The 51,986-nt window shown below is 36.1% G+C and overlaps 1 protein-coding gene across 2 annotated transcripts; it reads left to right on the top strand.

Annotated features, from left to right (window-relative positions):
• The first annotated feature begins 13,074 nt into the window (after positions 1–13,074).
• LOC123819392 (killer cell lectin-like receptor subfamily B member 1B allele A) lies at positions 13,075–29,383 on the top strand. 2 transcript variants are annotated; one of them, XM_045839729.1, is made up of 6 exons: positions 13,075–13,422; positions 16,177–16,263; positions 20,566–20,664; positions 25,442–25,611; positions 27,715–27,830; positions 28,443–29,383. In XM_045839729.1, exons 1-6 carry the CDS (start codon positions 13,341–13,343, stop codon positions 28,558–28,560), a joined length of 672 nt encoding a protein of 223 aa, XP_045695685.1. In that variant the 5' UTR covers positions 13,075–13,340; the 3' UTR covers positions 28,561–29,383. The 2 variants fall into 2 exon arrangements, with proteins under 2 accessions (XP_045695685.1, XP_045695686.1); XM_045839730.1 differs by lacking the exon at positions 20,566–20,664.
• The last annotated feature ends 22,603 nt before the right edge of the window (positions 29,384–51,986 follow it).

The following is a 51,986-nucleotide window of genomic DNA, read 5'->3' as shown; positions in this document are numbered from 1 at the left end:
CTTTTTGCTATTTCAAATGGGATTTTTTCCTTGATTTCTGCTTCTGCTGTTTCATTGTTGGTATACAGAAATGCCTTTGATTTCTGGATATTGACTTTGTATCCCGCTATTTTGCCAAATTCATTTATTAGGTCAAGCGGTTTTTTGGTGGAGTCTATAGGATATTCTATGTACACTATCATGTCATCTGCAAACAGTGACAGTTTTGTTTCCTCCTTTCTGATTTGGATGCCTTTTATTTCTTTGTCCTGTCTGATTGCTGTGGCTAAACCTTCCAGTACTATATTGAATAGAAGTGGTGAAAGTGGACAGCCTTGTCTTGTTCCTGATCTTAGTGGAAAAGAATTTAATTTTTGCCCATTGAGAATGATGTTGGCTGTAGGTCTCTCATATATGGCCTTTATTATGTTGAGGAATGCTCCCTCTATTCCCACTTTGCAGAGTGTTTTTATCATAAATGGGTGCTATACCTTATCAAATGCTTTTTCTGCATCTATTGATATGATCATGTGGTTTTTGTCTTTGCTTTTGTTTATGTGATGTATTACATTTATTGATTTGCGAATATAGTACCATCCTTGCATCCCTGGAATGAATTCCACTTGGTCATGGTGTATGATCTTTTCAATGTATTGTTGGATGCAGTTTGCCAGTATTTTGTTGAGGATTTTAGCGTCAATGTTCATCAGTGATATTGGCCTGAAGTTTTCTTTCTTTGTTGTGTCTTTATCTGGTTTTGGAATTAGGATGATGTTGGCCTCATAAAAAGAGTTTGGGAGTCTCGCATTTTTTTGGATTTTTTGGAATAGTCTGTGAAGGACAGGGGTCAGCTCTTCCGTAAATGCTTTGTAGAATTCTCCTGTGAAACCATCTGGCCCAGGGCTTTTGTGTGTTGGGAGTTTTTTGATTACTGCTTCAATTTCTTTTGTTGTTATTGGTCTGTTCAGGCTTTCTGCTTCTTTTTCATTGAGTTTTGGAAGATTATATTTTTCTAGAAATGTGTCCATTTCACCTAGGTTTTCAAATTTCTTGGCATACAGTTCTTTGTACTAATTTCTTACAATCCTTTGTATTTCTGTGGTATCTGTTGTAATCTCTCCTCTTTCATTTCTGATTGTGTTTATTTGGGTCTTCTCTCTTTTTTTCTTGATGAGTCTGCTTAAAGGTTTGTCGATTTTGTTTATCGTTTCAAAGAACCAGCTCTTGGATTCATTGATCCTTAAAATTGTGCTTTTAGTCTCTATGCCATTTAATTCTGCTCTGATCTTGATTATTTCCTTCCTTCTGCTTGCTCTGGGCTGTCTTTGTTGTTGTTTCTCGAGTTCTTGTAGACATAGGATTAGGTTGTTTGTTTGGAATGTTTCTAACTTTTTTAGGTGGGCCTGTACCGCTATGAACTTCGATCTCAGGACTGCCTTGGCTGTGTCCCATAGTTTTGGGTTGTTGTGAGTTCATTTTCATTTGCTTCCAGAAACCTTTTGATTTCTTCCCTAATATCATTCTTGACCCATTCATTGTTTAATAGCATGCTATTTAATCTCCACGATTTTGAGTGTTTTGGGTTTTTTTCCTTCGAGTTGGTTACTAGCTTCAGTCCCTTGTGGTCCGAGAAAATGCTTGGTATGGTTTCAATTTTCTTGAAATTCTTGAGGCTTGTTTTGTGTCCTATCATGTGGTCAACCTTTGAAAATGTTCCGTGTACATTTGAAAAGAATGTGTATTTAGCTTCTTTTGGATGGAGGGCTCTGTATATAGCAGTAAAGTCCATTTCATCAAGGGTATTGTTCAATGCCACAATATCTTTGTTGATATTTTGTTTGGAAGATCTGTCCATTTTTGATAGTGGGGTGTTAAAATCCCCCACTATAATTGTGTTGCTGTCCATATCTTTCTTGAAGTCCTCTAAGATTTTCTTTATGTATTTGGGTGCTCTTATGTTGGATGCATATATACTTACAATATTTATGTCTTCTTGATGGATTTTTCCCTTGAGTATTATGAAGTGACCTTCTGGGTCTCTCTTTATGGACCTTTTTTGGAAGTCTATTTTGTCTGATATGAGTATGCTACCCTGGCTTTTTTTTCCTGTCCATTTGCTTGGAAGATTTGTTTCCAGCCCTCCACTTTCAGCCTGTGCAGGTCTTTTATCCTGAGGTGTGTCTCTTGTAGGCAGCATATATATGGGTCATTTTTTCTTATCCATTCAGCTATTCTATGTCTTTTGATTGGAGCACTTAATCCATTTATGTTTAAGGTTATTATTGATAGGTACTTATTCATTGTCTTTTATGTACGAGTGTTCCTCTCTCTCTCTCTCTTTTCCTTCCCTTCCTTAAAGCAGTCCCTTTAGCATCTCTTGCAGAGCTGGTTTGGTCGAGGTGTATTCTTTTAGACTTCTTTTGTCTGGGAAGCTTCTTATTTGGCCTTCTATCTTGATTGAGAGCCTTGCTGGATAAAGTAGCCTTGGTTGCAGACCTCTGGTTCTCATTACTTGGAGTATTTCTTGCCATTCTCTTCTGGCTTGAAGTGTTTCCATTGAGAAGTCAGCTGTTAGCCTTATTGGGGCTCCCTTGTATGTTACTTCCTGTTTCTCCCTTGCTGCCTTTAAGATTCTCTCTTTGTCTTGAAATTTTTGCCATTTTAATTATGATGTGTCTTGAGGTGGGCCTCTTTGGGTTCCTCTTGATTGGGACTCTCTGTGTTTCCTGGATTTGTGTGACTTTTTCTCTCATCAAATTAGGGAAGTTTTCCTTCATTACTTTTTCAACTAGGTTTTCAATCCCTTGCTCTTCTTCTTCTCCTTCAGGTATCCCTATTATACGGATATTATTACACTTCATATTGTCTTGCATTTCTCTTAATCCCTCTTCATTCTTTCTGAGCCTCTTTTCCTTTTCTTGCTCTTTCTCGGTGTTGTTTTCTACTTTTTCCTCTAGCTCGCTAATCTAATCTTCTGCTTCATCAATCCTGCTTTTCATTCCTTCTATTGTGTTCCTCAGTTCAGAAATGGCATTCTTCATTTCCTCTTGGCCCTTGTTGAGAGTTTCTATTTCCTTTTTCATGTTTATGTAGTTTGCAGTGAGATTGTTGTAGCTGCCCTCTAGTTTCTGATAGCTCATTGTGAGTTCATTGAACTTCCTGATAATCATTGTTTTGAACTCACTATCTGCTAGTTGAGTTGCCTCTATTTCATTTAGCATTTTTCCTGGGGCTTCCTCTTTTCCCTTCAATTGGGGATTGTTTCTTTGTTTTCTCATTGTTTGTGGGTTTCTTCTTGTTAGCCTCTGTTTCTTAAATTGATCTGATCTGGTTCTGTGTAATTATGGTGTGAACTTCTGTGGTAGAATACTTGTGAGATTCAGTGGTGCAGTCTCCTTCGTGTATCCTGGTGTTCACAACTTCCCCCTACTCTTTTTTGTGATCAGTTGGAGGAGTAAGGCAAAATGGTTTAAGACAGCAAGACGGTATACTATGATATTTACATTAGCAGCCAGTAGAGAAGAGATGGGTTATCCTTTGGCTCCTAATAGTGTTAACTTTGATATTCCACCTCACTATCCACATTTTAGAAAGGATGGAAAGAAGGTAAGACTCTTGTTGGGGATGAAAGGATTGTTAGTTGGAACTAGCAAGCTGTGAGGCTGTGGGAGGTCAGATTCTAAGGTAGGGTTGGAATAAAGATTAGTAAACAGGAGTAGTGTGTAAAAGAATAGAGACAACCCCCATAATAGTACAGTTCAGGAAATTGCAAAGTGGGCTGAGATCAGGGAGGGGTGTTGAGTAGTATTTACAATTGTATGAACTAGGTCTTATTAACAGTAATAGTAAAGCAATAGTCTTGTGGCAGAATCGATGAGATCTAGATAACAAGAATAAGGAGTATAGAACTTTGAGAGATGTATTAATGGAACACAGATGAAGGATAGTAAATTATCAACACACTGTGATTGAGATACCAGGGGGAACCTATCAAATGACATTATAACCAGCCAAGCAAAGAAGATTATACAGAAAGAAAAAGAATACCAAAATACTATTAAGATAAAAAATGTCAGAAAAGTGAGAAAAAGATAATACAAATTTACGGTAACTTGCAAGATCAAAAAAAAAAAAGGAAAAAAAAAGCAAAAGATGGAGTGCAGGAGAGATAAATTTGGAGTGGAAGGAATAATACTAGGATGAATGGAAGAGAAACATAAGGGATTGAGAGATATAAAAATAATAAGAATTGAAAAATAAAATGTCACTTAAAACACAAGATAAAATCAATCAACCAACAACAGCCACAAAAACAGAGCAAAACAAAATTAAAAAACCTCTTGTTGGTTTCTAACTGGCCAGACCAGTTTTTCTGATCTTGCTGGCTTCAGCTGGCTGAAGGACGTTTGAAATGCTTATCACTCTTCCCAGCCAAATCTCAGTAACCCTCTCAGGTACTATCTCCAGGGCCAATCTGACTTTCCCCTACAGGACCCTGGGCGCTCCCGAGCACACTTGCTCTCTGGAGCTCACTGCTGCGTTCTCCCGCAACTTTTCGGTTTCAGGATGCAAGCTCCTGAGTCTTCCCCTTCCCCCAGATTACACCACAGCAGGGTCTATGATCTAAGGAAGCACCCACAACATTTTGAGAGTCACTGTGCCATCTCTGGGGGTCATAAAAGGGCGCGCCCATCCCCCAAATTTTTGAGTTTCGGGCTCTAGGAACACACTAAGCGCTACATCCCATCCGGGATCACGGCGCGAGAGTCAGGATTCCCGACCGGGCGTGCGCTTCCACAGTTCAGCACCGCAGGTTCCAGAAACCTGAGAACACCCACACCCTTTCCTGGATCCGGGCTGCGAGGTCTGGGTTTTCCACCGATCCACACTCCCACCGGGCTAGGGGTGTGGGCTCTCTTCCAGGCCGCCCCTGGTTGTGCTGGCTGGAGGCCCTCACTTCTCCCACAGCTCTGGGTGGGTGTTCACAAACCCTGAGTGATTTTTTCCTCAGTCCAACTGCCCTCTCTGTGCCTTCAAGCCACAAGGTCTCCCCTGGTGTTACTCAACCCCCATAGTCTGGGGAGGGACCAGCGACTCTGCTCTTCCAGGAGCCCTGAGGCAGACCCGGGAGCACCGGGCCTGGAGACTGCAACCCCCCTGGTCCCTGCGCTGATCCCTGGGTCCCTTTTGTCCTGAAGCAGTATCCTTACTGTCTGGTTTTTCAATAATTTTTGATGTCCTGTTTTCAAAAATGTTTTGGTAACCTAGGCCACTTGCTCTGTTCCTCCACCCATCCACAAGTTTCCCTCCTCTTCACAGAAGCCGAGAATCATGCCGCCTAGAGTAAAGCCGCCATCTTTCCATCCTCTGACATGCACTTTCAATGACTGCTGATTTTCTCAAAAAGATCAGATTTCCTGTGCTCCCATCATGCTGTAATCCATATAAGCCTCTCCTCTCACCCCAAGCACCCCAACTTTAAATCTCAATACTGAATTTGTTTTCATGCTTTACAGTGTCATTCTGTACCACACCCTTAAACTGTGGACAGGTTTTATTCACCAGGTATATGAACTTCAGAGCTGCAAACTCTACCTAACCATCCACAAATTAGTTGTCTAACATATTCAGATATTGTGTTCTACATGCCATTCTTGATATTTTTATGGCAGCAAGCCTACCATGAGGAAAGCCAGGTGTACCACATCCTTGAGTTAAGACACAGTCAATTTTTATAAATTTGACTAAGTTTTTACACATGGAAATGTATCATAACTAAAATTAAATTGCTAAACATATTTTGGACAAATGTTAGAAAGTATATGACCATAGTGATTGTTGGTGATAATATAAATTGATTTAGTTTAACCTTTGAAAAACAGTTTGAAAATATTTATCAAAAACCTTAAAAAGAATTATCCTCTTTTTTATGTGATAGTTTTTTAGGGGAGTATTTTTTTAAAGGAATAATTTTAGATGGGCAAGGCATAACCATAAATATGTTTATCCAAAGGACTCCTAATAATAGTAAGTCAGAAGCTACTAAATTGCTCAAAACTAAAGATTTAGTTAAATACAATTCTACTACATGATGAAATAATATGCCAACATTAAAAATAACATTGAAGATGAATGTTTGTGTAAATGGGAGAGTATCCGAACCGATTATTGCTAAGTCAAAGTAATATATACATTAAGTTTTTATGCCATTAAGAAGCATTATGTTGAGCTAAAAGATCCAGGCACAAAATAATATCTGCTATATGATGTCAGTTATATTCCATTTATATGAAATTCAAGAATAGGCAACACCAAACAATAGTGACAGAAATCAGTGGATGTCTCTGTAAGTGGGCTACAAGGAAGAAGTGTGAGGGGCGTGAGGAGCCTTTTGGTGTATATCTTATCAGAAGGGGTGCTTATAAGTATAAACATCTGTCAAAACTTACTGAACAGAATACTTTAACTCTAAATTTTATTTGATGTAAATATATCTAAATAAAAAGTGACAATATATCAAAAAGTATTAATTATGTGTTTTATGTTTCTATATGCTAAAAGAGAGAAAAACTACAAAGGTAAACAAAATGGTTTTCCCAGAGTAGTAGGAGTATAGATAATATTTATTTACTTCTCTATGTTTCTGTATAGTTTCAAAATATCCTATAATAAATAATTGTATTACTCTTCATAAGAAAATCATTTATTTTAAACCCCAATATAGGATTGTTAAAGGAAGTAATTTCATGATTTAGAGTACAGCTTTACATTCTACTAACTAATTACAAATAATTACTTTCTAGTATCTAATTACAAATAATTGTTTTCTAGTAATTAACTACAATTTTGCTTCAAGAATCTCCCCTATAAATTATTTTTTGGCTGCATCCCCAACCCATGTGGGCACTGACAAGCTGCAGTGTCACCTAGTGGCTATATAAATTATTGCACTTTTTGTTTCGCTCTTTCTTGGAACAATTGTGATTTTTTTTCTGGTAAACAGTGTTATAGATAATGTAATGTTGGTTCTCTTTTTGCCCCACAGTAGAAATAAAATAAAAACAACCTGAATTTCAAATAGTAACAAATGTATTTTGGTTTCTTTTGTTTTCCAGCTTTATTAAGGTATAATTGTTACCTTAAGGTATAATTGTTATATTAAAGTATAATTGGTGTATACAATTTGGTGAGTTTGAACATATGTGTTACCATCACCACAATCTCGGCAATAGACATACCCAACACCTCCAAAAGTTCACTTTGTTCCTGTGTGTGCTTGTATATGTGTTGTGGTTAGAACACAACATGAAAACTAAACTTTAATTAATTCAGTAAAGTTGCAGTAGACAAAATCAATATACAAAAATCAGGTGCATTTCTATACACCAACAATGAACTATCCAAAAAAAATTAAGGAAACAGCCCTGGCTGTTGTAGCTCAGCAAATTGAGCTTGGGCCTGTGAAGCAAAAGGTCACTGGTTCTATCCCCAGTCAGGGCACATGCCTGGTTGTGGGTCAGGTCTCCAATAGGGAGTGAATGAGAGGCCACCACACATTGATGTTTCTCTCCTTCTCTTTCTCTCTCTCTTCCCTCCTCTTTAAAAATAAATAAATAAAATATTAAAGAAAAAAAATCAAGAAAACAATCTCATTGACAATAGGACAGGAAAAGAATAATACATTTAGAAATAAACCTATTAAATATGTGAATAACTGCTAGTACATTGAAAACTTTAAAACACTGATGAGAAAAATTAAAGCAGACATAAATCAATGGAAAGATATTTTGTGTTCATGGGTTGAAAAAATTAATATTGCTAAAATGTTCATATTGCCCAAAGTCATCTTCAAAGTTAGTGCAATACTTATCAAAATTCCTAAAAGATTTTTAAAGATACTAAAATTCATATGGAGTGACAAAGACCCCAAACAGGCAAAGTTATCTTAAGAAGAGCAAAGATGGAAGGTTCATGCTTCCTTATTTCAAAATATATTATAGGGGTACAATAATCAAAACAATATGGTACTGAAATAAAAATAAAAATAGTTCCATGTAGACTAATGGAACTGAATAAAGAGCCAAGTAATAAACCTACACATATATGGTCAACTGATTTTTGATAAAGGTGTCAAGAATACACAATGCAAAAAGGATGATAGTCTTTTAGATGTTGGGAAAACTGGATATAAACATCCAAAACAATGAAACTGGATCCTTATCAATTTCTGCTTTTTCTTAAACAAATACTTAGTTACCAACATCATTTGGCAAATTACCCTTTCTCCACTGTGCTACAGTCACTATAGAGATAAATCTCATGGTTTTTTGTTTATATAGTCACTTTCTAGACTCTTCATTGTGCTTTACTGATATATTTGTCTATTATTCTGCCTAACTACATTATCTTAATTAACATTCCTTTATAGTAAGTTTTTATTTTTAGTAGAGCAAGTTTCTCTACTTTATTGCTCTTTATGTGTATCTTGATTATTCTTGACTGTTTGTATTTCCATTTAAACTTTAGAATTGTCTTCATAATTTTCACAAGAAACCTGCTCAAATTGAGATTCAATAAATTGATAAACCAAGCTGGCAAAAGTGACATCTTTATTAAGCCTTTTAATCCCTACTTATGATTTAATCTCAGTTTATTTCAGTCTTCTTTACTTGCTCTCTTTAATTTCTTTTAGACTTTTATATATTTTATGTGAAATTCTTGTATATCTCTTTAAAGTTATTCCTAGACATATTACAGCTGTGATGTCATTATAAATGAAATTTGTGCTAGGTCAAATGACCCTCTGCAAGATATCCACAGCATTGAAAATGTAAATATGTGATATTACCTGGCAAAAAAAAAGTTTGCAGATGTAATTAATATTATAGACATTCAGATAGATTATCCTGGATTGAATGTGTAGTCCTGAACTAATTACATGAGGCCTTAAAACAATAAAATTTTTCTGACTACAGTTTGAGAGATATAATTGACATATTTTTCAAGTGTACAACATGACTTGTGATATATATATGAGAATATATGTATACACATATATATGAAAATGAACACTACAATGGCTAGTGACATCCATCACCATAATAGTGTTTATTCACATGATGAGAACTTTTAAGCAACTTTCAAATGTACAATAGAGTATTACTAACTATAGTCACCATGATGTATATTACATTCCAGTGACTTAGTTATTTGATAACTGGAAGTTTGTACATTTTGGTTATCTTCACCCATTCTGTCCACTCCCACACCACTTTGGGCAACCATCAATCTGTTTTATTGTATCCATGAGTTTGTTTTTGGGGAGGGGGGGTAGAGGGGGGTGGTAGAGGGAGGTGGTAAAAAAAGATTCCACATGTAAGTGAAGTCATACAGTATTTGTCTTTCTCTGTCTGACTTATTTCACTTAGAATAATAGTTTTCTCTTGGAGAAAACTAACCTGTATAAAAGACCTACAAATATTGAGAATAAGAAAATATGAGCACTCTTTGCCTGAATGTCCATAGGAATATCCACTGGTTCCTGACATACAGCTTCCCACTGCTTAGTTATTACCTTACTCTTATGCATTAGTAGACATTCAAGGATCACTAGATAGTTAGGTAGGTCTCTTCACATGTGGAGACCAAAACAAGCACAAATAACATGAAGTTCAGACTGAAATTGATGGTAAAGGACAGAAAACAATTTAAATATTTTTAAAATTAATAACCATGGGAGTGAGAAATATAGAAAAACTGAATCACTTAAACAAAAAGAGTAAAATAAAAAACATTAAAGAACAAGGACAAACCCTGGGAAATTAAAGTTTTAATAAAATAAATTAAGGTAAACTAATTTTATACAATGAGTGGAGGAAAAACTTGAGGCAGTCTCCTAGCTAGTAGAATCTATACATTTAAAAATAGGAAAAGATGTAATGATAGTAGAATATGAATTAAAGAGCACCAATATCTCACAACAGAAAGGCTAGAAAAAGACATTAGAATAAAAATAGGGAGAAAATTATAAAATAAATATGAAAGTTTTTTCAGATGTTAATATATTTTCTGTTTAAAATGTCCCACTGAATGCCAACAGAAAGGGTAAGAATAGATCCAAAAGACACCTCACTATGGAATTTCAGAATTCAAGAAATAAATCAAAGATTCTTAAAGTTTCCAGATAGAAAAGTTAGGCCCCAGACATAGGATCAGAAATTGGAATATTGTATGTTTAAATAAGTATTATATCATCTGACAGAAAGTGTCACTAAAATTAAGAGAAAATGTGATTACCAATTTTAACTTTTACATTCAAATTATACTTTAATTTCACAAGTATAATAAAAACCCATTTCAGACAAAATAATCAAAACTGTAGACCCTTTCTCTCTCTTTCCCTCTCCCTCTCTCATATCATGTCATGTAGACAAAAATATCTTAAGCTTAATATGAATAAATGTCTATGCTAATAAGTAAATGTCTCTCATCACTAGTTAGAGAATATTGGTCCTTCTAGCTTTGCTTAAACCTCAGTTTTTATGTGAATTTGAAGTTAATGATCCCATGGTTTCTTTTAAACTAAAATATTACTCCCTATTTTAGACCATATTTCCTCTTTTTGTAACCGTATGGCACTAGTGAATTGCAGAACTTCCCTTTTCTCAGACTTCCCTCTCCATGTGGTTCGTTACTTAACACACTCTATTGTCTCTTTTGTGTTTTTAACATTTTAATACCATTGACTTGAATATGTTATTGTGCTGTTGTTGTCTTATTTTCCTGTTTTGTGCTTTCATGATGTTAGTGAAAAAGGGGACCTTTCCAAATTCTTTATTTTAATTTTTATTTTTTATTGTTGTTCAAGTACAGTTGCCTCCATTTTGCCCCCACCAATCCCCCACCCCAGCCATCCCCACTCTCACCCCTGATCCTACCCGCCTTTTGTTTTGTGCATGTGTCCTTTAGAGATGTTTCCGAAAACCCTTCCCTCTTTTTCCCCATTATCCCCTACCACCTCCCCTCTGATTACTATCAGTTTGTTCTTATTCTTAAGAACGTATGCAACTTAGTATTAAATAACCATTCATCCTTAAGCATTACTATTTGTAGTCCCTTTTCCTAACACAAAATGCCTCTTTGTAAGAGAAGGTAATCAAGAGGATATGAGCACAGGTTAACAACCCTTGAGCAGGACCTGAGCATTTCAAGGCTCCTCACCCAGCCCCCTGGGAATGTATACTCTGCCTACTGTTCTACAGCTGGAGCTGTCCCAAGGACTTGGTCTTGAAAGAGTAAGCTGTTCTTGAGATCTGGACTGAATACGTGACTGAACACAGTTAACATCTCTACATAAATTTTTAAGGCTCTGGTAAGCATCTACTTGTGAAAATCTACTCATCTTGGAGTCTCCTGAGAAAAGCCTCATTAAGTATGCTCTTTTGCTTATTAAAATTGCCACCTAGCAATCTGGAGTGGAAGACCTCTTTTTTCAACCTCTCCTTGCCCTCTGTGTACAGGGACCAGTTTGCCCACTAACAGTTGAGGAGCCAGCTAGGAGACCAAAGAAATGAGCCTTGGGAAAGAGGCATCCTCAGGGGAAGACCTCAGTTGGCCACCTAACTCTAGGAGAGAAGGCATAGCCCATATGTTAGATGCTTGTGGACTGCCACTCATGTACAGGGACACCCCCCAAACAGCAGGTGCTTTAATGCACTTATTTGAGGAACTGCTTAGAACATGCTGTGGCTAAGAAAGAAAAAGAATGACTGCACAGTGGGCTGGCCTGCACTGTGGGCACCAATGCTCAGCCACAAGCTGAAGCTCTAATTAGAAAGTTGGAGGAACAGCTGAGGTTAGAAAAGGATGTGCAGTTCTCCACTGCTGTTACCTTCAAGGCTGGCAAACAAGTGGTGGAGCAGGGTAAGTTGGAGACCTTAGTGTGCCACTTTGCACAGCCAGGAAGGTGCAGACTGCCATGGTTGAAGGTCCAAGAGCTTGTGACCAAGACTGATTGAGATGCTAAGAGGTGAAATCCCTGGAAAGTGAGGAAAGAGAAGAGGAAGGTGTGGTGATTGATGGATGAAACACCCAATGCCCTTTAACCCCTAATACAATGGAAAGCAAAAGGATAACAACAGCAACAACACCACCAGACAGTGGGGCAGCCCCCAATTTAGGAAATATTTGTGATAAGAAAATATACTTCCTCTTGGCTCATTGTTATAGTGGCCAAGTTCCAGCAAAAGGCCAGGGAAAGTATATGGGGGTTGGATGTGTGATAGCATTTCTCTGCCCTGTCAGGAAGGAGAGAAAATGGGCTACATCACCACACATCCTGCATGGTGCTGTGGGGTGAGAGATTTAAGGCACTCACCCCCTTATGGATTAAATTATTCTAGCCTGTATAAAGGTCCGGTCCACTGAGAGGATTCCCCATGGGCACATGGAACCCTAGCACTCGATAGAGGAGGTACAACAAATCTTTAGGCAGCTGGGGATGAGAAAAGCCATTTATGCCCCTGTCTCTTAAGGCCCTCATGGGGCCACATTTAGTGTAAGAAGGAAAGCCAAAATACTTCAGTCCACCCCCAGCACCTGGTATAGGACAAGGAGGTCGTTGTTGAGCCCAGTTATGGGAAAAGACATTTATGTTGTTGGGCAATCCATTGCTGAACTGAGAGAAATGGAAAAATCCTGGGAAAAGGTATGGGCTGTGGGAAAGACCCAAGATAGAGAGGGAGCTCAGAAAGCCAAAAGACTATTCCTGTGAAAGTAAACCAGAAGTAAGAGTGGTTCTTGCTGAGGAGACGCCACCTGAACAGATAGATTGACAACCCAGCTCTATGTTGGTCTGTGGAAAGTCTTAAAATCTGAACAACGGTGCAGACCTGCTGCATCTGCCCTACCATCCCCGTTGTCTTGTCTGCTCCTGCAGAAGCCTTAGGGATACAGTCTCTAATAAAATCCCTCTTTCTCCTTGTCCCTCCCAAATTGCTATTCCACTGGAAGGTCACAGAGTTTCTTCCAGAGCATATATCTGAACTAAAAGAGGAAGCATTTATAGAAGAAAGTTATGTAATATCATCAAAGTATTCCAAATTTAGGCAGAAAAGTAACAGAAGAGCGAGGAACTACTGCAGGGATAATATTTTTCTTTTATATCATGCAAGTGTTCAAAAATCTATTACCTTGATTGATAAGACTGAACACGTTGCTTATGTCTTTTATTCATAGAGGAAACCCACCACGCCTGGGCGAGTAGAAGGAACTCATCCATCTTGATCTACTTAACAGAAGTGGGTTTGCAGAAATATGAGACTGCCTTCAGCAGAGCAGTCTCCCCCTTTTTAATATAAGCCATGTCTGGAGATATAGTCTATGCTGATCTCCAGATTGTTAGGACTTCACCTTTAGAACGTTCATCTCCAGTTCCGAGATCTGGTAAGTTGAATTTAGGACTATTTTTAAAATTAATATTTTACTTTTAATCTCTTTTATTCCTGTCCTGTGTCTATGTTTGTCTTCCTAGAAATAGGAGAGTGGGTTAAAAGTAAAACTTACTGAGTGTAAGATTTAATGAAACAAAATGTTCGTAATATAAATTGTAATTTTAATACATAGAACATAGAACTTTGCTTTTGGTTTTCATGGTCTCTTTCTTTATATTCCTCGTGGTGAACGTTTATGCTCAGACAGTGACAGCTGTGCTCATAACCCCTTTTCTCTACAATTTCACTCACCCCTGCTCAAATCTGACTTTTGAACACACTAATTCATTTACCCTGAGGAAAATGTCTCCTGCAATTGTTCACATTTTTATTTACCTTTTTAGAATTTGCATCTTGATAGGATAAAATATGAAATTAAAGAGACATAAAATGTTAGTATTTTATTTCATAGAGTTTAGAATTAATGAGTATTTGAGTATTGGAATATTTTTGAAACATGTAAAGATAAGCTTATAGCTAAAAATAGTGATTTTCAACATTTTTCATCTCATGGCACACATAAACTAATTACTAACCTTCTGCAGCACACCAAAAATATATATTTTTGCCAACATGACAAAAAACAGGTATAATTTTGATTAATTGACATCAGGTGGCTATTGCTGGGTCAGCTGCTGTCATTTATTTTGATTTGACAATTTAAGGGAAAAGAGGTCAGTGCCCCTGACTAAATAGTCAGTTGTATGTCAGATGTATGTTTTAAAAATTCTTACAGCACACTGGTTGGAAATTTCTGGCTAAAGATCATATTACAGCTTAATCACAAACTACCTCAAAAATGATAGATTTTCAAATTCAGTGTATATTTATTCTCTGAAGCATTAGGGAAATTTCCATGTTGAATTTATATTCTCTCCTAGAGTAAGAATTTTTTATATTATAAGGTTTACATAAAATGTTTAAATATTTTAAGTTCTTGTCATTGTGCTTCCCCTTGTGAAATGAATTTGTTTTGCTTTTTTTTAATATTTCCAAAGAATGCATCTTTTATTTTACATTCTTAAGCCTGCAGTTGCCAAATGAATTTGATGCACGTGTTTCTTTGGTACCAGAAGCACGTTGTTTCCTATCATTAAACATTACCTCTCTAACCTGCCCAATAGAAGCTTATTTGCTTTCTTTTCTCCCTAGACTAGGTATTTTCATTTTCTATGAGATGATGGAATTTAATTTGAAAAATGACATGAGCTAGAATTGCATTCTTATTCTTGCAACCCTAAAACAATCTCATACAGTTAGTCCACTTTTCTAGAGGTTATTTCACTCAATTCAATCAATAAAACCAGCATTTTTGATTCTGCATTCTAAAGTGTGATCTCCTTTGTGTTTAGGGATAGGACTTTACTTCATTTCTCATTTAGAAACTTGGGGACAATGTCTTTAGTGCTATCTAGTCCAATAGTCTAACATTAAACATGAAAATATGAAAATTAAACTATTTACCAATGATCATGCTTATGACCAGAAGGCAAATACCTTTCGCTGTGTATCTCTGTTGGATATGTGCCACTTTTGCTCTCATTGTCATATCATTAGAGAGGGAATGAATTATTTGAAATATCATATTTTCATGCCCTACAAAGCCCTGTATAATTGTCCGTGGTGTTCCTCTTCTAACTTCTTACATTTCACTTATTTGCTCTCGTTGTTTTGCCCCTTAAAATGATCATATTTGATTAGGAAAATGTTGAAACCGTCTCCCTAATCTCTTAACCTTCATATTCCCAACACCTCACACAGCACTAGGTACATAGAAAGCAATCAAAGGATGCTTGTTAAGTGAATGAATGTATAAATGGGTACATAAATCAATGAAACTCGTTGGATACTCGATCAGTATTGTAGATTCATTGGTCCTACAAGATAGAAAACCAAAAGGGATGTCACCATGAAAATTAGCAGAATATCAGTGAGGAAGAAGGAAAATATCAGGGGAACATCAGGGAATATTGTAATGAGAGTTTTCTAGAATAAGATTCAGACATTCATGTTTTTCTTAAATTTTACCTCAGAGGCCTAAAAATGACCTAATATCTCTCATGTCAGTCTTTTCATAAGATCCGAAGTTTTATTTTGTAAGTGTTTAGGTCTATAACCTCAGTTCTGCATATGAGAAATATGTGTAGAAATAACACCTCGCTTTTCTTTTGTTCTCTGTGACTGGCACAGTTTGCATTGTTTTGCCTAGTAAGTGAACATACATGGGCTTTTTTATGTTCTAAAAATTAATGTATTCTTACTGAAGATGTTTTACTCAATAATAATAATGGTATATTGAACACAGAACTGAGCACTCTATAATAATATTCCACTATATAAGCATTCAGGTTAGTCAGCCTTGAGACTTGATTTTGTAATTGGCTATATTTTAAGATCAGTTATTTTAGTACTATCTCAGAGTATTGTATGTATATGTGTATTAATATCACATATCTAGTGGGATTGATATATTGTAATTATTATGGATTAGAGATTTGGATGTATTGGCCCCTCTTTTCACAAACTAAAAAGGCAGTTATGGGGTGTGTGTGTGTGTTTGTGTGTGTGTAGGAGGAAGCTGGGCCTTTCTATTTCAAAGTAACTCAGGAGAAAGATAACTGACAAAGTTTATTCAGCCCTTTCCTACCCATTACTACCTAAGGAATTATCTACAGAGCTTACTAGTGAAATCTGTCCAATTTTATAGATTGTCGCCATCATGGAATTCTTCTGAAAATTGGATGCACAATGATCATTGTCCTCCTTGTAATAATAATTATACTCAGCATTTTTGGTAAGTCATTGATAATACTATTCATTTATCCCCAAGGTATTATTCTCTAGTGACCTGTTGTAGTTGTGTTTGTTGTTCAAGAGATTCATAAACAGTAAAGTAAACTTCACAAAATGTGTGAATTTGAAACACAATTACATTTAGAACTTCAGCATGTGATATAATATATATATTTATTTCATTGATAAAGAAACGAGATGTCAAGATTACGTTTATGTGTATTTAATAAACATGGTCACACAATTTCCCAGTGCACTTTGATAGTGGGCTGTACACAGCCTTTTTTAAAACCACATGCAGATAAAAGCAAATTAAATTAGAAAGTATATTTATGTGTAGATTTATTCATATTAACTACTCTTGAGCATTATCAATCTTATATCTATAGGTGAGAAACTGGTTTCAAATTAATCAATTCAAAAAGCTTTTAAAAATATTGAATTTGTTGGGGTGGCATTGGGTAATACAATTATGGAGATTTCAATTGTGCAATTCTATAGAGCATCTTCTGTTTATTGTGTTGTGCATTCACCACCCAAAGTCGTCTCCTTTCATCACCATTTATGCCCCCTTACCCTCTCTTACTTCCCCTCATCCCCTTGTATCCTGGTAACCACCATATTGTTGTCTTGTTTTTGAGATTTTTTCTTAATCCCCTCACCTTTTTCCCTCAGCTCCCCAAACCCCTCTTTTCTAACAGCTGTCACTCTGTTTTCTATGAGTCTGTTTCTACTTCATAAGTTGATTTTGTTCATTAGATCCCACATATAAATGAAACCGTACAGTATTTATTTTTCTCTGACTAGGTTATTTCACTTAGTATAATATTCTCCAGGTCTACCCATGCTGTCACAAAGGTAAGATTTCCTTCTTCTTTATGGCTGAGTAGTCTTCTATTGTGTAAATGCACCACAGCTTTTCCATCCACTCCTCTAGTGATAGGTACTTGGGGTGCTTCCAAATCTTGATTATAAGCAATGCTGTAATGAACATAAGGATACATATAGTCTTTCGAATTAGTGATTCAAGTTTCTTCAGATATAGTCCCAGAAGTGGAGCCTCTGGGTCATAAGGCAGTTTCATTATTAAATTTTTTAGTAAATTCCATACTTCTTTCCACAGTGGCCACACCAATCTGCATTCCTACAAATAGTGCACAAGGGTTCCCTTTTCTCCACACCCTCACTAACACTTGTCTGTTGATTTCTTGATGATAGGCCATTCTGACAAGTGTGAGATGATAAGTTATTGTGGTTTTAATTTGTATTTCTCTGATAATCAGTGACATTTAGCATCTTTTTATGTCTTTGACGATCTGTATGAACTCTATGGAGAAGTGTCTATTCATGTCTTTTGCTCCCTTTTTAACTGGATTGCTTGTGTTTTGTGTGTGTGTCGAGTTGTATTAAGTCCTTTATAAATTTTGGATTTTAACCCCTTATCAGATGTATCATTAGAGAATATGTTCTCCCATTCAGTAAGTTGTCTTTTCATTTTGTTGATGGCTTCTTTTGCTGTGCAAAGAACTTGCAGTTTGATGTAGTATTATTTATTTCTTCTTTTGTTTCCCTTACCCAAGGAGGCATATAAGAAAAAAATATTGTTACAAGAATTATCTGAAATTTTATTGCCTATGTTTTATTCTAGATTTCGGGGGGGAGTTTGTTTTTGCTTTTTTTTTTTTTGCTTTGGTTTTGTTTGGTTTGGTTTGGAGTCTAACTTTTAAGTCTTTAGTTCATTTTAAGTTTGTTCTTATGGATGGTGTAAGAAGGTGATCTAGTGTCATTTTTTTTTTTGCATGCATGCATAGGTTCAATTTTCCCTTTCAGAGTAGGACTTTCATTTGTTGGGAGGTTTAGGGTTTTTTTGTTACTAATTCAATTATTTATACTGTGTGTATTCAGATTTTCTGATTTTTCCTGATTTAGTTTTAGAGGATTGCATGTTTCTGGGAATTTACACATTAATCAGATTGTCCAGTTTGTTGGCACATAGTTATTTGTAATATTCTTTTATAATTTTTTGTTTTTCTTTGGTGTCAGTTACTTCTCTTTCATCTCTGATTTTTTAATTTTAGTCCTCTCTCTTTTTCTTCTTGCTGAGTTTGTTTAAAGGTTTATCAATCTTGTTTATCTTTTCAAAGAACTACCTCTTGGTTTTGTTAATCTTTTGTGTTTTCAAACTCTATTTTCTTTACTTTTGCTTTGGTTTTTTTATTATTTCCTTTCTTCTGCTCAGATGGGGCTGTGTTTGTTCTTTTTCTACTTTCTTTAAGTATAATATTAGATATTTATTTGAAATTGTTCTCATTTTTTGAGATAGGCCTATGATGCTATGAATTTCCCTTTCAAGACAGTTTTTGCAGTGTTGCATAGATTTTGGGTTGTTTTGTTTTCATTTTCATTTGTTCCAAGGTATCTTTTTATTTCTTTCTTGATTTTATTGTTAATCCATTCATTGTTCAGTAACACGCAATTTAGCCTACATGTCTTTGTGTGTTTTTTAGTTTTTTTCTTTTTATTTCTTGTAGTTTCATACCATTATTGTGAGAGAAGATGCCTGATATGATTCCAGTTATACATGGCTGCCTTTGCTGGGTTTAGGTTTGTTCAGGAAGTACCAAGCTGGTGAAAAGGCCAGTTTTTACCATCCTTAGGGCTGGGAGGCAGGTCAGCAAAAGTCCCAAAGCACCCCAAGATCTGCTTCTGCCTGCCTCCACCTGCTGGCTCCCGTTTAGACCCAGTTACTGAAAGAGCCTCTGGCAGTACTCAGATTGCATAAGGTATGTTCTCAGTGAGTCACCACGTAGGGGCAAGTGGTGTTCATCAGACTGACTTCAAACTCAGTGCTAGTGCTGGGCCTAAGGGCACGCAGCAAATGCCACAGAATATAACAAATCTAGCACCGCAGACCTTGGCACCCAGTGCATGGGGCAGGGGTTCAGGAATTCTTCAGGGTGAGGCCAGCAGAGATTATCAGGCCCCAAAAGACCAAGATTTGGCCGCATGAAGTGATAGCTCTGCACCGGTTGGGTGTGCAAGGGAAAAGTAGTCCTTGTCCTAGAGCCACACAACTCAGTCTGTCCAAGATTCTGCTATGAGGCCTAGCTCACCAGGTGTTGTCACTGGGACTTGGAAGGGTTGTGCTAGTAGATCTCCTGAGAGGAGGCAGTGCTGGTCCAGCTGCTGGAAGGTGGGTAAATTTTTCCCTGCCCCAGAGCCACAAAACTCAGATCATCCTGGATTCTGCCCAAACTTAGGTGGAGGGAGGGGGGACCAGGAGTCAAGAGGGCAAAGCCACCAGGATCCAGGAAGGTGAGGCTAGCAGATCCTTTGTGAGGGAAGAGGCACCAGTTAGGTTAATGCAAAAGTGGGGGGTAATGGTCCCTGCCCCAAAGCCACACCAACCAATCACTGACACCTCTTACATTTGCCCAGACCTCTATACCCCAGCCCAAGCAGCTAACTCCCCAGCAGAGTGTAAGCTCTGCAAGGTGAGGCAACAGGGAGTCCAAAATTGTGGTTATTGCATCCCTTCTGGCTGATGCCATAAAGAGGGGAATGCTCCACCCAAGAAAGTTGGCTTCTGTGGAATGGGAGAGGCAATCAGCACAGCATTCCTGGTGGGTGTTCCTTCAGCAATCTCCCCAGAACCACGAATTCCAGTCTCTCTTCACACAACTCTAGTCCACTCCACACCCCCTCCACCAGAGCCCAGGGTAAGTGGTTGTGAATGAGATTTTGTGCATAGGCCCCTTAAGAGTGTAACTGTGTCTCTAGCAGACTCCTATCTTTTCCTGGCAAACAAAATTCCCACTGATTTTTACAACCAGATGTTATGTGGGTGCCTCTTCTTGGCTGTAGTGATCTGAGCTGTGTAGCTTTGAATGGGGTTGAGACCTTAACTTCTCAGAGGACACTTTGCAGCTGAGATATCATATCCCTCCTGAATCTCAGCCGGTGCTTACAAAACGGAGCCATCCTTTTCATGTCTCCACCATTCCTACCAGCGTAGATGTGGCTTCTTCTGTAAATCTTTGGTTATAAGACTTCTGACCAGCAAGTTTTCTGTTGGCTATTCAGCTTGATTGTTCTGCATTTTAGTTGTAATTCCAGTCTGGCCCTGAGAGGAGGGGAGTGTAACATCCACATACTCCACTGCAAGCTTGGATCCTCTCCCACTTAACTTCTAATCATTTAGCTTACTATGGAATTTCCCCATGAATGAAAATTTCATTGGCACTACAACTCAGTGGTTTTGTGTTTTGTGTTTAATTAGGAAAATTTGTTTTTCTTTCATTAGTTATCCAGTACAATTGTGCAAGACATACTGAAGTGGATAATGAATCAAAAGAGGCATACTGTGATGGGAAAAATAAATCTGGAACAATCACCTCCATAGGTAACATTAATTTATATGGCTTAACTCCTGAGTAACCAAGCATGAACACTAGTATCAGTTTTACTGGAGTATATTAATTTATAGGTAACATTAATTTATATGGCTTAACTCCTGAGTAACCAAGCATGAACACTAGTATCAGTTTTACTGGAGTATATCTGCAGGGAAATTCTACCCCTGCAAAGGGATGGTTTAGATCATTGTTCTTCATAGGCCCATTGTAGTCCATGACAAAAACATTCCAAATCCAAGGCAAATGAAAAGATGAGTTTAAATAATGAGTTTTAAATTAATGCAAAGGTATTTCATTGAAATAATTGCATTTTATTCTTTGTTAATATCTGTTGGAACATACATAGGTGTAAATGTGTTCAAGATATTTTCATTCTTAAAATTTATGATCATACCAGGCAGTTTTTTGTCAACTTCCTAATGTTATTACATGAAAAACAAATTGTAAATGATGATCTTATATTGGTCTTTCTCTTGCTCTCTTATATGAATGTATTTTCATACTTTTTATGAAAATAATTGTTTGGCCTTTCCATTTCTTTTTTCCAGTCATTTCCTTTATACTTTTTTTAAGTCCTTCAATTTAAGTTTTAATTCTTTATTAAAACACATGTATCTTTCTTCTTTTGAGCATCCATATATAGTTTTATTAGAAAGACTTACCAGTCCTTGTTATAGAGTCCATCCAGATTCTGGGAATTCATTAAAATTTTCAAATGGATTCTGAGATTTCCAGGCCCCCTCAAACAAATTCTAAATACTATCTGATACAACATCCATACTAGTTAAGAGTGTTTTAACTAGTATAACTATGAAGACAAATATTTGGGACATTATCTCCAAAGCAAGGCACTTAATTGAACTTTCGGTGCCTATAATACAAATGGTACTAGTGGCCATCAAAAGACTCTAGCTTTAAATTCTGTGAAACCCATTTTCTAATTCTCATTCTGTTGTTATAGATGTATGTCACCTCTCTTAGATTTCTGGTTTCAATTCAACAGGAAAGGATACCAACTCTAAATTTGTTTGATTGTAATTAAATAATAAAATCTACTTAAAGTAAAACAATGGATCTGTTCAGCCATGACTCCTAATTCTTTGTCTACCTTCTCTCTGTGTTTTTCCTAGGACATACACTAGATTTGCAATAATAGGTCTTTGTTTTATACCTTCCATCTCTCTTTACCCTGTATTTTGTCCTCATCATTGTGAATTCTTGGCAATGTTTTCAGATACATTGGTAGTTCACAAATTCTCTCTTCCTGTTTCTAAGCTGCTGACTCTTTCATTAAGTCTAGTTTCAATAACTAGTTTTTTTAACCTAAAGATTTACTTTCAAATGTTTGTTAACTTCCCCCCTCTCCTACCAACTATTCGATGGTTTTTAATCAAAGGTTTTTAAAGGCAGAGATTGAGGATTAGGATTTAGGGATCAAGGATAAAGCTGATTGGTTAGTTCTTGTGCAAGCTTCCATTGTTTTCCTTATTATGATTAATTTAGTTCCTGATGTCATCTTGTCTGATGGCTTCCTCACTGTAGTCAGATGATCTAGCTGGCTTGAAGAACCAAGTACTACAAGATATCTCACAATTGTGTTGCCAGTTCATAGTCCATGTGCCTGACACTTTGAAAGGTCAAAACAGATGTAACCATTATTACTTATGATACATATGATTATTAAATATCTAAAGTCCTTAGTGACCAAATGTGCTGTTTATACTTTCTGCTAATATGTTCCCTGTTTCTAAAGTATTCAATTTTTTGAAAACTTTTATTAATCCCAGTTGTTGGATTTCTAAGAGAAAAATTAAAGATACAGTTTTGCAAAGATTATTTGCAATTTCCTCTGCAAGAAGACAATGGGGAGCTAATGATTTGGATGACTTGTGACCCATTTGAAGACCCTAGGCTAATGAAAGAGTATCCTAATCTCACTGCATCACCTTCCAATAAGTTCAAGGCTCGTTTTACAATCCTAGCACTGATATAAGGCATGGACGTTGAGGGAAACTTGCCTTTTGAATTCATTTATACAGTCATTGTTCCCCACTTCACTTCTAGATAAATGGTTCTTTTTAGCAATTTTTCTTATTTCTCCCAAGCTAAGCAACATTTTTTATCTAATTTGTTTAAGTTCTAATTATCTTGCAGTAAAAGTATCTTCAAAGAAGAGTTTTTCTAATACTGTGCCCTAACACATTTGTATGCCTTAAGGTTCTTGAGCTACTGAGATTCCAGTAGTTAACTGGTAGATTGTAAGCAGATTATTATTTATTAATCTGGTTATACTTTAGAAATATATTTTTATATTCCATTAAACAAAAATGGTTGAAAAGCACAGCTTCAAATTATCTAGTCAAAGTATCTAATATCAGAAATATAGAAGCCATTATCTTTTTTGCCTTATTTTCACTCTCTTCTGGTTCTAAGACTTTAGCTTTTTCTATGTTAGATATTTTTATATTGTCCTGTGAATCTTTGAGATTCTGTATGTTTTTACAACTATTTTTGTCTGTTCCTTATATTAGATAGTTTTAAGTTTACTAACCAGATTTTCTTGATTAATTCTTTGCTTTTAAGCCTACTCAATGAAGCTTTTATTCCAAAATAGTCAATTGCAACTTTAATTGATTTCAAGTAAAATATGTTTACCTTTATTTATGAGGTATATTACACAGTTGAAAGTTATATTTGCATCAAACATTAGGGCTTACTAGGGAAATGCAGGCTTCTATACAAATGTTGCTTCCCCGGCTCTTCTTGTTGCTACTGCTAGTTCATTCATACTCCTCAAAGTGTACCCAAAGCAATTTTCCAAAAATGTAATTATGTCCACACATCCCAGCCAACAGAAATATCTGTGCTTGAAATTAATCAACGGGCCACCATCTCCTATGGGAAAAAGACTAAGGTCCCCAGACCTGGCCCCCACTCTCCTCCTTTAGCTTCTTTTGCCATTCCTCTCATCCCAAGTGCCCATGCTTGCCTTGCCTGAACATGTCAGGTTGCTTCTAGACCTTCCTCTTTGCTGGTGCTCTTCATTTGTCCTGTCTTCTCTTGGCTCAGTTTTTATATCACATATTATATTTCTCTTTTTTATTGCTGTTCAATTCTGATCGTCCCCGTTTCCACACCTATTACTCTCTCCCCTGCCCTACCCACTCCCACCTGTCACATGTAATCCTCTCCCCCATTGTCTTTGTCCATGGGTCCCTCAATTCTAAATTTTATTTATTTTTTTATACTCTATATTTCTTAGCTGAAGTATCCTATCTTTTGATTCATTGAAAACACATTTTTTTCACATCCTTAGGCATTGAGCATGGTTATCACAGCTGCTTTAAAATACTTGTCCTATAATTGTAACTTCTGCATCATTGTCCCACTAGACTGCATTAATTCTCTTTCTTTTTAGAATTGGCCATATTTTCTTGTTTTTTCCTTATGGCAAATATTTTGAGAGAGTACTATCACATTGTGAAATTTATGCTAAAAATCTATGGATTCTGAAATACTTCTCCAAGAAAGAGTTGACTTTTCTTTGTTAGCAGGTACTCTGTATAACTGGACTCAAAATTAAATTTCTATCTTTTAGGCAGCAGCTCAAATCTCAATTTAGTTCTTTTATCCTTAGCGGTAACCTAGTTTTCACATGCAGGGACTTAGAAAAAGTTTACATACAGAAGTTGGTGCACACCTGGTATGTTTTCTCTTTTATGAGATCCATTTATCATTTTCAGTATCTGTGGTTGCCCCAGACTCTGTTCGTTGATTATTCAGGTTAGAAACAATGCAGATTAACTATTGAAATTTTACTCATTCTGCATGGTATCAATATTAGTATCTCTAGGCTAAAAGTTGTAAAACTGAGAAACTTTCACCATTCCATACCTTTCTGTTTTTTATTGTTGTCCAGTTAGAGTTGTCCTCATTTTTCCCCATTACTGTCCCCTGCCCTCCCCCGACATTCAATCCTCCATCCCATTGTCTTCACCCATGGGTCCTTGCCATACCTTTGAAGTGTCAGCTCCCCTCCAAAATCTGCCTACTTTTCTCACTCTTCATTGGCTACAGATCATTGTGTGTTTGTATGTGTGAGTTTTCAAAGAATGCTTATTTGACAGGACAACAAATTATTGGTATATTTAGGTTGCTTGTGTATTGTCATCTAAACTTACTGGCAAATGTTATAAATTCAAAATATCTGTTAACTATCAGCCTGTTTTTGGATGTCAAGACCCTTTTGTGTACAGGAGGATCAATCTAAGTTTTAGGGATGACCTATTTTTCTCAAGAAAAGTTATTTCAGTGTGATACATAGCTCCCAAAATATCTGGTCCATGGGTGGACCACTAATTAAAATCCTTAATTTCTAATTTTTCTGTAAAATGTTATCACCTTGTGACTTGGAGGTGATGTTTATTGTCCTATCTTAGTGTCTGGTATATTGTGTAGCTGGTAGAAAACACAATATATTTCTAAGAGAATAAATTAAATGAGTAAATAAATAATGAATGAATTAACATACACATGGTTCAAGCTTATTAATCTTTATTTTTTTCCAAATCCACCCTGAGAAAAGCACATGTTTTTGTCAAATAAAAAAGCTTGAACCATTATTTAACAAATTTTAGAGGCTTTAATCATGTAATATTATAATCAATATTAAATTACCAATAAAATTGTAAGTTAGTATGATCATACAATGTTAGGGATATAGTCCCAAGTTTCTTCTAATCACTCACCCTTTTTTTCTCCCAGTTTCTTCCAACTCTTCTACTGCTCATAAACCATGCCCCAACAAAGACTGGAAGCTACATGGGGGGAAATGTTACTGGGTTGCTACCCATAAGAAATCTTGGATTGAAAGTAGAAATGACTGTGCCATGAAAAATTCACAGCTCATGGTGATTCGAGACTTCACTGATATGGTGAGATACAGAACTTAGAGATTATGGCATCCCTCAAAATCACAATGTATTCCTTGTACTACAAATTTGAAAGTTTCTATAATTTTTTTACTCCTCACTGCTAGTCACTACAAAATATTGGTTGAATGAATTGTTGACCTCTATGATTATTTTAGGCCTCTTTTTGGAAAGAACAGAAAGAATTCATTTAGTATTATGCAACTAAACCACCCCATGCTTGCCAGATCCCACCTTAAAATGTAAGATAAAATATCCCACCTCCCATGTTTGTTGCAGTGCTCACAATTGTTGTTAGAATTAAGGACAATATCGGGAGCAAGGAAATACAGCACAGTCCTTCACATTAAGACTTTGTTCTTCCTTGAGGAGAACTAATATTTTGCTAACACTGGCTTAATTTAAATTTAAATTTTGCTACATGAGATTGGACACTAAATCTTCTACTTAAAACCAATATAGGTGTTCTTTGCCAAACATCAAATAAGGATTCTCAGCATGAGTATTAGTATGCTGGAATTGCAACTACAACAAAGACTGTTTCTGAAAACCCAATGCACACTTTAAAATCCTGGTACAGCAACAGCCCTCTGTGTGATTTACAACAGGGCAGCTGTGGAAACGTCTGATAGTGGAAATCTACAACAAGAACAACAAAAATAGAAATAAGCTCTCTTCATGGTAACCAGTAAACCCCAGATACCAAATTGTAAGACTCTTTGTCAGATGCGGTTCAAGCTGGTTCACATATGAACCAAATAAGGATGGATAAAGAACTGAAAGAAACTTTTTTCTTCTCCCAGAGGTCAACTTTAAGACAAGAAAGGAGAAGCAGGCTCTGTAATGAACTAACAGTAAATCATTGCATGGAGAAACTGTGCAATTTACTAAGACTTCACTAAGAACCTCATCTGTTCACTGCTCACAATCAAAAGAAAAATGCTGAAAAGCGGAAAAGACATGTCTCCTGGTCAATCAACGAACCAGATTTTGGAGAACAGTAGGCTGAAACAGCATGTTTTAATGGAAACTTTTTTTTCCAGTGCAGATTACATCTCTTCACAATATTCATTAGCAAATGAATGAGTTAGATGTAATTGTCCCCTTTTGAGGATAAGTGAAAGTCTAATAGGAGTCAGCATAGGACTTATGCATAGATATTTCCATCCCAAATCTCTCCAAAAATGGACAAGTAAAAGTCAGATAAAATATATATTACAGAAGAACAATTACTCCAAGAAACAAAATAATTTTCAGGCAAATACTTCTTCAGCTTTCAAATAAGTTGAAGATACAATGACCCCCCAAAATAATTATTAGTCCATCTAGAATGTCCATGTGTCATTAAAGAAAGAAGGAAATGATGAATGAAAGAATACGGCCATGCCCTTTAATGTCTTAATTAGAATTTCAATGATATTTCTTTCCGTTAGTCAGAAATAAGGTTAGTCATGTTGTCACACTGAGCAGAAAAGGAAGCTAGGAAATACAGCCTTTGTTATGTTTGGTCATGCACTTTGGCTCTGGGTTTATATTACTCTAGAAATAAGAGACATTTAAAAAACTATAAACAATATGTACCACATTAGGTCAGATGCTGCTTTCTTTAATTTTTTCTGTGTATTCTCTTGCTTCTATACATATTTCATACCTGTTTTTAATAATGAACACTAGCATTTATGTAATGAGTATTTATTATATGCCAGGCAGTGTTTAATAATATTATTCAATAAAGCATAATAGTTCTTTGAGATAGTAGCTATTATACCCTGAGTTTTAGAGACTGGGGAAAAAAGAAGTAAAAAGATTTAATAACTGTGCTAAGATGCACCACAGTAGATAGGAGAGCTAGGCCACAAACTAAGCAGCCTGACTCCACAGCCTTGGGATCTGCTACTACTGTGTGTAATTTTGCTTTCACTGTCATCTCATTGCATTGCAGTAGTTTGTCCTCCTATGATGATCCTAAGAAAATGCAAAGCGTCTTACTAATCTGCTCATTCCCAGCTTCTAGTACAACTCCAAGCACATACAAAGTGCACTTGAGATGTCTTTCTATGTCAATAAGAATTAGTTGTTTCATAAAACATTTCCCATTCCCTTTAGAGTTTCCTATGGCTACACCTAAATCATTCAGGCTATTATTGGATTGGCTTGAGTATTATTCCAACCACAGATAAACAATGGACCTGGGTAGACAACAGCTCGTTTGACCCCCATCTGTAAGTTTATTGTATTTTTAGCTTTTCTGTGATTTTCTATGTGATAAGAAAGGATTGCCTGAGATTGTTGGACTTGAACTGAGTGAACAAGTGTAAATTTCCCAGCTTTTATAACTTGATAAATATTCATATAAAATGCTCCACATAGAAAATTGAGTAACAAAACAAATTTCACTTCATTTGCTTTAAAGGTTTATGTGTGAAATTGGATTTGCGAACTTTTATTTTATCTTACTCATCTAAGAAAGAAATTGCCTATTGTAAAATCTCATATGAGGGTACGAATTTAGCTCACAAAATATAAATTTCTGTTTACTTCTTATAGTATTCGATAATTTTTAATTAAAAAATCAAAGGTAATATTTTAACATTATCCATATGCATTTTAAACTAATATTCATTAACCATTAACTTCTCTGGAGAGAGATTTTGAGAAATAAAACTGAAGGTGGAAGAATTACTTTACCTTTCATATTGTTGTGTCTTGTTTAAATTGTTTTAGTGATCATAGTTTTATTCAATAATTAGAAAATATTTTCTGAGATCCTCTTAGTCTCTGGACATATGCATATTTTCCAGGCTGATGTACAGATAACTGCTTTCTTTATACAGGTTCTCAATAAAAGAAAGCACACCACAGACTCGGAGCATGAAATGTGCCCAGGTATCTCGTATTAACGTAATCGGAAAAAAATGTGAAGACTGTGAGCAATGGATTTGTCAGTTGTAATCCATCCACTCGGCAGTAAGTCAGTCTCCATTTCTCCGGCTGAGAAACACATGAAGTTTGAACTCACGCTAGAGGGTAGTCCAGAGTATTACTTGTGTCCTGGAGGGCTCTGTATGTGCAAGTATGTGTTCATGTATGACTCTTGTCACTATAGTGTTATTTCTCACAGGTGTGGGAAGGGTGCTGAAGAAAAATGTTATATAAAATGAGTACATATGCCAAATACATTTTTTTCATCTGAATTATCAATGCGGTTATTCAATCATTAGTCTCATTTAGCCTGTATTTTGGAACTTTAGCCTTTATGTTCTCTATACCTTCCCTCTACTATATCCCCAGCTAATCTCTTACACTCTCAGTTTCAATGACCATGTGTGAAGTAATGTGTATCAAATTTACATATCAGCCCAGGGTACCATACCCATATACCATACCGCCTATTTGACACATCAAAAGTAAAATCTCAAAGGCAATTCAACCTCAACATATAAATAATAATTCATTAACTTTCTTCACAAAAGGAATCATCTTCCAGTTGACCGTATTTTAACAGGTGGCACGCCATGCAAGAAAATGATGCCATCCATAAACCCGCTGTCATCTTGTCACCACCCTCTCTCTCACACAGCGCTCCAGGCTGCCCTCCACTCTCCCTCTCACATCACCAAGTGTTATCTTTGTCCTAAATTGCCCTCAATGTGTCCCCTTCTCTCCATCACCACTTTTATGATCTCAGGACAAGGGTACTGAAATATTAGATAATGGCAATAACAAAGTCTTCTTGTTTAGTCTTACCCTATTTCCACCATCCTCTGCCATAAAACCTAAGTAGCATTTTTAAATAAAATTATATATATAATTTTGTGTATATTATTATTAATAGTAGTAGTAATATTATTAATATGTGTATATATATGTATATATACACACAATAAAACCTTCCTTTTTAAGAAATACTTCAATATCTTTCTTAGGATAACACCAAACTCTATAATGTGGCTTAGAAATCCCTGTCAGGTCTAGTCCTGCCTACTTGCTTCTTTTCCTACTCCAAACTTACCCCAACTCTCAGCACCACTGTCACCTGAGACTAGTTTTAGGAACTTATACCTTATTTCACCACATTGCTTGAGCACAAGTTCCGTAGACTTTCCTTCTCTTTCCTCTCTTCTCCATCAAGTTAAATTCCAAACTTTATACCCTGGCTCACATTTTAAGAACGCTTCCTTGAGCTCCATGGCAAGGTCAAATATCCCAGCAATATATTCCCTTCCCCAGCACTTGCTACATTGTTGGTCTTACATCAGTCCCTGAGCAAATATTTGATTAATGTTCTCCACCCTCACTTGCCTGTAACATAGGGCCTCATTACATAAGGCCTCACTACCTTTTCTATTTTAGGTTTTTTAATATTTTCAGTGCCTTTAAAGTACCTGCCACATAATAAATCATTAAATTATTTGTTGTACTAAGTTTTATGTAAGAGATCATAGGGGTAAAATGCTGATAGGTGACTTGGGAGATAGGGTTCAAAAGAAGCAAAGACTCAGACAAAGGAGAACTAATTGGTAGGACATTTAGTGACAAAGGAAAAGCAAAGTATTTATCTGCTTCTGTGACTTATATCAAGTGAGAATCCTACAAATACCAAAGGAGTTAATCTGAATAAATAAGTGATTCAGAAACAAACATTTTTGTGACATTTATGCTAATCTTTTTATGGTGATTATATTCCTACAAGTTTTCTTGAATTTCATAGCATAGCATGACATACCACCTTATACGTGTTGACTTGGACATTATACATACACTGATGGGTAAAGCATTTATTTTTATGGTATACTGGCACTGCATCTCAGCAAAAAAATATTTTTTCATTTTGGGGGACACAGGCATGTTTATAAATCTGTATGAATATTTATTAGACTAGTTTCCAAACTAAACTACTTGAAAACACAGAAATACTTCCAGAGACAATAATCACCAAGGACTTACACTGCAGAGCAGGTAGGTATAAGAATACCTTTCATGCTGCAAGTGGTCTGCAAAGGTCTTGGGGTTCAGACACAGCTGATGGCTGCACAGGTGCTCTGGTGTGCATTTAGTTCACAAAAGTGTATGGGGGTACTGTTTCCTGATCATGTGATTCTAGGGTGGTTTTGAAAGAATATGCTTCATAGTCTTGCCAGAGATATTTTGAAAGTGATCTTTCTTTTTTTTATTTCTCCTCTCAAATTCAGAAATCCATTTTTGACAAGTACATTCAGAAGGGCTTGGATTATAGTCCTGAGGAGATAGAAGTTACTAGCATCCACACGCTTAGTTGTAGAGACCTCTTCCTGGGGAGAGGTCTCTGAAGTATGAAGAGAACAGTTTGAGCAAGAGAAATAGGACAAATCTTTGCCAGATACCAGACACCAGAAAATGGTTGAAATAGGCAATCACAAAATTACTGGGAAGTTAGAGAGCAATCAATAAGAGATATCTGGAGATAAACTCTCTGGAACACTGTCCATCAAGTTGTGATGCCCTCTTAGAGCCAGAATCAGAGATAAGTGAAGTCTGAGAATGGTGGAATGGAAGGATTGGTGCTATTAGATAAAAGGCAAATGAATCAGTGAGATCAACAGAGAGGACTAAGGTTGGTGAGAAGATAATATCCTGAGAACAGGTGTGGAAGGTGGGGAGGTAAGAGTCCAGAGACAAAGTGAGGTCTCTTTCAGGAATAGTAGCTCATGTCTATATGTGTGCTGAGGAAGAAGAGGAAATGGAAAAAATGGTGACAAAAACCATTTTGACAAATGGCAAATACAGACAAAAGTCCTATAAGAACATGAAATCTCGTCACAGAAAGGACTCTGGTGACAGAGAGAAACAATGATGAGGGTAAGCCAGAGGAAAGGTGAGGGAAGCTAAGATTAGTGGCAGAGAAGAACCTGGTTACAAAGATGAGAAAGTAAATCACAAATATGAACAAAGAATACATGAGGAATTAGTAGAACCCAGTGGTCAAGAAGACTCTGAAGGCAGAGGATATAAGACCACTGATGGGACATGAGAAAACTGATCTGTGAGAATGTTGCTGGCTAATAACTAGTTGGCCAATACCTGGGGGAGAGAGAAGGCCAATGATGAGAATAAAGGAAGCTTTGAGGAAGCAGAACTCAATGTGAAGTTATGACAGAGAGAGAAGGAGGAAGTTAGTGAAGGAGAAGACAGGAGAGCTGAGACAATGACCGTTGAGGAAAAAAGGGCCTCCATAGGGTGTTCAGGGCATAAAGGTGACAAAAAAGACCAGAACTAGAGAGGGCTAAGTGTGGTTAGTAATTGGACCCACTGAGTGTTTGCTGACAGAGGGAATGCCAGTTGTGGGGCCAAAGAGGACAAAAAAGAAGAAAGCCCCTGTTCTGACACAGTATCTTAGCTTCCACCTTTGCTATAGCAGTGATCTTGCTGCAAGGGTTACTTGCCTTTAAGGGTTACTTGCCTTTAAGAGAAAGCTTGCTCAGGCAGCTGTAGGAGACAGAGGATGCACACTCTGGCCAAGAGCAGAACAGGGGCAGGAGGGCCTGGCAGGCCTGGCAGGATTAACCTTTTCCCATATCCTTGGCTTTACCAAATCCCTTTTATCCTCTGTACCAGGGCTCTGGAAATTCTTAAGTCACACTAGGTAGAAAGACACAGGAAAGAATGGGAATAAATTCATCATTTTTTTCAAAAAAGGAAGCCAGTCTTGGGTCATCTTTTTTTTTAATGACAAGCTCTCCAAACTTGGAAAGCAAGAGACTCTATTACAAGTGCTCAAGTTCAGAGGCTTTTTGTATGAGGCTAAGAGGAACTGCTGTTGAGAGAAGACTGTTGGGAGGTTAGACTTTGATAGCCCCAACCATGAATATACAAGGTCAAATGGTCAATGGCCATAATAGTAAGGGGTGTGTTTGTGTGTTGCTTTATCATTTACACAGTGATTTTACATACATTACTCTATGTGAAATTCACAACAATTCTGTAGTGAGAAATTTCAATTTTGTTTGTTTTTCTCAATAAAGCATCAAAGACATGAGAAAATTAAACCACTTATTCAAAATCTGAGTCAAGTTTTGCTTCTAATAATAATTGAGATGGGAGCGTGAATGATTAACCTTGGTAAGGGACTTTTATTATGCAGATATCCTAAGCTGTTGTAATTAATCCTGGCCATTAAATCACTGTGTTTCGAATTTTACTCTGGAGCCGTCCACCATATTTGGAGGGTCTAGGAACTTCCATTCATACTAGCCCCTGCCTTGCCTAATCTGTCTCCCAAGAGGGATAATATTCTGTTATTCTCTCAGAGTTTCCATTTTGACTGTCTCTCTGCATTTACATAATTAATGTAGGAAAGTGGGAAGAGTACAGAAACAAAAGAATCCATTTCTGATAGTGCCTGGACCTAGAATTCTTTCACCAAATTGATATATTTCACAAATATTAGCAAAACCTGATAATGTTTGCAGGTGACATATTGGGAAAGAAATGCACATTACACTCCAGTGCAAACAAATTAAAAATCAACTCTTACTAATTTTTTCCCAGATCTCTTTTGGACTGTCTGCTCTTGAGAGCCTGAACTCCCCACTCTTCATCCATGTAGTTCCCCTCAACTCTGGTCCCTCTCTTTCTCAGGTCCCCACATCTTCCCCTAATACATTACACTCTTCTCATTTATCTCATAGAAAAATTCACCTCTCCTTAGTCCTTATCCCAACATGAGCTCACAAATTCATCATGTGCTGGGAAAAGTGGGAACCTTCGCTAACGTAATCAAATATCTTAAAAGAGCAGCTGATGTTACAGAGAACAATGTGCTTTGGTTACTTCCACTAAGAAGGTTCTCTTATTTTTCCCATGTACTTTCCATCTTTTCATAAAAATCCCCTTTTGCCTCTTAACAGCTATTTTTTTAGAAAGCAGCTACTAAGAGATTTCAACCCCAATACAGCAGTACTTAGTTGAATGTAACTAGACAAATCCTGAAAATAAAACAAGATTAGCAGGATTTGTTTAAAAACATGATTGTAATAGCACAATCGACAAAATATAATTTTAAAAAAAGGAAAAATGATCTCTCTCAACAATGAATTGAACAAACAGAAAAAAATTAGTAAGCGTGTAAAAGATTTGAAGAACAAAACTAACAAAACTGACCTGAGACAGATGTCCAGTGATCTGTCAGAAGCAGTACATGAAACAACTGTGTTTTTTTAACTATACAAGGAACATTTATAAATCTCCACAAATTAAAATGAACTGAAACTATACAATATAGCTCTTACAATTTAGTGATATCAAGAAAGGGAAAAGGTCAAAAATAGAAGAAAAATTCATTTGTTTGACAACAGTTTGACTATATAAAAAGATCACAATGATAATTGCAAAATATAGGATCTGGCACAAATAATGCCTCTTTTTATTACAAGTGTTTTATTACAAACTCATAAGCATGCAATTCTGTAACATTAGAATATCACACTCAAGCACACCATATGACACTTTGGGTGAAATGTTCAAATTAAAACTATAAATTATTACACACATATTATTACCCTAACAACCACACTCAAGCAGGTGTTACTTCTGCTGGGCCCTGTATTTTGAACTGAGTGATAATACAACTACATATCAAAATGGGGAGTATATAAAGTTTTGCTTAATGGAAATGTATGTTATTTAGCATAAATGTATATGTTGAAAATACTGAAAAATCAATGATCTAGAAGGACTCAGTAACTCCACAAAAGTCTGATTATTTCCCTTTCCTCAATGCAAAGACACCAAAGCAAATGGTTATAGATTTCTTTGAAGGAAAAGTGGGAAAAAGTTAACTACATAAACTTATTTACTTTAACAGAGTCCTTCCATAAGGTGTTTGCCCCCTCTGCCCCAACTATTAAAGAGATTCCAAATCTATAAAGTGACTCAAGTCTGGAAATTGATTGAGGGAACATGACCCTCTGCTTTTAGGATTCAATTTAGTCTCCTGTTAACTTGACCTAGAACTCCCTTAAGGTAGAGCATTAAAGGTTCTCAAAAAAAAAAAAACCCACAAAACAAACAAACAAACAAAAATGAACAAGTTTAGCCTCCTTAGACAGGAGTGAATGGAAGGGCTACTTCTGCTAGCAAGAAAAGGCTCTACTGAATTTAGCATTCTATGTCGTAGCTTCATTGGAATCCTCCCGTTTTCTCTGTTCTAGTTTTTAAGATCTTCCTTCCCAATCAGTGCTCTCACTTTAACAAAAGACAACCTGCAGTGTTGGGAATCCAGAACATTCCTTTCTTAACCTCCTCACAATGCAAATAACAGCGGTTTTAGATCTAAATCAAATTCTCTGGAAATTCTCTAGATACTTCTCTGGCCTTGTCTAGCTTGTCCCTAACACATTGTCTGATAACAAAAACAAGTAGTGCAAGCTCTGTCCAGCAGATGGAGCCATTAAACAAAGGTAGTCTAAGGAACACCCCACTAGAAAACTTTCTATTTTCTCTAGGGTCTTCTGATACTGAGAGCCAACTGTTAACATCAATAACTGACTTTACTCACTGTAACTTATAGATGAGGAAGAAAAATTAAAAAGCACAATGAGTGTATACCATATAAGAAGCTTGGGAAATGAGAGAAAAGAATTAAACTGGTGACTCTGGGTTTCCAAATTATGGCCGTATTGACAAACCACAAAGCTCATCTGTGCCTCGTTACATCTCCATTTGTTTTGTTCATCTCCACAGTTCTTCTGATTTCTTACACAGTTAAATTAGCCTTAAATTATGAAAAAAAGATGAGCATTGAAAATGGGTTAGTAAACTAGTCTTAACACATCTCATTTATCACTGTTTTCGTTAACTAAAGAATCGCACCTCCCCACTTAAATACAAAAGTGAGCTATAAAACTCACACACAGGGTAATGAGGCTGTACAACAGGCACAGCGGGGACAGAACCCGGACTGAGACTCCAAGCTGCTCCGGGAGAGGGCGGGGGGAGTGACGGAGGCACTGCAAGATTAACCTGGGCACTAAACACTGGATACTTTTGTGAGAATCAATTGGTTATAGAAATATAAATTAGAAGTTTATTTCATCAGGATGGTTGGAAGAGTTGAAGTAAATAGTATCTTAGATGTAAATTGAACAAATAGAAAATAGTGCAAAGAATCATGTTTGCTTTAAACAACTCATTCTGTGGGGTTTCAAACTCAAATACTGAAAAAAAGTCAGCACTTAAATAAGCACTTTTTATATGTTGAGTATAGTTCTAATTGCTTTCAAAATAAATGTATTTGAACCTCATCAAAAAAACAGACACTGTTATTATTCTCACTTCAGTTTACTGTATTTTATTTTTGCTGATTTATTTTTATTGAACTTATTGGGGCAGCATTTATTAATAAAATTATATAAGTTTCAGTTATACAAATCTACAACACAACATGTGTATATTCTACTGTGAGTTTGCCACCCCAAGTCAAGTCTTCCATCACGATTTATTGCTCCCTTTAGTATCTCCTACTTCCCTTAACACCCCCGCCCCGCTTCCCTCTGGCAATCACCACACTGTGGTCTGTGTCCACAAGTCTTTGTGTTTTCTTTGCCTAATCCCTTCTTCATTCTCACCCAGGTCCCAAGCCCACATCCCCTTCAACAGCTGTTAGTCTGTTCTTTATATACATGAGTGTGGAATCTAACAAATAAAATATCTTATTCTTATTTACTTATTTTATAGAGAGAGAAAGAGAAACATCAATATGTTGTTCCACTTATTTGTGGACTCATTGGTTGATTCTTGTATGTGCCCTGACCAGGGATCAAACCTGCAATCTTGGGGTATTGGAATGATGCTCTAACCAACTGAGCTACCCAGCCAGGACTATTATTCCCATTTTAAAGATAAACACACTTTTTCTTCTGGAGAATTTGAGTACATTTTATAAGGTCTCACATCTAGTAAGTGACAGACCTAAAATTTGAACTCAGGCAATGAGGTTTCGGAGTCCATAATAATGCTCAGTTATATTACACCTAAGGGGCAAATAGTGAAGTTAGTTGAGTGAAGATAAGAGTTTTAGACACTGGCAAACTTGGACATTCAAAATGAGCATTTTTGTTTTCTCTTTAAAATCACTGTGTGACAAAAACTCATTATCATAAACCAAACACTGGCTGTACCTGATGTAAGTCCGCCTTGGACTGACATTGTATAAATTTTATCATGTGCCTTACACATGTGTCTTAGCCCACAACTATTAACTATACAGCAACTGTTCACAATTATTCTAGTTCTGGAGGACCCATCTGTGTTTCTGATACTATATGTCAGTCAAATAAAAATTTGTCCGTGGACTAACATATATCAACACAGGAAACTCCATGTAGGAAATATAATTTTGAATATTAGAAAAATAAATTTTACAACCCCCAATAAAGTGATGTTTCATGACTTTAATAGTGGAAGCTATATAAGTAACCATGTTTTCTTTTCAGTTCTGTCTACCAGAAATCTCAAAGTCAAATTTAATGTTTAATAAACCCAAATTTGCTTAGTTTTATGGCAATATATTAAGCTGCCTCCCCTTCTTTGTTCCTGACAATAAATATTTCTTGAAATGTATGTTTTTTGCAAGTCAACTCAAACACTTGTAAAATAAGTTCTAGTAGAAACAAATGTGGTATTTGTTTTTAAGTCACCTCCTGAACATTTCTTCTATTAGCAGCTGACTGGATTAGGATTCATACCAATGTATCTTCTAGAATATTTTAGATTAGTTTACTGAATGCTAAGAGCTTTGTTTTACACTGATTTCTCTCCCCTGAGGAACTGTATATTTTGAATCTCCTGTAGCACTAAGTACAATGCCATGAACAGAGTAGGCATTCAAATACATAAATTGATAAGTGAATGAGTGAAATTAATATCCTCATTATCAAGGTGCTTGGAAACACCAAACATCTCACTCTCCTTCTTTTAGGGTCTGCATGACAGTTCTACAAGTTAAGTGGATTTGGTTTTTAATCTCAAGTTTTCTATCAGAAAAATTCAAGGAGTTCATATAAACAATTAGTCTAGGAATTGGGCCAATCATCAATGTATAGCTTTTTTGGTCCAAACCTACCCTTCATTGCCTGCTCTGCTGTAATGTTAATAGACTCTAAACATTTCTCCTTTGCCCACTGGCACAGTGTGAGGTTCTGTCAGTTGAGGGGACTGGAGACACCTGGAAGAAGAAGCAGTTTCTCTTCCTGGTTCCAGCGAACTGTGTTCATCAGGCTGCTTCACGGCTCTCGTTCTTCTTCAGTACACAGTGGTCAGCTGAATGCCTTCCCCTGGACAACTTCACATAGAACCCTCTCAAGCCCTTCATAATTGAGTGGTCCCAGCAGGGCTGCTCTGACAATGGGTTTCCCTTCACATACCCCCTGGTAATTCTAGAGCAAGTTCCCAATTTTAGCACCCTCTGCGGACACTTTCCCCAGCCCTCCAGAGGGAAGGAAGATTTACTGACATGGCACTTCAGTTGACATCTCCATATCTGCTGAGCCATGTCTGTTTCCTATCTGCTAAGGTCAGGATTTCAGTCCACAGTTTCAAGGCCACTTCCTCGAGGGTTTTGTCTCACCCCAAAGGGTAGTGTTTACTCCCTCTGTATAATATTTCTGTATTTTTTAGTTTACTTCTTTTTAACAAATGCCCTCATTATTCCAATACTCTATTAATAATTTTTATATTTTTTCCCTGTTCAAATTATTGTGGGTTTTGGTCTCCTGATTAGACACTAATTGATAGTTAAGTCAACTGGAATGGTATTGAATCTATTTTTCTCACCTCTAATACCACTAGATTTCCCTGTAATTCAGTGTGGTATCCAAACTTTTTAAGTAATAGAATCCTGTTTGGATACAAAATCTTATGTAGAAGACCAAGAGTTATAACATATTTTAAGAAAAATGATATACTTTGGTTTAAGAGGGGTAGAGTGCAAGGTGCTCCCTGTGCAGCTCCTTTTCATTCATCGCCCCCTCTCTCTTTGCCCATGGAGGTCTTGACACACCTGTCTGGGGCACAAAAGATTCTGGGGACACTGTCTCATTTGGTTGGGGCTATTTTGGCAAAATACCACAAGCTGAATGACTTATAAACAGAACTTGATCTCACACAGTTCCGGAGGCTGGAAGTCTGAGATCAGGCTGCCAACACAGTTGGCAGAGGGCCCTCTTCCAGGTCACAGGCTTCCACTTGTGGCCTCATGTGGTGGAAGGGCCTGGGGAGCTCTGTGAAGCCTCTTTCATAAGACACTAATCCCATTCATGAGGCCTCCACCCTCATGACCTAATCACCTCCCTAAAACCTCCACCTCCTCATATTATTATATAGGATATTAGGATTTTAACATATAAATTTGGGGGGATTCATACATTCTGACCATAGCACACAACTTGAGAAAAAGAACTCTGTATACATCTTATGTATGAGTAAGTGAAGTGTCTTGCTCCAAATTTTGCAAATTATATTGTCGCAGTCATTGGCATAGCCAGTGTGTGCTGAATGGAGATCCAGTTCCTGTTTGAGTCAAGAAAGAAAATGGTGCCATTTTAGACTGATCCACTCATCTAATCCTGGAGCAACAGGGCATAATAGAATGAATATGGGGCTCTCAGAAGGAAATGGTTTATTTTTATTAAACCAGAAAGTTGACTCATAATGAATGAATGGAGACAGTGGGATGGAATGGGATGGGATGTTTAAGGGGGTTGGGGGGGGGGCTTGGCTTTTAGTATTGAAACAAATTCTTGGTGTCATTTGTGTCACTTTGCACTGAAGACAAAGAAACTGCCATAGCCTGTTGGGAAATCCCTGCCTGTTCTGGCTGCGGCAGAATGGAAACCACAAAGAGAGGCTGCTTCTCCTTTCATACAGGACTCTTTGTTCAATAGTATAGAATACCTTCTCAGAGGAATCCTCAGTCGGACAAGTCCTCACCTCACATCTGCACATCAGCGTGATGTTATCCAGCCTTTAATGCAGAGAATGATTGAATATAAGCTACACCACTGAGGCCTCATTCTACAAATTAACGTAAGAGAACTGCACCCTGCCAAGCCAATCTATATTCTGAAGTAAAGTGGAATAAATCTAGAAATTTATCTTCACAATTACTGGCTTTTCTGACATCAACATGAAATAAACCTAGTTTTTAAAAATATATTTATTGATTTTAGATAGAGAGGGAGAAAGAGAAAGAAATATTGATATGAGAGAGAAACATTGATCAGTGGCCTCCTATTAGTGTCCCAACCAAGAACTGAACACACAACCTAGGTGTGTGTCCTGACTGGGATTTGAACTCCTAACCTTCTCATGTACAGCATGACACTCCACACAACTGAGCCAAACCAGCCAGAGCAACATCTGATTTTCAAAATGGGTTTGGAGAGGGTTAGGATGTAGTGACCATACAGTACAGATTTGGTGTTCTGGAGGAATTTCATGGAAGGAGGAAAGTATAAAATGAACAAAGAATATCACAAAAATAAGAGCGCATCCTCCTGAGTTTACCATATAATTGATATGTTCTGGAAACCAGATATAACTAGGTTTCATTTCTTCTGTTAGCAGGCTTATTTTTTATGCAAAATGGAAGCATCCAAAAAACAAACAAAAAATAGAAAACACTTCTCAGCTCCTACAATAAAGAGAACCATGATTTTTAAAAAGCTTATATAATTTCCAGACAATATTCATTGATTATTTTCAATTTTTAAAGGTTGATCCCATATTTTAAAGATTGGCAATTTTCTGAGTACAGGTACAATTAAAACAAATGAGCTTTAGACCGTTGAACACAGAAATCCAAATTGTCATTTGAGTTTGTGAGTTGAGAATGTGATTAAACAGAGGTGACAAATTTCTACAAAGGTCAGGAGGTCATATGTGAAGAGGGTGCAGTAAAGACTGTGACAAACTGAAGAACACATATCCCGTATCAGTGGTTGCATGTAGAATTTACCATGACTGAATCTCCGTTTAGAGATTATGATGAATTGGTCACAAACGGAACACAAGCATAGATGTGTTTTAAAATCAAAGTATTTCTAATGTAATCAGATTTGAGGACTCCTGTCCTCTTCCATTCTAGCCCTTGGCTCCCATTTTTTAAAAATGTGTCTAGGAAGGATTACAGACCTGGTGATGACATAGTCCAGCATTTTAGGAGACCCATATTTTTGTGTAACAGCTTCCAATTTTCAAATGTCATCAAATGTTGTAAAAAAATGTTTCTTTAAACACTTCTTTTGCAAACAAAAGAAGTATAAAAGCTGAATCCAACCAGGTTGTTTGTGTTGAATTGGCAATTTTTTCCCCAGGGAGATATAAAATATTCAGAAGAGTATTTGGTTTTTAAGAGAATTTCATCAGGAAAAAAAAAAGAAAACAACAACCTTGAATATGGAAAAAAAACACATGAGTATGAGTTTTAGAATCAGACCACCTATCTCAGCTCTATGGACCTGAGTTGTTTAATTTTTTGATTCCTGACCTAAGAAGTGCATATTATAAAACATGGTCTACCTATCAAAGCCTAAGTTTTCATGAGGATTGATTACACGATACCTAGGAAAGTATATTGTTTAATCATCTCTGGTTTTAGGCTCAATGTGGGGACTCAACTGTTGGTTTTTTTTTTTAATCAAGTTCAACATTTTTCTCCATCTTTTCATTTTCTTATCCTGTGATTCTGGGCTTCACGTGTAGGTCACTTCCTCCATGAAACGAGAAATAGACTAGTAGAGATGCTTTGTACATCCTAATCCCAGAGGAAGAGAGATAGCTTCCCTCCCTTACCTGATATTACATGTTAAATATCAAGTTAGACATGTAAGAAAGTCTCAGTCATAAGACATCATCTATTTCTAAAATATGTCATTGTGTTATGAAAAGTGGAAAAATCTAATTGGTCAAATGTGGCAGGAAGGGACCACCACATGTGACAGTCACAGTGGGACCAGCGTAGGTTTGGGAGAGCTTTTTCTCAAAGGAAAATTTAAATTCTGGAAGATAATATGTGACTCTGGAAAACAAGAATGAAAAATAGATATTTAGTCCAAAAGTTACTAAAGAAATGGTTTTAGATACTATGTACAAAATTGGTTTTAGATACTATGTACAAAATTGGTTTTAGATACTATGTACAAAAGACTACTATGTAGTAAAAACTAACAATTAGTCTTTCTATGTCCACTGAGAAAGAAAGAAATTAAAAGCATGTAATGTGGGTTTTGGAGAAAAAATAATTTGTAAACATAAGACATTCATGCTAAATGTATTTCAAAACTTTCACATTTTTTTAGCTTCTGTGTTAAAAACCACACTCTTGGCCTCAAACTTATTTCTTTCTTCTGGAAAAGAATAATAGGAAATGAAAAGCCCTGTGTATAAAATTTCTCTCTTACTCAAAGGCTATCATCATCTGGACAATCTTAACTCTTTAATATTGTTTACCACTCTCTTCTGTATAAGTTACACCCCAGCTTAGACATTCACTTTTCTGTTAATTAAAAAGATATAGGCATAACTATCCTAAAGAAAAGGGGATGTGGTCTTTGCCTAGGTCTGAATTAGAAGAGCAGTTTTTCAAAGTGAGAAGTGGTGATCTGTGAACACATGGCAGAAGCAACTGCTCTCTTTAGGAAAAATAGAAATGAGGTAGCAAAGGACTTGCAACACTAAATGAGGTCCTCACTTCAGTGAAACAGCCGTCCTTGTCCTCCAAGGTGTATATTAGTGCCTGAATTGGGGTGAAGGCCACTAAGGTATTGATGCAAGCAACTTCTGGGAATGAAAACGACCTGCATTTGTAATAGCATTAGCCTAAGGTCAAGGTGTGAAGAAGCACAGGGTGATGAAAATAGCATTGATGGCAAAAATGCTGACTGCTCTCTCATGAAGGATCCACAGATCTAGACCTTCCTTGTCATTGGTGTAAATTGCCTGGTAGAATGACACCAGCTGATACAAAATGCCTTGTATGGACGGCATTCCTTCTTCTTTCAATGGTTCAGAATTTATATGGGATCCAGCACAAATAACGCCTCTTATTTATTACGTAAAAATTTTTATTACAAAATCACAAGCATGTAATTCTGTAACATAGCAATATCACACTCAAGCACACTATATGACATTTTAAGTGAAATGTTTAAATTGCTGTCCATCTCATGAGAGACATTCATATACTCTACCAACCACACTCAATGGTGTTACTGCTGCCGGACTCTGTATGTTCCATTCCTTTATCTCTAATCACAAAAAGATTGGATCCTTGATTACTCAAAAGTCAGTGCTGTGAAGTAAGGAAGGTACAGCACCTGTATTGAACAGGTAAAATCTATTCCCATTACACTTTTATAATGAGCAAATAAGCATATTAAAATAAAAATTTAACTAGGTTTTATCTGCTTTCAAATACCAATCAAGCCATCTAATGCCATTTAGTGAATGAGTAAAGTAGCCCTCCACACATCAAATGTCTTTACAGATGCTGAGTTAAAGAAAAGTAAAAAATTAGTATTCATAACTGTAAATTTGGAGCTAAAAGAAAAACAGTTTTATATTTTACATATAAGGTTTAAAGTGCAGTGCAATAGACACTGCATTTAAAAAATTGTATGTGAGGCATATATTTATATACATGTTGAATTTTGTATGTAAAAGTTAAAGTTAATTAGGATAATTCTTATGTATAAAATGTTTAATTCCAATCTTAACTTTTAAGATGGTCCATCTTAAGTAAATAAATACCTTTGCTATAGAAACAAAATTGCAAGTTATTCCATCAAAATGAAAATATTGCATTTATGATGTTGCAAAGTAGTTACTAAGTTAGGTCAATGACAATTAAATATTCACTAGATGCAGTCACTTTGAAAGAATCCAAAGTACCAACAAATGTGATGTAATGATAAAATATTTGCTCTTTCTGACAGTTTGTTCAATTCATTTACAAATTAAAACTGAATTTGTGTGAAACAGGTTTAAGTGAATTGTTGTTGAGTAGGGTTAGCTTTGGCCCAGGTTTTGCATGGAAGAAGGAAACCACATGGCCTAATACAAGAGAATAAGGAGAAAGAGACCAAATAATAAGGCTTGGCAAAATACTAGGAGAAGGGTAACAAAATTTTTATTTAAAAATTAAAAGATTTTTAATGAAAAAAGTTAATTATAAAATAACATGAGTCATATGATGCTGCTATTTAAATGTTTTATTCTGACTTGGTGTATATTCTTGTCATATTCTACATAAGGTAGTTTCTTCTATACACAAAGCTTTTATTGGCTCATACATGCTGACAATCTCAAGCCTTTAGCTTTAATTTATCTCTCTTCCCTAAAAGTTGTAATCTTGTACTGAAATGGCTACTGGACAACTCCACCTAGATGTTCAGAGGAACTTCACTAGGAAAGTGTATAGGTAGCTCCCTACTGGTGATTTGAGTTGGGTACGGCCAAATGGCCCAGACGTGCCCCTCAGTATCCTCAGTTCCAAGGGAGGCTGGGAAGGTGAAGAGCTTTCTTTACCCTTCCATCTGGACTCATGTGGTGAAGAACTGCCTAGGCAAAGGAAAGTGGTCCAGTTGCTGCACATCTGAAACAATGAGAAATAAATACCCACTATACCGTATTTCTCCAGTCATCCAAGTCAAAACCCTAGAAATGACCCCACATTTTTCTGTCTCCAGGTGTAACTATTTGAAGGGATGTATTTCAGTGGGAACAAACAAAAATGAAGTAAAGGAGTTTAGTAAGACACTGAAGAGGGTAAACAGAGATACACATTTTAAAAGAAAGGTATGAAGGGATCACTGATGAGGATAAGTCTAGGGCCTCAGGCTACCAACTGATAAAGGTCTCTTACATGAATGGATTCTCCAAAGGTCTGGTAAAAGGGATGACTCAGAAAATTAAACACATACACACACACTACAAACTGTTGTATATAGTTCATGAATCTCCTGAAATTCAAGAATTTATTTGGAATGTGTACTTCAGTTTAGTACCTTTTCCCTCTAAAAAAAAAAAAGAATCACAGTACCTAGAACTGAATTAAATTGAATGGTCTCAAAAAACTTCTGGTGTTGACTAGAATTTCTATATTCAGCACTTACGAATTTAAATCCCATGTAGAATTAACAAACTAATCTCATAAATTAAAAGTATGAAAATTAATTGCATTGGTTGTTTTCCCATAAACAAAAAAGAAATCACAAGTAGTAATGGTTGGGCAAGGGGAGCAAAATCATTGCTTATTCTAAAGATATAAAAAAATAAAGTCATGGAAATGAAAAAAATAGCCCCTTCAATGTTTTATAACACACTTCTCATCTTCAATAGCTAGTACACCCTGTGGTTAACTTTCAGAGGAAGCCTGACAAGAAACTCCCCCTCGGAAGATAACCACTCACCCTCACCTGGTGACTCACTGATCTTAGCTCATGCAACTCCAGTACTACCAAAGGCTCTTTCAGTGACTGGGCCTAACAGACAGCTGGCAAGCAGAGGCAGGAGGAGTCAGACCTTGAGGGCGCCTTGGGACTTTTGTTGACTTGCCCCTGAGCCTGATGCCAGTAAAAACCAGCATTAGCACACAGCTTGGTATTTCCTTGACAGCACCCCGACCCAGTAAATGTTACAAACACAGTTTGTGGTTACAAACTGTGGATTTCTTCTACCTCCAAACAGGTTGTCCAGGATTAGTTACAAGCAGTGACTGACACTGGTCTGGACCAGACTGTCTCCCAAGAGACCCAGAACAAATACACTCAGTAGCCAGCTTCAGACATCACAGCAGAGTCCAATAAGCCTCAAAAGCAGCATAACAAAAGAGAAGTTTCAAAAGGTACCAAACACTGCTGAGACGAATTCTGCTTCAAGTGGTCGGCACCTGCACAGCAGTTTTCTCACCATGGTTGGGGTTGAGCCTCACAGTCAGCCAGCCTGAAGTCCAATCACAGCCATGAACAGACCAATAGCAGCCAAGAATTAATCATGCCCTGGCTAAGTAGCTCAGTTGTTTAGAGCATCCTCCTGTTACATTGAGTTTGTGGGTTTGATCCCCAATCAGGGCACATATACGAATCCACTAATTGATGCAGAAATAAATGGAACAACAAATCTATATTTCTTTTATCTCTCTCTTTCTCTGTCTCTCTTTTCCTCCCTCTTTCAAAAACAAAAATAAAAAAGACTCAATTTCAACAGTAGAGACCACATAACCCACACAAGAGAGATTCATGGTGCACCCACATCAGGTGATTAAGGACACAGCACAACTGGACCCCACCAGACACCTACTACATAAGACCACACCACAAAGACTGGGAGCCATAGAAGATCTATCTAATTCACAGAAACAAATACAAAGAAGCAGCCAAAATAGGGAAGTAAAGAAACAGACCCCCAAATGAAAGAACAGGTGCAATCTCCTGAAAAAGAGTTAAATGATATGGAAGCAAGAAATTTATCAGTTACAGAGTTCAAATAATGGTTATACAGATACTCAACAGCATGAAAAAGATGTAGAAACCATCAAAAAGGACCTTTAAAAATGAAAAATACAATATCTGAAATGAAGAACACATTGGAAAGAGTAAAGAGTAGGTTGGATGAAGCAAAGAATTGAATCAATAACTTGGAAGACAAGTTAGAAAAAAACACCCAACCAGATGAGCAAAAAGAGAAAAGAATTTTTAAAAAGCAAGGATAGTTTAAGGGACCTTAGGGAAAACATGAAGCATAACAACATCCCCATCATATGGGATATGAGAAGAAGAGATATCAGAGGACTGAGAACCTGTTTGAACTAATAGTGGCTGAAAATTTTCCTAATCTGATGAAGGAAAAAGACACACAAGTCCAGGAAGCACAGACAGTCCCAAACAAAATGAACACAAAGAGGACCACAAAGAGAGAATCATAAAAGCTGCAAAAAAAGACAGTTGCTTTTAAGGGAGTTTCCATAAAACTGTTAGCTGATTTCTCAACTGAAACATTTCAGCAAGAAAGGACTGATGTGACAAGGACCTACAAGCAAGACTACTTTATCCAGCAAGTCTATCATTTAAAACTAAAGGAGAAATAGAGCTCCTCCTTTATTACCAGTTTGAAAAAGCTAAAGCACTTTGTTACCACCAAACAGGCATTACAAGAAATGTAACTTCTTCTTGTAATGTAAATCACTTGAAGAAGAGACTTCTTGAAGAAGAAAAGAAGAAGAGAAAGAGAAGGTATTAGAGAAGAAGTAGGAGAAGGAGGAGGGGGATAAGGAGAGGAGGAGGATAGTTAAAAACTAAGAATTGGCCCTGGCTTGTGTGGCCCAGTGCATTGAGTGCCAGCCTGTGAACCGAAAGGTCACCTGTTCAATTCTCAGTCAGGGCACAAGCCTGGGTCCCCAGTAAGGGGGACCCAAGAGGCAACCACACATTGCTGTTTCTCTCCCTCTCTTTCTCTCTCTCTTCCCCTCTCTAAAAATAAATAAATTAAAAAATTAAAAAATAAAACCATCAATAATCACTTTAAATGTAAAAGGCTTAACTGCTCCAATCAAAGTCATTGGGTAGCTGAGTGGATAAAAAATAAAGCTCATATATATGCTGCCTACAAAAGACCCACCTCAAAATGAAAGATACACAAAGACTAAAAGGGGTAGACAAAAGATATTTATCTTTTGCGAGTAAAATATTTAAAAGCTTGGGTAGCAATACTTATAACTAGCAAAATAAACTTTAAAACAAAGGTTATAATAAGAGACAAAGAATACTACCTAATGATAAAGGGAGCAATCAAAGAAAAATACATAACCCTTGCTAACATTTATGCACCCAACACAGAGTATCTAAATATGTAAAGCAAACTTTGATGGACATGAACAGAGAGATTGAAAGTAACACAGTCTTAGTAGGGGATTTTAACACTCCATTGACATCAATGGATAGATCTCCCAGACAGAAAATCAACAAGGTAACAGTGGCCTTCAGTGACACACTAGATCAGATGGATTTATTAATATCTTCAGAGCATTTCATCCCATAGCAGCAGAATATACATTCTTTTCAAATGCACATGGAACATTTTCTAGGATAGACCAGATATTATGACACAAAAGAAGTCTCAATACATTTAAGAAGATTGAAATCATACTAAACATCTTTTCTGACCATAATTGTATGAAAGTAGAAATCAATCACAAGGGAAAAAAAGAAAACCACACAAAGAGATGGGGGCTAAATAACATATTACTAAGCAATGAGTGATTTAACAATAAGAATCAAAGAAGAAATCAAAATATTCCTTGAAATAAATAAAAAGGACACAACAACCCTAAATTTATAAGACACACCAAAGCAATCCTATGAGGGAAATTCATGGCATTATAGCTTATCATAGCTTATCTAAAAGAAAAAGAAAATGCTCAAATAAACATTCTAACTTTACACTTAATGGAACCTGAAAAGGAACATAAAACAAAGGCCAGTTAGCAGAAAGAAGAAAATAATAAAGATCAGAGTATAAATAAACAAAATAGAGTCTAAAAGAAATGATACAAAAGATCAAGGAATCCAAGAGCTGATTCTTTGAAAACATAAACAAGATTGACAAATCTTTAACCAGACTCATCAATAAAAAAGAGAGAGGACCCAAATAAATAAAATCAGAAATGAAAGAGAAGAAATAACTTACACCAAATAAATACAAAGGATTGTAAAAAAATATATTATGAACAACTATTTGCCAATAAATTGGACAACCTGGACAAAATGGATAAATTCCTAGAAACATACAATATTTCAGAACTAAATCAGGAAGAATCAGATAATCTGAATAGATAGATTACACCTAGTGAAGTTGAAGCAGTAATCAAAAAATTCCCAACATACAAAAGTCCTGGACCTGATCTCTACACAGGTGAATTTTACCAAACATTTCAACAAGAACTAACACCTTTCACAAACAGTCTTTCTCAAACTATTTCAAGAGGAGGGAAGATTCCTGAGCTCATTTTATGATACCAGCATTATCCTAATTTCAAAACCAGACAAAGACACTACAGAAAAAAAAAAGAAAATTATAGGCCAATATTCCTGGTGAACATAGATGCTAAAATACTCAACAAAATACTAGTTAACCAGATCCAGCAATACATTAAAAAGATCAAATACTGTGACCAAGTGGAATTTTTTCTGAATGCAAGGTTGATACAATCTTTGCAAATTAATAAATGTGATGTATCACATAAACAAAATGAAGGATAAAACACACATAATTATATCAATAAATGCATAAAATGCATTTGATAAAATCCATCACTCATTTATGATCAAACTCTCAGCAAAGTAAGAATAAAAGGAACATACCTCAACATAAGAAAGGCCATGTATGACAAACTCATAGCCAACATCATCCTCATTGAGCAAAAACTACAAGTATTCTCTTTAAGACTGAGAACAAGACAGGAGTGTCCTCATTTATGAATGTTATTCATTATAGTACCGGAATCAAGAATCATACAAAAAGAAGAAATAAAAGGCACCCAAACTGAAAAGGAAGAAGTGAAATTGACATTATCTGCAGGTGAAAAAATACTGTATATTGAGAACCCTAAGGATTCCATTAAAAAAAACTATTAGAACTAATAAGTGAATTCAATAAAGTAGCAAAATACAAAATAAATATCCAGACATCAGTTTCATTTATATATGCCAATAATGAACTATCAGAAAGAGAAATTACATAAACAATTCCATTTACAATTCCATCAAAAAATAAAATACCAGGGAATAAATTTAACCAAGCATGTAAAAGATCTGTACTATGAAAATTATAAGACAATGAAGAATAAAATTATAGAAGATACAAGTCAGTGAAGGCATTTACTGTGTTCATGAATAGAAGAATTAATGTTATTAAAATGTCCATACTATCCAAAGCAATATATAGACATGATGCAATTTTTTTTCAAAATACTAATGGCTTATTTCATAAAACTAGAACAAATATTACAAAAATTTATGTGGAATCACAAAAGACCCAAAATAGCCTCAGCAATCTTGAGAAAGAAGAAAAAAGCTGCAGGATCATGCTACCTGATATGAAACTATACTACAAGACCAGAGTGATCAAAACAGCATAGCAGAGGATCTAATCAATGAGCTGGAGGACAAGGTAGGAAAAAATATAGCATTGTACTGGAATAAAAACAGACATATAGATCAATGGAACAATATAGAGCCCAGACATAAACCTACACATTTATGTTCAATGAATATTTGACAAAAAAGCAAGAACATAGGGTGGGGTAAAGACAGCTTATTCAATGAATGATGTTGTGAAAACTGGACAGATACATCCAAAAAATAATGAAACCACGCCTGCTTACACTGTACACAAGAATAAACTCAAAATGGTTAAAAACTTAAATTTTAGACAGAAAACCATAAAAATCCTAGAAGAAAACAGGCTGTAAAAATCTCAGACATTTCTTATAGTAACATTTTCTGATATATTTCCTCGGGCAAGGAAAATAAAAGAAAAATAAATGACACTACATAAAACTAAAAAGCTTTTGCACAGCAAAGAACCCATCAACAAAATGAAAACACAACACACTAAATGGAAAAACATATTCTACAATGATACATCTGATAAGGAACAAATTCACATTTTGTCATTAAAAGAGATTTGGTTTTAGAGAGTATGGATGGGTCCAACTAGGCTGAACCAGAAACTGTGTAAAAAGGACTGAGTACATTAATTTACTGATTCATCGAACACTAGGTTTAGCATTCTATTTTGGGTCAATCACTATGTGGCAATACAAAAGTGAATAGATAGATTTCTTCCCATCTTGAAGCTTCTAGTACCTTAAAGGAGACAGATATGAACAATTATAATTTAAAATGGTAAATTCTGTAATAAAGAGCCTAAATTGGTAGTATGATGGGGAAGGTGAAGACTTAAGAGAGATGGTTGTTTGTTTGTTTGTTTTCACTGGAGGCAACTCTTGAGCTGGGTAGGCAATGGGAGGAGGGTGCCTCAGGTAGAATTATCAGCATGTGCTAAGGCATGGAAAAGTGAAAGAATGTGAATATTTGAAAAATTATGCAAAATCCAGTATGGAAAAAGAGGAAGAGAGATAAACAGGATAATGTAATTCAACATTTGAATTGCCAAGGGTCATTCTAAGGAGCTTAATTTTGATTTGGAGATAATAGAATTGAAAAAAAATTAAGCAATGAAGCTTATGAATAGATTTGCATTCTAGAAAGAAACAATTCTTCCAGTAATGTGAAAGTTGAGTTGAAAGAGAAGATAGAGATTGGACTAGAGGTGGAGTAATTACTTTAGAGGCTAACATAAAATGTCTGATTTAGAAGAAATAAGGCATTAAAATAATTAGTAAAATTGTGATGAGATAGAGGATACAAATCAGAGAGATATTTATGTATAATTCTGATCAATGTTATTTGTGGATAAAAATTTAAACAAATTGAATGAGTCCCCAGTTTCTGATTTGAACATTTTATAAAAGTTGAGAACAAGCTTTCAAATCTCAATCACATTTATCTACAAAGTTAGACATACATGTAGAAAAAATAAATTGGCAAATGCAGAATCAGAACTTGACACTAATCAGCTGAGTAAAATTGAATAATTAACTAATTTATACTTAATTTATTTTCCTCATTTATAAAGTACAGCGATTAAAACAGGACCTTTGCCTTTAATATTATGGCTCCAACTACTTATATGGATTCATTGTAGTGTTATATAAGTTTATTCCTCCAAAGTTAAGTTGTTCTACTCTGTAGCGTTTCCTTTTGCAAAACATGACAGGACCAGCATAAGTGGGTGTATAAATGTACCAAAGGTGAAGAAAAAAGAAAAGCGATAATACACATGAGAAATAGGAAAAGTTTATATGGAACTCATTTTGAAAAGTGATTAACCTTATTTAAGTTGAAGATGCTATATTGCCCATAAGAGAAAATGGGAAAAGGCTGAAAACAGCACTCTTAAGTAAACTGCTTAATTTAAAATCAAAATAATGCAAACATATCTAAGAGATTAATTAAAAAAACAAACAGATCAATGGTGACATTTGACCAGAAGAGCTCAAGAAATGCTCCAGCCAGCAAGTTATGGTTTGTCAGTTATTGACAATTCATTCCTCTTTAAAAAATATTTTTACTTAATTTGTTGAGGTAACATTGTTTAATAAAATTTTATAGGTTTCTAGTGTATATCAAAGCCTTTGTCTTGTGATGTAACAGGTTCCTCTCACTGGAGATAAAGTGTACTTCCCCGACTTTGTCAGCTAGGAGATGAGCTTCAGCCAATGT

The sequence above is a fragment of the Phyllostomus hastatus genome, unplaced genomic scaffold (genome assembly GCF_019186645.2).
Source record: "Phyllostomus hastatus isolate PE091 unplaced genomic scaffold, TTU_PhHast_1.1 phas_contig_308, whole genome shotgun sequence".
Classification (NCBI taxonomy): domain Eukaryota; kingdom Metazoa; phylum Chordata; class Mammalia; order Chiroptera; family Phyllostomidae; genus Phyllostomus; species Phyllostomus hastatus.
Note: the sequence above shows the minus strand (reverse complement) of the source record. Positions and strands in the feature narration are given on the sequence as shown.

Coding starts and splice junctions, on each gene's coding strand:
- LOC123819392 (XM_045839729.1), top strand. CDS start 13,341: ATGTCTGGAGATATAGTCTATGCTGATCTCCAGATTGTTAGGACTTCA. Junction 13,423..16,176: donor ATCTCCAGTTCCGAGATCTG/GTAAGTTGAATT, acceptor CCAATTTTATAG/ATTGTCGCCATCATGGAATT. Junction 27,831..28,442: donor AGCTCGTTTGACCCCCATCT/GTAAGTTTATTG, acceptor TTCTTTATACAG/GTTCTCAATAAAAGAAAGCA.